Source organism: Zingiber officinale, chromosome 5A (genome assembly GCF_018446385.1).
Source record: "Zingiber officinale cultivar Zhangliang chromosome 5A, Zo_v1.1, whole genome shotgun sequence".
Lineage (NCBI taxonomy): Eukaryota > Viridiplantae > Streptophyta > Magnoliopsida > Zingiberales > Zingiberaceae > Zingiber > Zingiber officinale.
Window position 1 is genome coordinate 60,714,340 of NC_055994.1, and position 72,089 is coordinate 60,786,428.

The 72,089-nt window shown below is 37.5% G+C and overlaps 1 protein-coding gene across 1 annotated transcript; it reads right to left on the bottom strand.

Moving 5' to 3' along the window:
* Positions 1-19,595: 19,595 nt before the first annotated feature.
* On the bottom strand, positions 19,596-37,066 carry LOC121980517 (myosin-11-like). The gene is made up of 39 exons (XM_042532586.1): positions 36,721-37,066; positions 36,410-36,538; positions 36,063-36,206; positions 35,840-35,985; positions 35,605-35,761; positions 35,441-35,499; positions 35,216-35,375; positions 34,966-35,115; positions 34,723-34,859; positions 34,496-34,642; positions 34,277-34,378; positions 34,131-34,188; positions 33,743-33,844; positions 29,256-29,293; positions 29,017-29,143; positions 28,772-28,942; positions 28,531-28,662; positions 28,348-28,457; positions 28,184-28,241; positions 27,722-27,899; positions 27,437-27,642; positions 27,236-27,355; positions 26,027-26,125; positions 25,624-25,845; positions 24,918-25,057; positions 24,159-24,270; positions 24,027-24,077; positions 23,850-23,933; positions 23,578-23,748; positions 23,341-23,496; positions 23,054-23,260; positions 22,723-22,866; positions 22,564-22,634; positions 22,382-22,481; positions 20,904-20,960; positions 20,495-20,551; positions 20,330-20,410; positions 20,155-20,237; positions 19,596-20,034 (listed from the first exon to the last, which is right to left on the bottom strand). The coding sequence occupies exons 1-39, from the start codon at positions 36,721-36,723 to the stop codon at positions 19,911-19,913; spliced, it is 4,593 nt and encodes a 1,530-aa protein (XP_042388520.1). The 5' UTR covers positions 36,724-37,066; the 3' UTR covers positions 19,596-19,910.
* Between the last annotated feature and the right edge of the window lie 35,023 nt (positions 37,067-72,089).

Consider the following 72,089-nt stretch of genomic DNA (forward strand, 5'->3'; position numbering starts at 1 on the left):
CCCAACGGTAACAACCTCTATCTCCTGTGGAACCACGGTATACTCCTACTGGTGACAGTGTGTCTCAAACATCTCACAGAAGACAACCAAAATACGCACTACTGAACTTCGCATATAGATGTTCCCATCGAAACATCTCTAGAACTATGCAAAAGTGGTGTACGTGACTCACCTCGGATCCGTAATAAATCACAACATCGTGAACAAAGACAATGGAAACCGATCCAAACATCCTAGATATACCAAAATCATCGAGTCCCTGAAAACATCTAAGACTCCGCAAGCCCTAACGGTAAAACCAAGACACATAATGTCTGTATCACAGACATTCTTAACGCTAAGATTCCCGACAACAAGTCAGAAATCTGATCACCAACGATATAAATCACCAAGAATAGATCCTCAGTGTGAGAGCAATGCTCCATCACAGAAAATACCACATATGTAGGAGCAACGCTCTACCACAAGAAATCCTCCATATGTGGGAGCGACGCTCCACCACAAATAATCCGAAATATATGGGAGCAATGCTCTACCACCACAAACAATAATATGTGACCAAGACATCAAACTATCCAACTAAAGACTGAACGAGATCACTCAACCACATATCACTGTGGGCAGCCAAGGGTATAACACCCTAATAAGCAAATCAAATCCATCGTCAACTCTATCAACATCCTAGTGGATCACTCACCAATAGAAGAATTAGTTGACAGGGTATGACAACCAATAACGTAATGTAGACACTCAATATTCTACATTCAACACAGGTAGAATTATCATGATGCTACCAACCATACATCTGTCACACGTGCGTACACAACATAGGTATGATCGACATAATCCTCCAATTAGTGCACACCAAACATACTCATAACACAGGTAAATAAATCAGTGTGATACCTCCAACAATACATACTGTACACGTGTGCATATATCAGCGTGGGTATAATCGATAATACACCTCAAACAATACTCCCCTAATATACATAGACATACGCCAAGAGTAAAAATCAATGTAATACTTCCAATAAATCATAATAGACATGAGTGTACACACAGAACAAATATAATCAACAAGATACCTCCCATAATACATCAAATAGAAATACACATATTACAACACGGATTAAATCGACAAGATACATCCAATAATACACCTAGCACATAGGTATAATCCACACGAAACCTACAATAACCCTAATTGAACATGTTTACACAGCGCCTATAAATGGACAGTTTAACATAGGACTTGTACTACCACAGAATCTATATCTAATGGAAAAAAAATTATTATCATATATTTTAGTGAAACAAACCAATCATGTTCTCACATATTTAACTCTAGTGACCCATTTTTCATCATATCGGGTACCCAAATATCCAAAAGATACGAGTATAAAAACTCTACTAATTCTATCCAACAATGTCTAAGGAGTATGTCAGATCTCATCTTTTAGATATTCAAATATCCACAATTAAAGAATCATAATCCAAATTTATAACCAACTTACCATGTTTCAAAGTAGTGTAGTGTGATATTCACAATGGTCGCAATAGCAAAAACAAACATACATATCTGAAATTTTGAAAGTCACGTACAGAATTCGAGCACTTAGATATATTACTAGAAGCACTTTTACTTGAAGCAATAAACAAATTCAAGACTGATATTATTTTGTTTAATCTAGATATCTTCCCTTCATATATGAGATTTAGTGCTTTTAGGGGCATTCACGTATAATTGAAGAAACACTGTGGAATGGCCAGCTATCCATCCATGGGCCAAAGTCAAAAGAGAAACAAATAAATCCCACAACTTATCCAATATATATCCTACCAAAATTAGTTTAACTAAAAACAAACATTCCAAGGTCCAAGGTGTCATGACATACAAATTTTAGTGAAATCCATATACTCTACATTCTAGTAATGATCTGAATTGGTCCTTTCAGACCTTTGATTTAAACTATTCCACCACTTCAATCCTCCCCTCCATCACTTATCAAAAAGCAAAAGAATTCTACCTTGCTTAATTTATGAATTCAAAACCATGATTCTATCAAAATTTCGGTTGACTTATTAAATGCCCTATAAGTCAGAGTATTTCTGCTAATAATGTCACGACCTGCTAAACAAGAGAACTGTAGTCTATTGTCTATAGATTGAATGCCCTCAACTAAGCATTGTTGCTTAGGTCACAATATATATTACAAATTGCAATGAGTGCGATTGCTTACAACCTCATCCAGGATAAGTCACATCACCTAAGGCTTATTCCTCATAAATATATTGAGCTTTAGAAGTGCAATCAGAACTTAATTAAATTCTCCATCGACAAATTTATGGTTTGAAAATTTCAGTTTGTTTTTGTTTCTATCAAATTGGTAAAGTGAACCATGTCTACTATTAACACTATCCTTGAAAGGATGCCTGCGTGCAATTTATTCCCCTGCCTAAGCAACTCTTCCACATAAACACAATGAAGGAAAGACTTCCCATCCAAGCAAGCGAAACACAATAGAAAAGTTAGATTGAGTGAGTTTAGACATAAGGTCTAAAGATAGAGTTCAAGAGAACTTAAATGATGGAGAGGAAGCTTGAGTGATGAAAAAGAGAGACGGATCTTTTCTTAGTGCTCAGTATTAAGTCATGTAAGCTTGTTTTGCTTAGTAAGAATAATACAAAGGTGATCGTAGGCAGCATGAGCAAAATGACAAATTCTGCCCAAGATGCTTATTAGTTATATGAAGACCTGGTCAAATGTGATGTATCACTCTTATCAAGCTACAGATTGCTGACTGAGATACTAGGATCTATCCCTTCGCTACTCATTCCCAACATCAATAGTTTAACACTAGTCTACGAGTGGACTCTCCGAATGCCTATTGATCACATATAATATATACTACAACCAAATAGACAGGTGCAAAAAGTATATTAACACATGTCATAACTATAATAGATAAAAATGCATATACCGATAGAAATGCACGATAATAATATACCAACGTACCTCCTATAGCTTGGAGATGTCCTGCCGCTGCCAGGTCCCAAAACCAGAAAAAATCACATCGAGAAAACTAAAACACGGAATCCGAAGCACAAGAAAATAAGACTCGTAAACTTGGCTCTGATACCACTAAATTGTTACGCCCCGGGGGAGTCCCTGTCCGAAGAAATTTCGACAGCACCTCCCCTGTACGGGTGACAATTTGAAGCATTTCTACATACAAAATATACATAAGCCACAGGCGGCTGGAATATACACACAATCACACAGTTTATAATACAGCCTACTCAGCTGATACAATAAAAACACAACCACGTAGTTATATGTAAAGCAGCCTACTCGGCTGTACCAAAACCAAAACACAACGGAAAATGACAGAAACCAAATACAAACCAAACACAAAACTGCTAGCCGGCTAGGCTTACACAACCAACAACCAATACAAAATATCACATAACAACTTCAACACTCAAGAACAAAACTGGAGCACAAACTAAACATATTGACACATAAAACAAACAAAACATAAATGAAACTGATAGATCTTCTGAGGTGATGTGGGGACCAGCAGATAGGATACTCCAAGCGACATCATAAACAACCTGGTACCTGAAAAAGATAGTGTCCACGGGGGTGAGTTCAACAACTCAGCAAATACCAATAGACATGTCTAGTAAGATATATCTAACAGCAATAAACATGGAATACAGCTTCATAATCATATATAGGAAATATGTAAAACTGAAAGGTAACTAAGGAAGTTGTACTCACCAGGAACTCCTATCCAGAACAAAAGGGTCGTCAAACCAGATACACAATATGCCTCCTGTATGCATGTCAAACAAATGCATCCACGAAAATGCTGCAAATAAATACAGCAAGCACAAGCAATAAATGCATCAATGCGTATGATGCCAATGACATGTCCTGGTCACCCCTACTCTCCAGTCAGCCGTCTCACACATGATGGTGAGACCAAGTGGGTAGGGTTGTGACAACCGTGCACTCTGACGTCACTGCTGCTGATGAGTGACCGAGTGGACGGGATGCTGTCGGAGTACACCTATCCTCCTACCCTAAATCATAAATGGGGAGCTCAATGCTCTCATCTCCCGGTACACGATGACGGGGAGGGATCCGTGTCCTACTACAACGCTGCATCATACTAACCCATGAGTGGACCAACGGAGCCCATGACAGAGCACCTGCTGCAACACACCCTGCCTGAATATACCACTAACCCATGAGTGGGCGTGTGTACAGATACATGTAACTGGCGATGTGCTCAACAATAATGGAGCCAACAATCGCACAGCATGCAATCATGTGAATGGTGCATGACACTAAGCATGGTAATATCCTGTACCAATCCATATATATAAAATGTGTACCCTAGAATAAATTGACCTAATCAATGGTCTAGGTACATCGGTCAGATAGGGAATCAAAAACCCTAGATCCTGAACATATCCACCTCCATAAAATATGTACCATCAATATACATGGATCAAAGAAAAATGGTCTAGGTACACAGATTAGACATGATATAAAAATATAGGTACACATGCCAGATAATAAAAATTCAGAATCTAGTCCTAAACTCAGTAAAGCATGGTATGTCACTTATTCTAGGAACTAAGGTTCTCATGGCAATGATCACAAGGCGTAAACATGGATACATAACCAGCGACAAACAAAACATGCTATGGGTATCGAACAGTGACATACCAAAGGCAAACATGATCATTGCTTGTAGCTATAAAATACTATGCATATCCAATTGACAATATCATAAAAGATAAGTCAAGAGGTGCCCGCCTCCAATGAAAGGATCTTATCCGAATAAATCCTCGTCGAGACACCGTCTCGAATCAAAGTCCTGTAATACATGATATACAGATTTAGCTAATTACATATAAATTAATTAGCTAAATTAAATCCTCACTAGCATTATCCTTAACCTTTCCTAGCTCCAAATTTGTGTACGCTACCAGAAATGAAATAATTCCTCTATTCCTTACCTCAACAAGATACACCTTAGCTATCTCTCAGTCGAAGAAAGCGCTAAAGAAGGTGCTGCTGGTGGTTTCTTGTTTGTTTTCAGCCGGAGCTCGATCACTACCGAAATGGTAGCCGAACCCATGAGATATCGCTTAAGTGTGGTAGCAAGTTATCTGCTGCAAGAACAATGGCCGAAGGTAGGGCACAATTTCAATGAATCACGAAGAAGTTGCTGCGAAAAAGAGAAACCACAGTGATTAGCCCTTCAATTCAGCACAAACATCACAATTGTATCAAAATCCCCAAATCTGCCTTACCTGAATCAGAGCCCTCGTTTCCTCTCTGCCGGCCACTGGTGGATGAAAAGGAACCGGCTGTGGAGAGGTCTAGGGCACGGTGAAGACACCGACGGTGGTGCTCGGGTGTAGGCGAGAAGGAAACGTTGGATGGAGACTAGGGCATAGGTAAGACAGAGGAGAGGTGGTCGGAGCCTAGGCCACGACTTGATGCTGGTCTCCCAACGAGCTCCTGTTGACCGCGACCAGGAGAGGAAGAAGGCAAGTGGCGCTTGGTGGCTGGCACAGAGGAGGTGGTCATCTGCCAGTGCTAGGGCACAGAAGCAAGATCGGAAGAAAAGAGATAGTGGTCCGCGCTCGGTGCTAAGTTTCCTGTGGCTGGCGGCACTTGGCAGAGGCGAAGAGAGCGGCCGCCGGCACTAAGGCAGAGAGGAACAGGAGGCTCCTCGACGGCAGAGGAGAGGGAAGAAGAGGAGAAGAAATGGAAACTGTCGGGTGCGGGATTCGGCGAGGGAAAGAAAAAAAATAAGAAAAAGGAAATAGGAAAAGAAATAAAACTTTTCCTCGTTCAGTGGGATAGCCTAAATAGGCTTTTTTCGGGCCCTGTTTTTATCCTCGTAACCTGAGTCATACGAGCTTTGAAAAATTCTGGAAAAATTTCTAGAATTTTCGAAAAATTCCCTTATCATTATTCGTCATTTTTCGATATTTTACACTTCAGTTAATTTTTGAAGTCTTTCTAGTCGGAAGGTAGCTTCTTAATGATTTTTTTCCACTTGGAAGGTTTCACTTAGCACTATGTCTTTCGAGTGAATCTCATGCAAGATCACTTGAAGCTCTTGTATTTAGCTAATCACTATTTTCGAGTCAACCATTTTGTAATCCAGGAATCAATCCATGATGAATTTCTTAGCTCCTGCATCATCCATTTGTTGGTGCGGTTAGAACTAACTATTTAACTCAAGTTTTGATGAATGACAAATAGGTTAAGTTAGGTTTGTCATTATCTAATGCTTTGATCGAGTATGCAGGCTAAGTCCAGACAGGTCGACGGGCTGACCGGATGTCTGGCACGAAGTCCAAGCGGGTCGACGGACTGACCGGACGCTTGGAAAGAAGTCCAGCTAGGTCGACGGGATGACCAGATAGCTGGCATAAAGTCCAAGCGGGCCGACGGGCTGACCGGACGCTTGGCACGAAGTCCAGCTAGGTCGACGGGCTGACCGGATAGCTGGCACAAAGTCTAGACGGGTCGAAGGGCTGACCGAACGCCTGGCAGGTAAGTAAAGGTAAGTCACTGGAGGAGAGTGGCTGTGAGGACGCATCCCAGTTAAGGGACAGTAGGCGTCGGTCCAGTTTAGGTCCATTTTGGATCCCTAAATTGAGACCCTGACTAGGTTCTGGTCTCAGGAAGACAGGACCTAACTCATAAATCTATATAAAATGTCTATACATATATTTTTTCTAACTCTATTTTGTAGATACAAATGTAGAGCTTCAAATTCTTCATGTGTAGCAACTGACAGAGCTTGATTCCGAGTTCGGAGTCAAAAGTTATGACCTTCGGAAGATGACTGTGTCAAACAAGTAGTTGGAGACGACTCGGATCAGCTAGATTCGAACTCTCCTCATCTGATCCGAATTTTTGGGATCTAATAAGCTCTGGAGACCCCTCCAAAGGGCTATAAAAGGAGGGGGTGAGCAAGCTTCAAGGATACAACTCTTAGAACGAAGAATCTGCTTCCTTGTGCTCCTGCTGCGCTGCGATCTCCGACAAGCTTTTCCTTTCTGTTCTAAGTCTTTTTATTGTCGGTAATTTTTCCTTATTAGCAATATTGTACTTAACTTGTAATCTATATTTCGAATTGCTAGTGAATTGCCCAACGAAAGTACTCACGGAGTACGGGCCTTCGAGTAGGAGTCGTCACAGGCTCCGAACGAAGTAAATCCACTGTGTTCAATTTTCTTATTCCGCTGCGTTTATACTCGTTGTTTTTCGAATCGATATTCACCCCCCCCTCTATCGACGTTTCACGATCCAACAAGTGGTATCAGAGCCGGTACCGCTCTGATTTGGTACAACCACCAATCAAACAAGGGGGTGATTTTTCTTATTTTTTTTAGGCTTTCAATTTTTTTTAATTCCAAACTGGTACTCTTACCTTTTTGGAAATATTTTTCGTTATAATTAATTTAAATTGGTGCAACACCAATTTAGCTCGTTTACTATTATTTCTATTTCCTCCCACACTACTAATCCAAGACCAAGTCTTGGCACCACTTTTTAGTTTTCTATCTTCAGCATTCAATGACTCTTCTTGAAGGACGGAACCCCCACGAACCACCACCATACGATCAAGATTTCAACTACTGGAAGCGATTAATAGAATTTTTCTTAGGAAGCCTAGATTTCGATAATGTGCTAATATTGAGAAAACCTTTTCAGGACTCGGAACTGAACAAAAATATAAGTAAAATTATTTGTGGTGTTTTACCTAACAATGTTTTATATAGACTAGAAAAGTACAAGAATGCATATGAGCTTTGGACCCAGTTGATCAAACTTCACAAGGAGCCGTTGGAGTTAGAGGATCAAGAAAAAATTGAATTCGGACTCGAGTCAGATCCAATCGAAAAGTCTACTGAATTAGGGGATGCGGCTAAGGTGAGTAATATTTACCAAAATACCCCTGCTAATAGTAGTTTAAAGAATATACATGTTAATTTGGATATTTCTGAAAATATCTGTGAAAATAGTGTAGCTGGCAATACTTGCAAAAATACCTCTAGGATATTTTATAATAAAATAAATCTAATTAATTTAGAAAATTCAGAAAATCTGAAAATAATTAATAACCCTAAAAATTCAAATTTAAATCTATACAAATCTGAAAGTTCAAATAATAATGATGATAAGGTCAATATTAATCTAAACACAATTAATAAATTGTTTAATAATTTAGACCGTATCAATCTGGAAAATCCTATCCAAACCCAAGATAATTTAATTAACAAAAAATTAAATTTTAAAGATAAGATTTATTTAATAAATTCCACTAATTATATCAACTTAAAAGATAAAGAAAATATAAGGATAAAATCAAACACTCTGATAAAATCAAAAATAAATATAACAAAATTAAAATTAAATATTAAAGATAACATATTAAACAAAGATAAACCTTTAAAGAGATATAATTTAAACAATTTGATTAATTCAAACTCAAAAATTAATAAAAACTCAATTATTAACGATAATCTATTAAATAAAGATAATTCAATTAACTTAATAAAATTAAAATTGAAAGAAAATTTAAATATTAAATACACTCTCTTAAATAAGGATAATTTAACCAATTTAATTAATTTAAAATTAAAAACTTAAATCTAAATTATAAATTAAACATTAAGACTAAATTGTATTAAAAAAAATCATAAAATCAATAATTTAGAGGGAGGTTCCAGAATAGCTGGCATCTCCAAAACTAACCTACCCGACAGGGTAACCCTAACCAACCTACCCGACAGGGTAATTATGACTAGTTAAAAAGGGTTCAAGTTTAACTTGAAAAATGATACTGGTGAAATTTTGGATGATAGTACGTTAGGGAAGCTTAGTCTATGCATGTCTAAGAAGATATGGCTTCGACCTGGTGCATTTGGCTAAGTGGAACTGACCGAAGCTACCCTTTATGGATCCTAACCAGTTAGACCAAGGTTTTCTACTAAGTCCAGTGGATAGGACTATTTGGAAAACCTTGAAGGCATGGTTACTTTAATGATGTCCAAGTGACTCACCATAGCCCAGAAGTTTATCCAAAGAATGCCTATTTGTTGAACTCAAAGCTAAACCTGAATCTAACACAAGTTAAAAACATACCCTAAAATTGAACCTAATTCATCTCACAAAATTATAGGATTCCCTGATTGAAAACATAGATAGGGTGACATGACTAAGGACCTAAATGAAATTAATTAAATTGATTAAATTAAAGTAAATTAAATTAAATCAATTAAATTAACCAGTTAGACCAAGGTTTTCTACTAAGTCCAGTGGATAAGACTATTTGGAAAACCTTGAAGGCATGATTACTTTAATGATGTCCAAGTGACTCACCATAGCCCAGAAGTTTATCCAAAGAATGCCTATTTGTTGAACCCAAAGCTAAACCTGAATCTAACACAAGTTAAAAACATACCCTAAAATTGAACCTAATTCATCTCACAAAATTATAGGATTCCCTGATTGAAAACATAGATAGGGTGACATGACTAAGGACCTAAATGAAATTAATTAAATTGATTAAATTAAAGTAAATTAAATTAAATCAATTAAATTAAATTAACATATTAAAATTAAAATTAAAATTCTTTTTAACTTAAAAATTTTACATTAAAATTAATTTAACTTAAAAATTTTACATTAATTTTTTTAACTTAAAAATTTATTTTAAAAATTAAACTTAAATCTTTTATAACTTAAAAACACTTTTAAAAACTCTTTAAAAGCTATTTTAAAAAATTCTTTTAAAAAAAACTATTTTAAAAAAAAATTCTTTAAAAATTATTTTAAAATATTCTTTTAAAAACTATTTTAAAAATTCTTTTAAAAACTATATTAAAAATTCTTTTAAAACTATTTTAAAAATTCTTTAAAAAAAAATTAAAAAAAACTATTTTAAAAATTCCTTAAAAAATATTTTAAAAATTCTTAAAATAACTATTTAAAAAATTCTTCAAAAAAAAACTATTTTAAAAATTCTTTAAAAAACTATTTTAAAATTTTTTTAAAAACTATTTTGAAAATTCTTTAAAAAACTATTTTGAAAATTCTTTAAAAACTATTTTAAAAATTCTTTAAAATTTTTTTTAAATATTACATTAAAAATTCTTTAATAAATTACTTTTAGAATTCTTTAAAAAAACTATTTTAAAAAATTCTTTAAAATTTATTTTAAAAATTCTATAAAAACTTTTAAAAATTATTTTAAAAATTATTTTAAAAACTTTTAAAAAAATCATTTTAGATTTTAAAAATTCTTTTAAAAATTATTTTAAAAACTTAAAAAAAAAAGCATATTAAAAAATATTTTAAAAAATTATTTAAAAAAAATCTTTTAAAAAATCATTTTAAAAATTATTTTAAAAACTTTAAAAAATAATTTTAGAAATTATTTTATAAACTTAAAAAAAAATTGTTTTAAAAATTCTTTTAAAAATTATTTTAAAAACTTTAAAAAATCATTTTACAAATTCTTTTAAAAACTTTTAAAAAATCATTTTAAAAATTCTTTTAAAAACTTTTAAAAATCATTTTAAAAAATTCTTTTAAATTTTACTTTTCACTTTAATAAAATTTTGTTAACTTTTAAAAAATAATAATAATAATAATAAATTTATTTTTATAGATTATTTTCACTTTAAAAATTATTATTTAGACTTTAAACTTATTTTTATTCTTAAACATTATTTTAATCTTAAAATTATTTTTAAACTTAATTTAATTTAACTGAAAATTAAAACTTAATATTGAAATTACAATTAAAAAGTTTAACTTAAACTTAAAATTAACCTTAAACTTAAATTAACCACTAATATTAATTTAAATCTAAAATCAAAACTGAATCAAACGTATGTTAATTGTCATGAAAAATATTATAAAAATCATTTTAAATCCCTTTTAAACACCGTTTTAGAAATCCCGTTAGAAATCCCTTTTAAAAAAATTAATAATAATAATAAATAAATAAATAAATAATAATAACAATAATAATAATAATAATCTTCTAAATTCATTTAAAACTTATACACCTATCTTAAAAACTTAAATTCCATTAATTTAAACATTAAACCTAATTATGTATAACTTAATTGTTTAAGTCTAACCTTAGTTGGAACTAAAATTGTCTTGAATTAAACCTTACTTAACTGTGTTTAATAACTTTAACTTCATGCTAACCTCAAACTAAATTAATCCTACTTAAAAGAAGTAAATAAAAAAATAATAATTATAACTAACACTTTCAGTAACCAACTCAATCAATTAATACGAAATTTAAATTATTTCACTAAGTATTAAATTATTAAATCAAGTAAAAAACTAATCAATAAATTATTGATAATGGTTAAATAAAATCTTATCTTATTTAACCTTAAACTAAAGCTTAAACGCCTGAATCTAAAATTAATTATTAATCAAACTCAAATAAACAATTATACCAAGGATACAGAGATAATTATGTGTTACTAAATCCCCTAGAACACTTAGATAGAAAAATGTGTTAGGGCTTTAAAAAACACACCCAAACCTTAGCATTATGTTAAGGGGATAATAAAATAAGGAAGATTAATAAATTAAAGGAGTATCAAATTCAGGGGGAGGTTTATTTTTTTAATCTCCTTAAGTATTATTTTTTTCTTTAAAGTCTCTTTAAAAAATTCTACCTCAATTTAATTTAAAAAAAAAATACTTTGAAAATCTTATATTAAAAATTCTTAGCAAATATTTTCAAAAGCTTTATTTTAAATATCATATTTAGGGGGACGATTAAATCAATTTTTTTAGACTTAGCACCAAAATTATTCTCTCAGTTTTAAAAATAATGTCTTCTCTTAAAATTCCTTTTAAAAAATCTGATATTTGGAAATCTAATTTGATAAAATCTTTTTTAAAACTAGTTTTTATAAAACTAAGATTGTAAATTGGATTTTATAAACTAAGGTTTTGAAAATAGAATCTTTTGCAAACTTAGATTTGAAAAATAAATTTTAATTAGTTTTGAAAAGTAAATTTTACAAACTTAGTTTTGAAATTTTGAGTTTGAAAACTCATGTTTGAAAAGTATTTCAAAATTGAAACTCATTCTGAAAATTTAAACCTTGATTTTGAAATTTTGGTTTTAAAAACTTAGGTTTGAAAAGCGTTCCAAGTTGAAACTTATTTTGAGAATTTAAAATCTTGAAACTTGGAAGTTAAACACTTATGTTTGAAAACTAGACTATCTAAACTTAACTTCCTGAAACTTATACTTGAAAATTAACTTTTAAAAACTCTCTCTTTGAATTTGCAAATTCATTTAATTTTGCAAAAATTATCTTTAAAAAATTACTCAAAATATACTAAGTCATGTTGCTAATTTTCAAAACTTAGTTCGGTTACAAAAGTTAAATTACTATGTGTTAAAATTTAAAACTCCCCCAAGTTAGCATATGTCCTTATTTGATGAATGCCAAAGGGGAAGGGATAGGTGGTTAAGTTAGCTAAACCAAACTGAAAATACAAACTAACTTAAAAATCACATAAATGCATGTTGTTACTTGTTTTTTCTTGCATATGTTTTCACTAACTTAACCAGGTTGTCATTCCATCAAAAAGGGGGAGATTATTGGTGCGGTTAGCACTAACGATTTAACCCACGTTTTGATGAATGACAAATAGGTTAAGTTAGGTTTGCCGTTATCTAATGCTTTGATCGAGTATGCAGGCTAAGTCCAGACAGGTCGATGGGCTGACCGGATGTCTGGCACGAAGTCCAAGCGGGTCGACAGGCTGACCGGACGCTTGGCGAGAAGTCCAGCTAGGTCGACAGGCTGACTAGATAGCTGGCACGAAGTCCAAGCGGGTCGACGGGCTGACCGGATGCTTGGCACGAAGTCTAGCTAGATCGACGGGCTGACCGGATAGCTGGCACAAAGTCTAGACGGGTCGAAGGGCTGACCGAACGTCTGGCAGGTAAGTCACTGGAGGAGAGTGACTGAGAGGACGCATCCCAGTTAAGGGACAGTAGGCGTCGGTCCAGTTTAGGTCCATTTTAGATCACTAAATTGAGACCCTGACTAGGTTATGGTATCGGGAAGACAGGACCTAACTCATAAATCTATATAAAATGTCTATACATATATTTTTCTAACTCTATTTTGTAGATAAAAATGTAGAGCTTCAAATTCTGCACGCGTAGCAACTGACAGAGCTTGATTCCGAGTTCGGAGTCAAAAGTTATGACCTTCGGAAGATAACTGTGTCAAACAAGTAGTTGGAGACGACTCGGATCAGCCAGATTCGAACTCTCCTCATCTGATCCGAATTTTTGGGATCTGATAAGTTCTGGAGACCCCTCCAAAGGGCTATAAAAGGAGGGGGTGAGCAAGCTTCAAGGATACAACTCTCAAAACGAAGAATCTGCTTCTTTGTGCTCCTGCTGCGCTACGATCTCCGACAAGCTTTTCCTTTCTGTTCTAAATCTTTTTATTGTCGGTAATTTTTCCTTATTAGCAATATTGTACTTAACTTGTAATCTATATTTCGAATTGCTAGTGAATTACCCAACGAAAGTACTCATGGAGTATGGGCCTTCAAGTAGGAGTCGTTACAGGCTCCAAACGAAGTAAATCCATTGTGTTCAATTTTCTTATTCCGCTGCGTTTATACTCGTTGTTTTTCGAATCAATATTCACCCCCCCCCTCTATCGACGTTTCACGATCCAACACCATCTTGTACTTATTGTCTAGGGATTCTCACAACTCCTTGGTCGTTCTCTTTGTGTTATACACAGTATACACAAGTCGGCAAGATATGTGAAGATGTAGTTTTGGGATAGAAACTCATAATAAGTCTATGTCTCCATTACACAGGTTTGGACATTAGTAGCATCCTTAACACGCTTGAGAGGTTCCTCTTTCAAGAACTGAGCCAAATTTAGCATGGTCAAGTAGAAGAACATCTTCTATTGCCACTGCTTGAAGTTTAACCCAGTGAATTTCTATAGCTTCTCCCCATGATTTATTGGAATATTTTCAATTGGGGTGGAGGGGATCTTCGTATGATGAGTCTGTTATATCTCAATACTTTTTGTGGTCATCTCAATAGAACGATTCTATTTTAAGACTGTTAGACAATCTTCCACGATGAAGATTGTTTGCTGAAGGTTACAGGGAGAGTTACTGAATTGAAATATACTCAATATTTAACTTTAGACCTGTTGAGATGACTTGAGTTGATAATCTTAGGATATCAAGTAGGAAAGGAGAGTTGTTTGGAAAGTTAGGCTGCTTGGAAGACTTAGCCAAGATGAGCTAGTCTGAGACCGAGCTGAACTATCTGAGTTTGAGCTGAGCTGAGATCGAGCAAAACTGCTCATGTTCGAGCTGAGCTATTTAAGGCTGAGTTGATCTATCGAGACTGAGTTGATCCGTCAAGGCTGAGCTGAACTATCGAGTGTTGAGACCGAGTTATCTTATCTGAGTTGTTGAGGCCAAGTTATCGAATCTGAGTCAATAGAGTCAAAGTCAACAGAGTTTGGCTAAGTTCGAGTAACCAAGTGCTCCTGCTGAGTCCGAGTACTCCCAAGTCAGCCAAGTCAAGTACTCATGTCTTGGTCAGAGACTAAAGGATATGGAGGATAAAGGAGATACGGTAAGTAGCACACCCTCCCCAGTTACTTGGGCATCAGCTAGCCTTAGATACGGATCAAAGGATGTCTAGATACGGATCAGATGGTGACTATATATGACACAGGAGACGACTACATATAGATGGATCAGCTTTGGATGGGGATTAGATGGTGGCTACACTAATGCATAAGATGACTATGTATTGAAGGATGTTGTGCACCTCCGAAGCACGACTGTGGCACCAACAAGGTAATGTAGACATGGCACCTTGTCAAGTCAATCATGATTTATGGTAGGTGACAAAATACAAGATTCATAGTATTAACTCCGCCTGCATCGGAACCTGCTAGTACAGTAATCGAAGGGACACAATCTAATATCGTTTAGATATAATATTTTATATTCAACTAGCTGTTAATCTCCACTGTGTATAAATAGGTTTCCTTTGTAGTGAATATGAGTAACCTTTCTGGAATAAGAAAGAGTTTTTTGCTAAACTTGCTTTAACATGGTATCGGAAAGCGGTGCCTCAACTCTCTAATCTGCTGTCCCTCTTCTCCCGTGCATGGCTGGGGCTTCTATCACAACCGAACAACTCTTTGAGCTGTTCAAAGCTATAACCAGGGATTCTCATACAGAATCATCTTCCTCCTCAATTCCTCTTCACTATAGGATTCTGCCAACTGAAACCGGAGAAATACAGCTTACCACCCAGCTGCTCAACTCTACTAATTATTCTGCCTGGTCTCGACAGGTCCAGCGAGCACTTTCTATTCGAGACAAAGAAGCTTATATTACTGGCGAACTTTCGGCACCTGAAAATGCTGATCCTCACTACAAATTATGGCACAAATGCAACAATCTGGTCGTCACCTGGTTGCTTCGGTGCATTGAACCAAATATTGCTGCATCCATCCCTGATAGTGCCACAGCTTACGAAATTTGGACAACACTGCAACAACGGTTTACAAAACCAGATGACACTCGGGTAGCTCATCTTCAACGAGAACTTGGCTCACTCACACAAGGATCTCTGTCCGTAGATGAACTTTTTGTGAAATACAATGCGCTACTCCAAGAATATAGCATCTTCCGACCAGTTCCCCAATGTTCTTGTGGAAAGTGTGATAACTCTTGCTTCAAACCGTTCAGAGAGCAAAGAGACAAAGATAACCTATTCATGTTTCTTAATGCTCTCAACTCAGAGTTCAACATCACCAGGTCACAAATGATGAATCAAAAACCGCTTCCATCCCTAGATGAAGCTTATCACTCGGCATACCAGGAGGAATAGAGGCTTAAACAACCAGTATTGCCGCTTCCGGTTGAAGCGTCTGTGCTTCGCCTCAACACTGAAACGCAATCGCACGAAATTGGATGAACGAGCCCGACGTTGCATCTTCATTGGATATCCAGCCGGAATGAAAGGATACACTATCTATGATCTTGAAACTGAAGAGATTTTTGTCTCCCGAAACGTCGTCTTTCACGAAGATGTTTTTCCCTTTGCTTCAGACTACATTTCTCGTCTAAATGCCCCGCCTCCTGAAAGGGGGCTTCCAGAAATCAACAACCCCAATGAGTCCATTAAGGAATTTCTACCTACAATTGATAAGCCTGAAACTACCAAGACAAGTCCAGCCCAACCAGAAATTCCCTCTCAAGCTATGGATAGTGAGCAGACTGAAGAGCAATCTGCAACAACTAAGAGTCATGATAACCAAGAACTTACTCCTGAGACAATAACAGAAGATGTCAGAGACCTTAGACCTCGATCTCAGCGGATTCGGCAAGTACCCAAGTATCTGAGCATCTATCAGCACGATATATCTGATCCACAAGCTAATCATAGCATGGCTTATCCCATTCAAAGATACCTGAGCTCCATCCGATTAAGCCCTTCCTATGCAGCTTTTACCTCTGTTCTTTCCACAACTATGGAGCCACAGTCATATGAGGAAGCAACACAACATGCTGAATGGATATCAGCAATGGAAGCTGAGTTAGCTGCGCTCGACGCCAACCAAACTTGGAAAGTAGTTTCGGTGCCAAAATCAATACACGATTGGCTGCAAGTGGATCTTTAAGGTAAAAATGAATGCCGATGGAACTATAGAGCGACATAAGGCACGCCTCGTTGCTAAGGGCTATAGCCAAATCAAGCACTTCGATTACAAAGAAACTTTCAGCCCCGTAATCAAGCATACGACAGTTCGACTATTTTTTGCACTTGCTGCGTCACAGTCATGGTTTCTCCGGCAACTTGACGTCAATAATGCCTTCCTCAATGGAGAGCTTACCGAGACCATTTTTATGGATTTACCACCTGGCTATCCATCTACAGTCCCGCACTCTAGTCAGGAGAAACCGGCTTGCCAACTCACCAAGGCATTATACGGCCTCAAGCAAGCCTCTCGACAATGGAACACAAAATTCTCAGAGATCCTTTTTCGATACGGCTTCCAGAAGAGCTCTGCTGACCATTCCCTTTTCACATATACTAACGGTAATCTATTCATTGCTCTTTTAGTATACGTCGACGACATTATGCTCGGCAGTACTTCTGAAACAGCGCTGGAACACCTAGTTGGATATCTTAAAGGAGAATTCAAACTCAAAGACCTAGGTGTCCCTCACTACTTCCTTGGTCTAGAGATAGCCCGATCAAAGAAAGGGATTATCCTATGCCAATGGAAGTATACATTAGACCTTCTTCATGAGTATGGTTTGCTGGGTGCAAAACCGTCTCGGACACCACTCCAGAGCAATGATCATCTTCATCATTCAGATTCAGAGAAGATTGATCCTACCATATATCGGAAATTAGTAGGTAAGCTCATCTATTTAACATTTACCCGTCCTGATTTGTGTTATACCGTGCAGGTTCTGTCTCAGTACATGAGTCAACCTACATCGAGCATTTTAAAGCAGCACTCCGAGTATTACGGTACTTAAAGGGATCCCCTGGGTGTGGCGTTTTCTACTCTAGCACCTCACCTCGCACGTTAAAGGTCTATAGTGACAGTGACTGGGCAAATGTCAAGATACTCGACGTTCTGTTTCGGGATACTGTGTGTTTCTGGGCAATAGTATTATTAGCTGGAAAGCAAAGAAGCAAAATTCTGTGGCCAGGAGCTCAACTGAGGCTGAATATCGAGCCATGTCCACAGCGACATGCGAAGTTCTTTGGATTCTCAATCTACTACGATCCTTCCATATCCCACATAATGCTCATGTCCCACTACTATGTGATAATAAGTCCGCCATTCAAATAGCCGTCCATCCAATACAGCATGAACGGACAAAACACTTCGACATAGATTGGCATTTTGTGCGTGAACAAGTTGAATGTCAGAAAATCCAAGTTTTATATGTTAGCTCTCAATGTCAATTGGCGGACATTCTCACAAAAGGTTTAGATGCCAACCAACATGAATGGATTATGGTCAAGATGTGTATGGTTAACATCCATTCTCCTCTTGAGGGGGCATGACAAAATACAAGATTCATAGTATTAACTCCGCCTGCATCGGAACCTGCTAGTACAGTAATCGAAGGGACACAATCTAATATCGTTTAGATATAATATTTTATATTCAACTAGCTGTTAATCTCCACTGTGTATAAATAGGTTTCCTTTGTAGTGAATATGAGTAACCTTTCTGGAATAAGAAAGAGTTTTTTGCTAAACTTGCTTTAACAGTAGGCAAGGGATTGTAATATGTTGGATGGTGATCTTTTAGATGTCAAGCTGGCATTTATGAAAATACAAAAACATGTATATTAAACCTCAGGTATTTACTCAGATTTCATACTTTATCAAATGAGCAATTATTTTTGGACATTGTATGATCGTAACTCTGATAATATATATTCATCTTTCATAAAAAAAATATATTATTGATAATAGGATGAAAATAGTGTTACGTAATTATTATAAAATATCTATTAATATTTTAAAATTTTCATATTGCATTCACTAATTCAAACTTTCTCATCACATCTACTTCAAATACCATCTCATTCATATCGACTTCATAGGGAGGATTAATTATAATGCTTGTTTTTTTTTTTCAACTTATTTAAACACAAGTTCAATTTAAATTAGAGAATATTATAAATTGCTATGAAAAATTCAAGCATTCACCTCCATAGGTTGATTTTGTTATAAGTTATGCAAAATCATTTTCATTATTACCACCTTCGTATTACATAAAAGAACAATAGAAAGAAAATACCTAAAAGTCAAAATGCAAAAGAGAAATACAGTACATCTATTATTTTTAATTGATATCGATATTCAACGTATATTGATTAAATTTAAAAATAATCGATTCAAATTTATAAAAAAAAATTATCAACCATCAAAATAAATTAAAAAATGCTAAGCTATCCATCAATTCAACGTTGTTAGATTATAAAAAATTCATCTGTTAATTTATAACTCGATTCTAAAATGTCAAAAAAAAAAATATGAAAACATCCTATTGCCCATGGGCAAATTACATCTATTTTTTTCTTATGAGAAGGAAGATCAAAAGAATAAAATTAATAAAGAAACACGGGTAGATGGGGTTAACAGAGCACGAGCAATGTGGGCGACAACAATTTGGGAGACAAATGTATACCGTGGCAACACGAGAAATGACAATGCAGGCAGCAGCAACATGAGTGGCGGCAACATGGGCAGCATGTCATGAATGTGAAGGGATGAAGAATGCATAGGTCTGAGAATTAGGGTATTAAATTTGTACTTTTGCAAATAAGTCCATAAATCACAACTAAATCCTTTAATTAATATAAGACTAGCAGTTCAAGATGAATACCTCAGTTGAGTGGGAAAAAAAAAATAAAACCGCTACACCAATGCCCCCTAGAGCCGGTCCCACGAATACGAAGAGAGGTAAAAATTGAGCGGAAAATAAAAGAATGTAATGGTAGTGTCTGTCGTTTCTAGTAACACAAATATACATAGTTACATACAAGATACCCTAACAAATTGGCCCCTTGAAATAAAATAAACAGCAGTAGCAGCTTTCTTCGGTGAAGTTGAGCCAATTGAGTCTAAAACCACTAGATCATTAGCACTAAGAACGATAATCTTGCAAGCTTGAAAATTTTTGAAGCTGCTGATCATTGGAACCTCAAGGAGCAACTCAAATAACCCACAAAATTGAAGATGAATAAAGATAAATGGCTTCAATTCTCAATCAATGCGAGGTAATAAGAACATGAAACCTGAGTTCTCTCTAATAAGCGGTGGCGGCTCGATATCAGAAATGTCAATTGGTTTCATTGACTTTGATATGTCATCAACTGAAAATGGTATGCTGCATTATCAAAAAAAGAATATGAGCAGCCAGAAGATTCTCAAATGGTAGAATAGCCATCAAAAGATCATAAAGCAATGTCAAAGATCCAGTATGGACTAGTCATTTTGCAATTCCTACCTCGAATCATCATCTAATAAGAATGAGTTGCTCACAGAATTGTTCGACTCTTCAGCCATCAGCATCCTCATACTTGATATAACCTAGTCAATTTGCAGATGGATTATTAGACATCTCACAATCTAATAGTTGTTCTCATAGCATTCTTTATGAATGTACTGGACAACAATCTTGCCTCGGGAGACACACTGTGTGTTCCATATTTATCGTCCCAATACATTGTACTTATCCGGTATAATTGTTGCACACCAAGTACCTGCAAAATAAGAAGTAAAATTTATTGGATTCTCAATAAAGGTGGTAGTGGAGAAGCGAAATAGATTAAAAATAAACCACTCACAGGACAAAGGTCATGGCTAATTTCATCCAAGGTCTTCTTTGGCTTTTGATGGATGACCTGAAAATTTCACAGATGATTTGTAGATTCTCTAATTTGAAGTTGTAGACTTTGCAATCATTTTTTTAATTTCTAATTAACAATTAAGCAACTAATTACAGCGTGTAAGACTCATGTGTGTTGATTGTAGATGAGCTGCTGATTTGGCTGATATGACATGAGATCAAACTGAATATAATTGTAAGAATATATTATTAATCGAAAGTATCAGGTCGAGCAGATAGAAGGGCACTTTATTCTGATTTATGTTCAAATTGAAGATAAATATGCACCAGAAAAGTTATACAGGGGTGAATTATTAGTCATTGTGGTTCTAAAAATATGCATTGTAAAATGAAGTGGATGTAATTACCAGGAACCCAATAGCCTGTCTTATATGCTTTAGTTCATCCCACGACGAACCTGCATACTATAACCAAGAAATGGATAAATTTGGAAAAAGATAAACAAGGTATTCTCGAGTAACCTAGTTCAACTACACGTAATTCAACATAGAGTAACTATTTTAAGCAAACAAATAAATCAACCTTCACATGCAACAAATAGTCATTGCTAATGCTGCATGTAGATCTATGTACTCAACCATGCCAATTATTTTTTTATCCAGAAACGAATACAAGTGTTAAGAAAAACTGTATAGGCATCAAGATCTCACATGCGGTACTTTCATTAATAATTCTAAACTGTTGAGAAAAACACCCATAGGATAATAACCATATGCTCTCGGATGGTGTTGTAATGCTATTATAACTTCTTTGTATAAAGCCCAATGGAAATCTCAGTACAACTGAAATTGCCAAGATTCTTTGTTGAAGAGGCTATTCATACTTGAGCATTGACCAAAAGGGTCCTACATAACCACGATGAACTGAAGGAAGAAGCTTAGAGAGCATTTGATTTGCGAGTTTTCCATTTTCATTTTCTGAAAAACGTGCATTTTCTGAAAAATAGTGTTTGATTTGTATTTTCCACATCTGTTTTCTAGAAAAAGAGATAGCATTTTCTAGAAAAGTAGAGGATATCTCAAAGTCATTTTCTAAGAAAAGGGAAAACACGCGTTTTCCAAAAATAAAAATGGAAAACGTGCAAACCAAACACTCTCTTATCTTTTATTATTCTTGCATGCCTTCCTAGACCCAAGATAACTGGAGGGCCTTGATAGGAGGCCAGTTCAACCTAAAAAAAAATAAAAGATATGTGAGGAAAGGGATCCTTTGATAGTTAAGTGTGCCAAGAGGGACTCCCCCTGCCATGTGAACTAAAGGAAGGAGGTGAGAATTTTGCCTCAATGTCAATATCATCAGAGGCAATGGACTAGCTCTGAGTCTTTTATACTGTGTGAAAGCCTAAATAAACCAATCCAAACCAGAATTTCAAGACCTTTTAGGTGGGATTTTTTTGATAATTAAGCAAGTCCAAGAGAAAGCCTCAAATAGCAATGTGAAACTAAGGAAGAGGTACTCTTGTTAGTCTAATTCCCTTTTACATACCTCTTCCTGAGGTGGAGGGCTAAACTACTAGTTGCTAACTGATAATATGAGAACTAGACAACTAAAAATTTATACCCTGCATAGTTGTTTATTCCTATTAATGTCTAATTTCTCAACGTGTTATGTAAAGTTTATCATAGAGTAAACAATTTACTGACATAAGCTAACTTAACAAATAATATTGGCCTACTTTTCATCTGACAGTCATTTAAAGAAAAAAAAAATAACCTTGAAAAAAAAATCAGAGAAGTGAAACAACGCTACAACATATTATATAAGAGTTGTTTGCCCTGGCATACAAAATCAGTAATATATTTTTATTCTGGAATAGGATAGCTACCTCATCAGTTGCTTTGTAGCACCAATGTTCCAGTTCAGCTAATCCTGCTTTAACATACTCACCATTACTAAATGAGCAACATTCTCTCCTCAAAAGAAGACTGCACAAAGAAACAGAGTTTGAAAAAAAATTTTCCATGTCAGCCACAAAATTTCTTTTAGAAGGCAGTCCAAAATGTGCACCTGTTAAATAATTGAACATTTATAAACGAGAATATCTGTGTAAAGACCTTCCGAACTAAGAATGGAGGCACCTGGTCATAAAAGGGCACTATCATGAGTAAGAGAATTGGAAATGCTAGAGAAAGTACAGTAAGGTTCGAGGATGGAGAATAAACCAACATGATTTGATTTCAATGTGTTCAAGAAATTGTCAAGACTCTTGACGATCCCTTGCCAGTGAGCAATCAATGTTTGCTGTGCAGCAGCAGTTCCAGGTGAACGAGAAGACCCTTTGACTAGACTAGCTCTTGATGTTCGAGGGGCCTGTATCATTTAATTACAGAAACAAACCCTAAAATTTGAGAAAACACCAAACCATAAAGACACTACTTAACCAGAAACAAAGCATCATGGTCAAACTTGTAACACAAAGTTAGCAGGGAAATAGCATGAATTGAAATTCAAAATCCATTATTAGGCTAGTTTTAGAGCACAAACAGCCCAAATTTACCTGAATGCAAAAACCAAGCAATGGAGATATCTCTTTCTTCAAATTATCCCGGATCATTCCATATATTTTCTCCACATAGGCAGTTAGTTGTTGCTTGAATAATAGAGCAGGATACTTTGCTTCAACTTGGCGTAATTTATCTACTCCACTTGTCAAACTCCCATTAATTAAGGCAAGGTTCACACCTTGTGGTGTACCCCTGAAACTCTAAGGAAAAAAAGATGCAGAATAAGAAAGTGCCATTACTTCTTAATGCACAAGATATATTAAATAACATATTTCCTAACTTGAGTCATCCTCCCAAAAAGAGTAGCTGATGATGAGCGGCGACGTTGGGGTGTCATGCCTGCTGCACCACTTGCTTTCAGGGTGCGTTGGAGAAGCAACAATAACATTGAAGAATTGGAAAGCCAATATGCCAATATCTCATTATTATCCTGAGTCTTAGTATAGAAAGAATAATATCACATGATCAATAAAATCAAAACAAGAAAAAATAATAGACATAATAGACCAATTTAAACCTCAATAGCATGACCAATTGTCTGAATAATACGATCAAAGACACTTGTCCGCTCCACTTCAAATGATCGCCATTGCAGAAGACATTTATAAGTAATAGAAGCAGCAACAGGTCTGTTCCCTGCAAATCCCAAGTCTTGTGCAATACACCTAATCAATAACTCTTGATTTTCCTGTAAATGCAGTAAACAAGTCAAATTGAAGTGACAGAATCAAACAAACGTGCACAATTGGAGAACCATTCTTGCAGAGAAAAGATTAGAAGTTATTCAACCTGTTGTTTCTCATTGAGGTTTCTCTGTGGCTTATCCTCTATTTCAGAACTCTCCCTCATGTTAAATGATGCACTTAGGGAATCCTAAACCACACAAATCACATCAGTTAAGAAAAAAAACATGTTCAGTTATTCTGTACAAATCTAGATTATGGACAGAAAGAAGTTTCATCTTACTGAGATAGTTCTAGTCTCCCCATTGATTGCATGACCATTTTCAGAATTCCTCTAGAATTACAACCAGAAAAATAGGTTTAATAGGACAAAATACGAGCATGATAAATGAAGTAATAATTTTGTTACATTCACCTGAAGTATCGATTTTGAACGCCCAGATAACAATCTATTGGGTGCCATGGATAAAGCCTGCTGACGCAATACCTTATTTTCTGACTCCACGTTTGCTAGCTTCTCTTCAAGCCTAATTCAGCAAGATTATAATTAATGTACCTAAAATGAACTTTGCTACTATACTCAACTGGTCAGCAGTGCAGACAACTTCAGATATTATTTTCTCCTATCATGCCGCATAAAATGAAAATTAATAATAGAAAGCATTTTTACACCAAATGGAACTCCAATCATGGCCATAACTTTTAGTGTTCATAGTCTCTTCCAACAAAACAAAGTTAATCTTCCATGGTTAACAGTAGCAATTTTTAAGAGAACTATATATTGTTACACAATCATTTAAATTTTCTCTGCATCAATCACTTGTAGAGAATAAATGATGATGCAAATAATTCAACCTCTGCGGGCTTGATTTTCAAATACACTTATTGAAATATTCCTAAAGTTCATAACAAATGCAGTAGGGGAATTCAACTTATGGGATTTTTACAGCGAAGGTCTACAACGAACTAGTATAGTAGATACCATTTACCAGATAGTTGGCAAATTGATGCTAAGGTCAACACATTTCTCAATAGGCATAATAATATCAACCTATTAAACTCTATGGAGTCCCTGATTTTCACCATAACTATGTATTTGAGAAAGAGCTACTAAACATTTTTATTAATAATGGGGAACTCCCGATACACTACAAGATAAAGGAAAAGTTAAAACCTGTGCGCAGTTTCTTTTAGTTGAAGTCTCTTTCCTTCCTCTTCAAGTAACTTCTTCTTTCTTTCTTCACTTACTTGATGATCTTCAGTGTATTTGATTTCAGCATCATCAGCTCTTTGTTTTTCAGACTGTAATGAGGCCTAAAAGAACAAGAAAATTGGATTGAAATTAATCACTATGTTCACATTGTAAAAGCTAAATTTCTGGGAGATGTGTAAAATTGAAATAATAAAAATAACTTGCCTAGAAATTTGTTTCATAAGAAAATTCTTCCAAACTAAGGATAAACATAAACAAGACCATCACATGTAGCTAATCCAGTAACCATAAACTATATAAAATCATGAAATCTGGAAAATTAAACTCTATGTCAATCCTTATCACTTATCAGCTATTGGATACATTCCTCTTGATAGATAAGAAGACACATGTTGAACCATGTTACCTCATTAAACATACATTATCTAGAAAGGAAAATACTGTGTATTTCACTTCTCATCCAATTTAAATAAACCCAATATAATCTATCAGTAGAATCAATTCCTGAAGCTACTACCTCAAGATGTGAACATGAAGGGGGAAATAAATCACAGAATTAAATGAATCTTGATTGCAATTCATTGAAAGAACATCATACCCACTAGGCTTTGCAATATAGAAAAAGTAACATTAAGCTAAAGGTATGGCCATAGATGAAGATAAGTACCTTCAAATTCTCCACCTCAGCTGTCAAGGAATCAATCTTCTCAGTATCTTGCACAAGCACAGTAGTTTCCTTGACAACAGGAGGTGCTTCTTCAATAGCCTTCCTAGCAGCCTCTCGTTCCTTGACAAGCATTGCAGCTGTCTCATCTAATTTACTTTGCAGATCTTGCAAAGTGTTTTGTAATTTTGCAATCTCTTGTCCTTTAGCTTCCTCTAAATCTGTCTGTATCATCACATGATTAACCTAACTCCACTTCAGTACAATGTTTAAAAAGTGCAACAAAATGAGTAAGAGATTACAGAAAACATATCATGAAGATCTGTGTTCCATTCATGATTATTCACTGTAGGCCAGCTCCATCATTGAAGCTGTTGAAATAGTGATTGAGATATTCAAACATTACCCGCAAACGTTTTTCCAACTGCAAACGCCATGTAAGATCTTCTACTGCCTTTTCAAGTTTATCCTTTGCTTCCTTGAGAGCACCTGTTTCTCTTGCAGCCTGAAGCAAACAAAAGAAACAGAAAAGATTTACTAATGATGGGTGGCATACCATGGATTACAAATAGTCCTCTCAAAAACAACTTTTTTTATAAAAAAAATTGAGAAGGATGTGGTTATTTTTGGAAGCATTTCCTTAATGTATGAGAGAACTAATGAAAGAATAGATATATCTGGGAATGAAACAGTTATATAATTTCTTGTTTCTCTCTTTTCTTTGCTGTCTAACTCAAGATTATAGAGTACTACTACTAAGCACAATGTACAAACACAATCATTGATATAATTCATTGTGGCAGCTCCCAAGTAGTTGGAACTAGTAGTTTCTTGTTGTTGTTATGTTTTTATAAAAGGGATGGGAAGGGAAGGGATGGATGCTTATGCTTTCCTTTTCAAATGAGGGTTCTCATATTAATGCATAGAATGTGTACCAATTTATGCCCATGAAATTTCATGCGACAGAAATGTAGTCTGGATTTATATACCTTGCGACAATTTCTAAAAAAGAGTATATAACAATAAAATTATGGAGTTGTAAAATTTTCAGTTTACAACTAATAGTTTCTCATTTTCTTAAAATTAAACAATAAGTCGATTCCAAGCATATCGCATAGTGTAAAATTATATGTACAAAACTCACAGTTGGGACCTTCTTAAAACTAACAAAAAACTTAATGAAATCCTAGTCTTAAAAGTTGTGGTTGCACCACCATGTGCAGTGAAATAAGATGCATTAATTCTCTCATTGTCTCCCAATATAAACATGTGTCAAACAAGTTTCATCAGAATATATATATATATATATATATATATATATATATATAGGGCGAGAGAGAGAGAATATGCTGCCTGACTCCCTGCACGCGACTCCGTCCGTAACTGCCTCACACTTCCGGACATCCTGCACACTCAGTCAGGCAACATATATATATATATATATTACATTAAAGACACTTAAACACTTCACCCAATGATGGTAAGATTTTTTTTAAAGGATATGCAAAGAAAACATGAAGGCTAATGAAGAAGAAAACATAAAGAACCCAATTTGAAGACATGTTTTTATCCTCATGAACCTACACATATATTCGCCAGAAAGTAAAGTACCAACCATTTTTAGCTTCCTAAGCTCTTTTCTTGCAACTCTTCCCCTCCATCGACACTGGGTGACAATTGCTGCTCTCTTCAGCCTCTTGTAGTATGAATGAGCTCTATAACAACGCCATTGAGCCTGCAAAAGAAGACAACAAGATAGAGAGGATTATAAAAAGAAGAGAGTTAATGTTATATGATCTCATTGTGAAAGAACAACCTGAATAATAGTGGCTGCCTTTGTTTGCCTCCTAAATCTAAACTCATTACGAGCAGCCAAAAATCTAAAACCAGTTTGTAGGATCAGAGCTGAATGTTTCAGCTTTTTGTAAGCGTTCTTAGCATTATATCGCCACAAATTTTTCTGAACTATAATTGCTGCATTCTCCCTTCTCATGTGCTCATACAACTTACGAGCCAATCTTCCTACAAACATAATCATGTTAGATGTTGATGAATAAAGAGCCAGAGAGTATACCAAGACATTGAGATGAGTTGAACACACTTCTCCACAATGATTGCACGTGAATGGTAGCCTTCCGTAAAGCAATAAATTGCTTCCGCAAAATATGTGTTCGTATTTGATTTTGGATAGTCTTTGCTGCTCTGTTAAGCACTTCAGCTCGTAGAGCATCTAACTCTGCCATCTGACCAGCTCTAAGGAAAACTTTTGTTTTACCTATCTGAAAATTCAGGAAGAAGTGCAATAAAGACACAAAGAGTAAAGAGTTACTGATTGACCCAAAAACTTGAAAGCCAAGGAAAACACCAAAAAAGTTTCTAGTGTGAGTTTCATGAAACAAGCTCATTCCAGATAAAAGTGGCCTGCCTACATGTGTCATAAGTATGAAATTGTAGTCAATATAGCAAATGTGGTCAATATTACTAAACTATGATAGGAAGAATTCAGAAATGATGAATTCGCAAAAATAGAAAACTATTGTGACAAATATAGTCGAGGAATTACTTGAAATCCTTTCAACCCTTTACTTTCTAGAATTTTCCTGCAAGCTGTCTTTTCATCGCTAATCATGAATGCAAAACCAAAAAAAAATAAAACTTCATAAATTCAAAGTCATAATCTAATTTAAACCCCACACACTATCATATGCAAGATTAAATAGGACTTACTTCCCAAGTAAAGTTTCTGGAGCAAGTACACCAAAACGGTGCAAAAATTCATAGAATATACGACGTGTAGGAAATCCAGCACAGCTGATCCTTATAGCCTCAAGAACACCCTAATGTCATGAATGCATAACTGTATCAAATGACATCTTTTCAATACTGAATAACATGCTCTATGATACTCACACCACAGCGTAATTGTTGCATGACATTGACATTCTCAAATATGGCAGGCTTTAAAAGGTTGTTTGGCTTCACACATCTGATGTAATGGGGTTCTGTGGAATTTAATGTTTCCATCAAAGCCTGCAGTTGTAGCTGAAGCAAATGTTCAAACTATAGTGAGAAACACTATTCCATATCAAGTGGATCTTAAAATGTTTTCAAACATGAATTTTATCAACAATAGAAGAAGATAATTATACACCTTAAATCGAGAACCAATTGATGAAAATTTAGAAGACTTGCTTGTCTCCTCAGGCAGAGAAGGAAAAAGTCCTGAAACAAATGAGCATTTTGAAGCACTCAACAAATCTTGGTGTTCTGCAACAACATAATCCTTGTTTTTGTCCAGGAACTGATCAGATTGATATAAAACCTGATAATAAAAAACAAACACATTAAATTTAAAAATGTTTTATAATAATTTTAAGCTAAATCAAGAAATCCAACCTCTCCAGCATAATGATTAATAGCAAAATCAGTGCGTGAAAGCTTGGGCTTGATGAAGCGCTTGTGTGTTTTAAATGTCTGGTAAAGTTTTTGCGCAAAGGTTTCATGTGTTGATTTTGGAAACATACTGCATTTAAGAAGATTATCAGACATAAGTTATCCATTCTAAAAAAGTTTATATCCAAAACATTTAAAATCTAGAAGAGGACAAGTGTAAAAAATAAGATAAAAAGGCAAACCATGCTTCATCAAGAAGTGCAATCACACCTCCAGGTTTCTGTCAAAAAAAAAAGGAATAGAAGAATTAGCTTCCTTGCATGAATCTCCATTCATTACAACAGTTTATAACCATTTGCATTTACAGTCTTAATCAGTTGTATAAGAAAATCAAGTGAGTTAATAAGGAAATAACATTTAAATTGAATAAAGAGAAAAACAACAGTATAAGAAGCAACACGTAAACGAGAACTCATACAAGTTTGCATGAAATAAGACATCTCATCAAATAACAAGAAAATCATGGAAATAGGAGCAATATATGAAGGAAGAGTTGGTAGCAAGGGGTTAAGAAATTTCATTGAATAAAGAGAATACTACAATAGAAGAAGCTTGCAGTTCACAAGAGGCAATTATATACCTTTAGGGACCAAATATAAAGCAAAGCAATTATGCAAATTTTATGATCTCTATGAACATCTAAGTGGAAATCTAAATCCAAGATGATCTAGGTTGAAGACCAAGACAAAAAAAACTGTTATTTTTAATTCAGTTAAAACAAGGAGGAAGAGAATTGAAGTTGTTGATAAATGGGATAATGGCACTACGAGTAAGGGATATAAGGATTAATGTAGGGGTTTTACCCATTTGTAATAGAACCTGTGAAGATCTAATTCTGCTACTGCTAACCTGATTGAAAATATCTATTGGGTTGGGTGGAATGGATTGTCTCCTAGAACTGCTGATCTTAGTAAGAACACCTTCAGAGGTGTGGTCTGCTTTGAATAACTTGTATGAGGGTAATACCCTAAGTCTAGATGGATGTAATGTAGAGTCTAAGTGTTTATATAGGAAAGTATTAAGCTGATTAAATGGGTGGTGCCTTGCCTATGGAACAAGAAGGATCATTTTCATTCCTAAGAAAAATGAAAACAGAATGACTTTGTTAAATTGTTTGTAAAAAGAATGCCGCCTCATATGATGAACATAGATTTCAATGAACCAAGGGACTCTCTTACCTGGTAGGAATATTCAATACAACATTACCGTTGTAAGATGGTGTGCTCATTCTATTTGTGACAAAACTCAAGTCTTTATGTTATTGCAAAAATTGGCAAAGTCCTTTTGATATAGTTTTCTTGAAATGCAGTTAATGCTATCATGAAACTCATGAGTCTTTCATAGAGGTTTCTAGGATGGATTAAGGCCAATCTTGCTTCACCTATTTTTTATTGCCAAGTAAATGGAATTGTTTCCAAGGAGTTTAAGGGGAATATTGGCATCAGGCTGGGGATCCTATATCACCTTACATATTTATCATGTTGCAGCAACTTCTCGCTGGGGTTCTTGGCAAAGTTGCGGACCATGCTAAAAACATTCCTTGTGTACTAGGAGTGTTTTAAATCTTGTTTGATGGTTTGTGAACCTTGTTACTAAATGCAAAAGGTTTTTCTATGCTACTCAGCAGAAGATTAATCTACAGAAACATGCTATGAACCTAGGGACTTAAACATAAATACTATATAATACTAGAGGCTTGCTTGTAATTTTACATTGATGAATAATAAAGATAGATGAGATGAGACTACCAACCGTAATAATTTTTTTCATTATATGGTATGAAAGAGAAATTAATCCTATAAATTTTGTTCCTCTCTTGGTGATGAGATGAGACTACCAACTTCACTCAAGTTATTGTATCCATAGGATAATAGCCAGTGACGAACTCACATTATATGAGACTCCTCCATTCCATCTTTATTGAACATATACACGAGGATATTGAAAGCTTATACTACCTTCTCACCCAATGAGGTTGTAACAGGCAATCTAGTGAACATGACAAACTCAAGCACCCAAACTAAGAGAAATTCAAGCAATATCAAAGATGTTTGCTACTTTGCATGGCTACCCACTGGTCATCCTTCACACACTACTCATATGGCTTAACTACAAACATGTCCTACCAATGCCACAATAATCAATAGATCTCACAATATTTCTATTTCACCTTTGTTGTGCAGCACTCGATGTCATTTATGTTTTCATTAAGATTCAATAACTAGCAAGGTGATCAGCGCAGAGCATAAGTCTCAGTAATAGTGGCAGCTAGATCTACTTCCATTTCCTTCTACTTTTTTTTTTTTACAATCCCATCACCTCTTCAGATCATCCTAGTCTTCAAAAGGCTTTGAGTCATGTGAGTTCTACTCTTGGGTTTAAGTACTTTATGGTAATCATTGATGATTATTCTCAAATAGCATGCTACTTTCTAATGAAAGAGAGCCTTAAACTTCTCTATATTTTCAACTTTTTATTTTAAAATTGTCTATTAAAGTGTTCACAATGATAATTCTAAGAAGCCTTATACTTTAGTTTTCCCTTTCGAGCTAAAGTAGCCTTCTAGCCTTCTTTCCCTTACATCCGAAAGCAAAATTACAAAGTAAGAATCATCAATAAGTTGAGATTGCTCAGGCTCTACTTATACATATGTTTAGTTTCTTTCTTTTAGATTGATGCATTTCTCACTAGGAATGGGTAATAAAACCAAACCACCCGAAAAATGCTAAATGCTTTCTATAGTTGGGTCTGGGTATCCAAAATTTTATATTTTGAGTTTGGATAAGGTGTCCAAGTATTATGCAAAAAAAAAAACTGATATTACATAATGTGAATCATATCTATATATATACACACACACCATATTAACTAAAACATATCTCACATAATGAATATATATTTTATATGCTTTATGTTATCAAGTAGTTGTAAATTAGATTAATGAATAACATAGCTACTTAATTTTAGAGAAACTGTCATTACATGTGTCTATTCTTTCAACTTCCAAGTTTCTATTTTTTTCTTCCATTGTTTATAATCTCACAAGATTGAACAATTCACCTTCATCATATCTGTTTGTCTCCATTGTGTGCCCCTTCCTTTGTTGTCTCATCTCATTCTACTTCAGCAACATAGCATCCCTCCCACATCTGACATCCTTTCAGAAATCCCTTTTTCCTTCCCCGATTCTCAGGAGATCATTGCTTGCATCTTTCCTTTATATAATTCCTTCTAGCATCCTTTCTACCTTCCACGATCTCATGAGAAAGTTGCTTGCATTTGCCTCTACCTTCTTGTCTTTTCTTCCACATTTGCAACTCAAATTTATTTGGCATACCTTCTATATTTAGCCTTCCTTCTGTCATTCCTTGTTAACATTCTCATTTAGGATGGATAGGATCCATAGTAAATAGTTAATAATGCACATTTTTCATTGTCGACACTTTTGTTTAACTACCTAAGATACTTGATATAGTGAGAAGAAATATTAAATTATTCCCTTTCTAGCCGATAATAGTGGCTTACAACTAAAAGATATCAATAGCATGTGTTTTCATATTTCTTTTTTAAGTCCACAATTTATAGTTCTTTAATATAGTTCCTGTTCATTTCATAATTTTGTAAATTTAGATGAAACTAGTTTTAAAAAAAATGTAATATTCCTAAATTTCCCAAAATCTTTAAAAATACCAAATTACCAAAACCCAAATCTACCTGAACCAAAATATTTGGGTTTGGGTTTTTTAAATTTTTTTCAGGTATGGGTATGGGTATAGAGATATCTTTATAATCTGAAATCAAACGGTTATTTTTTAAAAAGATTTAGTCTGACCCTTGGCCACCCCTACCTCTCGCTACATGCTATAATGTGAACAAGGGAAAAAATATTGATTTGAATTTTAATTTGGTTGACAATTACTTTATTTAGGTAGGTATGGTTAAATTGGGTTGGAATTTCTCAAAATTTGGTAGTAGTTTAATGGGTATCTTTTGATTTGGTAAGAGTTTATTGGCATTATTATGTTGTCTAATTAGGTATTGCTTTCCTAGTCTAGTTGGCATTAGCTTAAGATTGAATAGATGAATTTTGGGCAATTCATGTTTTGGCCAGGAGACATGTCATCAATTATAAATGTGGATTGAAAATTGTGATGTGTTGAAGGAAATGATGATTTTTGAAGCATATTTAAAATAAAAAAAAGGTGAACATCAAGTAAGAAAATCTTCTATATGAATGTATTTCCACGAACATGTAATGTTTGTCAAAGGTGAGATCTCCCAAGAATGTATTTGTTATCCAAATGGATCCAAGACTCTCGACATCTAAGGCCATAGAGTAAATTGATCCCATTATATTGCTTGGACTTGTCAGAAATCTCCTAACCAGTCTGTCTTCGTGTAAAAAGTCTAATGGATATCTTAATGAGCTCGAATATTCAGATTTAAACAATCTTAATAATCAGCAATACTCCCATTTCAACTATAACATTATCATATGAATTTCAAGCAGCATGGTAGCCACAATAGACACTATTCAGAACACTGATTGAGATACACGCACAAAGAACTACTTTGGAAAATATGCATGCTTCTGAACAGGAAACTGAGCGAGAAAGAAGGAAACTATACTACAAATAGATCTTGTGCTGGTAAAGAGAAATGAGATAACCTTCTCAATAAGATCCAGAACATCTGTGTTATCAACAAATTCAATGTAACTCCAATCTATTGCCTCTTTTGTGTATTCTTCCTGCTCCATCTTGAAAACGTGCTGAAATAAAAAGTTGCAATCCAGTAACTGTTAACTAATCATTCAAATCATTAATCCTCATTTTCCAATGAATGATCAAATTCTTCATCATCTAGGTTAAACATTACTACATAAACACGCATTAACTTGAAAAATAACTTGCTGTTATTGGAATTTTTGTCATATTGGAAAGTAATTTGGAAAATTTGCAAAAATTGCATATGATGTCTACAAAGTGAAATTGTGCTTCCTAACACACTATAATTACTAGAGCCGAGAATGAATGAACCATATAGGAAGAGCTTACTTGGTTGAAATGCTGTTGTAGTTTCTCATTTGTGAAGTTGATACAGAATTGCTCAAAGCTGTGAATAACAATTTTCAGTCAAATTTTTGAAATAGCCTAGTAACATAGACCACATCATGAATGAAATTTTGATAATCAGTAACTACCTATTCGTTTTAAAACTTTCAAACCCATAGATGTCTAAGACCCCAATCAGTGACTTAGAAGTTGGATCTTGTCCAATTGAAACATTTATTTTATCAACAATCCTGTTGGTAAAATGAAATAGATCAACAAACAATCCCACAAAAATTATAATTTTAGTATCACTAATTATTATGAAAATTAAGATAATTATGAAATTGAATCATCAGACATTTCTTTACCAGTCAAATAAGCGAGAATATATTGTTTTAGCTAAGCCATCCCTGCTGACAGCTGCAGATTGAGGATCAAGTGGCCTCTTAATGACTTCTTCAGGAGTTATCATCATACGCTTACACAATGCATCTTGCAAACCATCAACATCACACCTGATAATTGATAATTTTCACAACCTTGGAGAGACAGCATCTATAGCAAGAGTAGAAGTAAATGAGGATTTAGACTTCACATTAGAAGCTCAGCAGCCATCTTAAGATGGAACTTAGCTTTGTCATCCTTTGGAACTGATGAATCTATCTCTTGTCCCTTGGTAAAAACAATATTTCCAAGATGAAGAATGGCTGCAACAACCCTAAAAATGGCATCCTATGAAGAGAATAAAACAGAATATAATCAGATTATTCCCTTTTGTCAGTCATGATAGCTGTTATAAAAATAAAATAAAATAAAATAAAATAAAATAAATCTCTACCTGTTCTTGTGCACTGATTCCAACAATATCCATAGCCCTCCTAGTGGCTAAATATTCATAGGCATCATTCACACCAACCAATTCATAACAGTTTGATTGGTTAAGATAATGAAATGTATTTGGTTTCCCTAATTTGTACTTTTCAGTCACCTGGAATGTTATGTGGGAAAATGTTTCAACAATCACCATGACCCTCACAGCACATAGTAACATCACAAATAATAATTGTCCAAGAAAAAGAAAGACACACCTCAGTTGGTGCTGCACATAGAAGGTAAAAGCAGTGATAGTTACGCTCTGGATCAGATATCTGGCATACTCTTGACCTCTCAAGAAGGTAGGTTCGGATGGCAGCACCAGATATTCTACCTTTATTATCAAACTGAATCTCCACAAACTTGCCAAAACGGCTTCATTCATTATAAAATGAATTAGTAAAGAGTCACTGCATCATTACAAACAACTCATGTGTTACCTTGAGTTATTATTTCTCACAGTTTTTGCATTGCCAAATGCTTCAAGAACTGGGTTTGACTGAAAAAATGGTCACATATCAAACACTTAGTACTCGATGATAGCATTAGCTAGTAGGGAGCTCCAGTTCAACAGAGCATAGCAACCATCAAACCCTCAACTTACTTCAAGAACTTGCTGCTCCACTGTTCGGCCTTCAGTGGCTGCACGTCCACCCAAGTAAGCTAGATAGCGCATAAGCATCTTTGTTGTCTCAGTTTTTCCAGCGCCACTTTCACCACTAACTAAAATGGAATTGCTCTTTGTCTCATTTATCATAGCCCTGTTCATACATAACTCATAATCATACAGTTTTAAGTTAAAGAACAGAATCCTTTAAGCAACACCATTTAAGTAAAACCTGTATGCCACATCTGCTACTGCAAACACATGAGGACTTAGCTCGCCTAATGGAGCCCCTTTATACTGTGTCATCATGTGAGAATCATATAGATGGCTTAACCTTTGAAATGGATTTATAGCAATTAGAATATTTCCTGTGTAAGTCTGCCATGGAAATGCTTATCAATATTAGAACACTATACCACAAAAGTAAAACATACAATAAATGAGGTAGAACATACATAAATTTCATTCAGTTGGTATCTTGTGGACAAATTCTGCAGAACTCCCGGTTCATGCAAATATGATAGTTTTGTCATGTCATCAACCCCGCCAGGAGGGGCTTCCGTATCTTTTGGATACATTTTTGACAGTGTAGTGACAACCTAATATAACCAGAAATACATACTTGAGCCTGTCATTTGCATGTGATAAAAATATATTCTCCGAGTGAATTGGTAGGTTCCCACCTTTTTGATCCAAGATGATTTTTTTTTAAAAAAAGTGTGATTAATTCTTTTAGACTATATAGCCGTCAGTTTCTATGCTTGAGCACAATAGGGACAGCAGCATTAAGCATTCGGCTAACCTTTTTCCCATTAGAAGTCTGGACCTCGGCGTTTTCACCAGTAATTTTAGTGACCTGTCCATCAACCCATGCCAACTGTGGATCTTCAACCCACACATGAGAACCCATAATAATGTTAACGGAAGTTCCCTGCAAAAAAAAAATGAATTTTTACAATTTCCACTTCTAATCGTAAAACAAAAACAAAAAAGAACGGTGTTTTCCTTTTCCTCGGGAAAAAAAATCCCGAAAGATTGTTTCTGAGGGATGAGAAATAACAAAATGTGAGCAGAAAGAGAAGAAATGGAGGGTTTCCGTTTAGAATTACGTACCATTTTGGATCAGTTCGCATCAAGCAACTTCTCCGAGGGAGGAGGAGGGAGGATAAAGAAGTAGGTAAGGAAGGATTCGGAGGCGAAGGGGAGGCAGCAGGGCGGGGAACCCTGAAACGAGGCGAGGGGAGTAAAGGAGAAGAGGGTGGGAGTGCTTAAACCAAAAGTGATTTAGCGCGCGCTGTCCAGCCATTGGGAGAGGACGCGCGAGGGGAGCCACGAAACCTCCCGCGTGATCCGCGGTCGCCAGTGGTGCCCGTTTGCCGATGTTCCCCTTCAACCTCGCCACCTCCATCGGAGCTCACCGTCTATCGGCCTCTCCGAAACAAAATGCACCAGAAATGGTTAATGCGACAATTTTTACAAAGAACCCTATATATATTTTTTTTCATGAAACACCTATGAGAGCTCGGAACATGTTACTTTTTGACTACACCAATTAATCAAATATTCACCCCACTTTAACTTATCACTCTTTCCATCCATTTTTCATAGCATAGTTAGTTGTCAAATGACATACTTACGGAATTGCGTAACGGTTAAATCCTGATAAAAGTTAAAAAACTACTTCCTATTTCTAGGTTCGATTTTTTGATTTACTATCTTTTCAATGATATGAAATAGTCATAAAAGATTACTAAGATGATGAATTTCATTTTTTTTACATAATACTTCAATTTATTTTCATCGATTATAAAAATATTCTCAACATGGTATGGTGATGAAAGATAAAAATAATTCTCATACAATGAACGTTCAAATCTCATAATGAGAATTTTCAAACGTCCACAAAATTTAAACTACTAATAATATTGGATGACATATTAAGATCCACTTGAATTTTTTGAATTTATTTAGTGATCAAGGTTGTTCATCTCTATGATTAATCGGATCGAGGACTTGGATACTTAAATTAACAAAAAAAAATGTCTCATAAAACCTTATTAACATTTCAATATTGTCATCTCTAATGACTTCCTATGAAAGTAGCATATCTCTTCCCACTCGCACCTATCATTATTCTCACTCCCCTACTATGTTTTTTTTAGCAGATTAATGTTGTTAGCAATAAGTATTGTATAGTTAAATCATAGGAACACTAAAAATGCAATGTTGTAGGTCTAACCTTCTTTAAAATTATCATCTAATTAATATTTTATAATATTTATTTATTTTTATCCTATCTGTAATTAAAAACTCTTACGTATTTATTTAATACTATATCAAAATTTTCACAAATATATATTAATAGTTTTTATCAAAAAGTTATGGTCGGATTTGAAAAAATCAAACTGAACATAATAGTTTATGAACAATCTCTCTCTTAACTCCCTAAAATGATAAAAAGACGACCACCAAGTAAAATTCAAAGCTTGGTTGATTGACACGTTTTAGATTAAAGGGAAAGTGCAGTTTTCAGCATGCCTGTCTTAAAATTATGTCAGATTTATATCATCTTAATCTTTTTATATTTTTAAAATTTATAATTTATACATCATCGTTCATCAAAATTGTTATATGAATTTGCTTAGGCATGGACGTCCGAGCAGTTGGGCGGCAAATCTAATTTTTGGATGGATAATAAGGTTAAAGCAGTTAATTCAATGACATAGCGGAACACTTGGGATGGGCACCTTTGAATTTGCTAATGCATCTAATCATGGCTTGAATGATCTCCTCGGGAGGAACGTTAAGCCTTAAGTATTTTTTTCGTATTATTTTTTTTATACTAATCTTTGAGGGTAAGAAAAAGGGATTGTGACAAAAACTATAGTAATAAATGTTTTTGACAAAATTCACTGTTAAGAAAACTATCGTAATAAAGGATTTCGACAAAACAAAATCACCATTAACAAAACTATAGTGACAAAGGATTCTTAACCATAGCTAACCATAAGATCATAATTAATGCATTTGTAAATCATACAAAAGTATGTTTGGAGCTAAAGATGGAGTGTGGACAAGGTGAGGCGATCATGGGCGAGAGAATCAGATGGTCATGGGTGAGGGAAATTATATCATAGCTATAGGGATTTTCATAGTCAAGGCCGTCGCTTTCATGTGGAGGTTCTATGAGATTTGGAGGCGAGTGGTATTTTGGTGATCTACAATGCAAGGGTGATGGCTCCTTGCTATACATCTTCTATCAATCTTTCATGAATTTTATTTGATTCAATTGTAAGAAATTTAAATTATTTTTACTTGTAGAATGTCAAAATTTAGGACCATTTCTCTTAAGCCTTTGATGGTTAAGGTTATCTTCAAATCTTAATCCCAAATCTAGTGGGGAGCACTGATTTGGATTTGTCAATGGAAGAATAACAAGAAATTTTTGTGTGTGTGCTATGAGAGTTTCGAATTAGTGTAAAAGGGAGTACACTTTGATTAAAAAGTTAAATTATGTAAAATCTTTTGGTAATTGATGCAGGGGTATTTCTTAGGTACCACATGGCCAAGAGGGTCAATGAACAAATCAAAATGACATGCAGGTCAACAAAGGCCTAACTGCCAACTGCTGACTCCCGGCTACGCTTGGTGTCCTACTTTCGGTTACTCCCGACTGTTGATTCATAGCTACTGCCGACTCCCGACTACAATTGGTGTCCTATTGCCAATTACTCTCGACTACTGATTCCCAACTACTCTCAATTCTTGGCTACGCTCGGTGTGCTACTCTTAGTTTCTCCAAACTGCTGATTCCCTGCTACTCTTGGCTACGCTTAGTGCTCAACTCCCAGCTACTCCCGACTCTCGACTCTTGACTGTCGACTCTTGACTTACGATTCTAGGCTCCCTCAAACTATCAAGGACTGGAGCAATAAAGTGTTACGCTATTCTTGGAGGACAATGAATAATGCAGTTGTTATTGCGGGAAATGTGAAAAATGCAACTATTAACTCTGACATAAATAGGTCATAATGGGTATTTATTTCGAGGATGTAGCCATGACAATGAGAAATAGGGGCACGGGGAGAACTTACTGGAGAGATCCGGTCCTATAAAAGACAATTAACTTTCATGAGCAAAGGTATGCACACATATATTTTCAAAGCCCTAATTTTCTATAACCACTTTCTTCTTCAAAAAGAATTGACTTAGCGTCGGAGTGGCTTCGTCGGGGACTTCTCTACTTGTCATTCTAACTCATTTTCTAGGATTTCTTCATCTTTGTAGAAGGGGAACCACATCACTTTCCTAATCAGTAATAATAGTTGTGCATTGCTGATGAGTCAGACATCTTCATTCTCAAGCAGGATCAAATTGACGATATTTGTGAGAACTCTGAGTTAAGAACTAAACTGAGACGTAAGATGGATGACATCAGACGATCCAGCGTGGAAGCTAATGAAAGGTCAAACATTATCACCATGATAATAGAAGAATTCAACAAGCTTGTGGCGACTACTATATAAGCGGTGTTACAAGGGCAACCCCAACCTTTAACATCCCTGGGGATTATCCTCCTGAATGAGCAACCATCCCAACCTGCAGAGGCGGCACCGACATTACAACCGAGATCAAACTGGCTAGGAGAAACCCCTAAAGAGGCATGCCTAGTCCTTGTTAGTATTTCTATTATGATGGAGGAATCTATGGGTTTTTCAGGGGAAATTCCCCATCAGAGTCTCCCGAAAGAAAAGGTGCATGTAGCTAATAAAGCCCCAAATTCTAAAGGCCCCCCTTTTTCATCAAGAGTTCTCAAAGATGAATTACCAAGGTATTTCTGAGCCCTATAAATTGGAGAATATAATGGTGCAATAGATCCTGAAGACCACCTCTATAAATTTGAAAATGCTGCCTTATTACATCAATATACAGATAGGGTCAAGTGTCGAATTTTTCTAATGACACTGTCAGACTCGGTGCAAAGATGGTTCAATTGCCTTCTAACATCTTCCATACAGTCCTTCAAGGACTTTAAGACAATGTTCATAAGGTGTTTTTGCTGAGTCCTTAAAAGATTATCTATAGAGGTTCAATCGGATGACCATAGATGTATGTTTGGTTACTCCAGAAGTACAAGTCAGTGCATTTTCTCAGGGACTGATCGATGGAGATTTATTTAGATCCTTGGTAAAAAAAACCCCAATTGACTTTGATGGGTTATAAGCTTGGCCTATCAAATATGTTTAAGTAGAAGAAGTCCAATCTATTAAAAGAAAAGAAGTATCAACCCAAACCTCCGCACCCACTCCAGCAGATTAGAAGGCACATATACCTCCCTTGCGAAGTTAGGATTTCATGAACTGAAGGGAAAAAAGTTGTGCAAACAATAGAAAATAACCCAATTATAGAATCAAGTCGGGAGCTTATGACGGGACCTTATTATGATTTTCATTGGTCGAGTACTCAGTCCACTAGAGAATGTCAACAATATACCTGAGAGATACGATTGGTTGCCAATCAAAGAAGAGTAAGGCATGATATCAAAGAAGAGCAAGGCATAATGCACCATCCAAGAAACTTGATGGACCTTATTATCGTCAATAAAATGAGGGGTAAAAGATGGATAGTGGGCAAAATTCACAATAGCGATCTTATTCTCCTGAGCACCATTCTGACAGTACTTGACCACAGCTACCCTCGATGGACCAGGATAAAAATAATGATAAGAGCATTGGTAAGGTCGACCCTTGGGAATGATTAATATGATTTATAGAGGGGCAACAGATGGTGATTCCACCTGGCCTAGGAAGGCCCAAGGATACCGATTAGAAAATTATATGGTCAGCTCGAGTCATGGTATCGGTCTCGATCCCATGATCAACTTTGGTCCTGATGATCTACAGGGAGTAGAGGTCCCTCATGAAAATTCTCTTATAATTTGGACTCTTATTGCCAATTACATAGTCAAATGAGTATTCATTGACAAGGGAATCTCTGTTAATATTGTTTTCAAAGATGCTTCTGATCAATTGTAGTTATATGGAGAAGAGATGTACTCCATGAATACCTCTTTATTTGGATTTACAGGGCATCAGTTACAACCTATAGGGTAGATTGAGTTATCCCTTTCTTTAGGGGAAGAATCGAGAAAAAGGACTCGACGTGCACCCTTCTTGGTGGTGAATACCAAGTCAGCTTATAATGCTCTATTAGGAAGACCAATGCTAAATACTTTCCAGGCTATGGTCTCCACCTTCCATCAAAAGTCAAATTTCCAATAGAAGGCCAAGTAGGGAGGTAAAAGGGAGGCAGTTGGTGGAGAAAAAAAATGCTATGTGGATGTAATCTATGTGGACTCTCAGAAGGCTCATCGCACTCCCAACACCTTTTTTCAGGTTACTAAGAAGTCACCAGTAACTCGACCCAAGGAGGGTCATTAAGAAGTGTAAATTCACTCGACCCACACCTAAGGGGGTCGTCTGGGTGGCCAATGACCTTGTACCATGCCTTAAAGGCAAGTTGATTGCTTGTCTTTCTCATAATCATGACGTCTTCGCTTGATCACCTAAAGAAGTGGCAGGGGTCTTTCCTTTGATAATGGTTCATTGGTTGAACACTCTACCAGGAGCTCAACTTGTATGGAAAAGGAAGCAAAAATTCTCACCTAAGTAAAGTCAGGTGATCCAGGTAGAAGTAGATAAATTTCTAAAAGACAACTACATACAGAAGGTTCAATTCCTAACTTAGCTATCTAATATGGTGCTGGTCTCCAAACTAAGAGGTAAGTGGCGGGTTTACATTGATTTCCAAGACCTCAGCAAAGCTTGCCAAAAAGGATTGCTATCCACTTCCTTGCATTAATCAATTAGTGAATGTGACGGCTAGCTGTGAAATCATTTTTATACTAGACTCTTACCAGGGGTATCATCAAATCTCCTTAGCTGAGGAAGATCAAGAAAATGTCAGTTTCATCACTCCTAATGAGACATTTTATACAATGATATTCCCTTTGATTTGAAGAATGCAGGGATAACCTACTAGTGACTCATGAACCAAATTTTCAAGCATCAAATCGGGAAGAATGTGGAGGTATATGTTGATGATATTCTAATCAAATTTACAGGGACGATACCCTCATTTTAGACTTGTACCATCCTTAGGCAATACGGTCTTAAGCAAAATCATCACAAGTGTCTGTTTGAAGTCAAGATTAGAAAATTTTGGGGATATATCATCACCGAATGAGGAATCAAGGCTAATCCGGAGAAAGTTCAGGCCTTACAAAGCATGCTACCCCCTCATAATCTTAAAGAAGCGCAATGATTGGTGGGTCGTATCATGGTATTATCTCGATTCATATCTTGTATAGTTGGCTAGAGTCTGCCTTTCTTCAAGATATTAAGAAAAATGACTAAGTTCAAATGGAATGATAAATGTGATCAAACTTTTATGGAGTTAAAATAATATTTATTCCGACTACCCCTACTCTCTAAGTTGGTATCAGGAGAAATGTTGTGGATGTATTTGTCAGCCTCCGAAGAAGCAGTTACAATAGTTTTGTTAAGACAAGAGGATAAGGTATAATATCCCATCTACTTTTTTGGTCATCTATTGTACGCCCTAGGTAGTCCTTGCCAGAAGAAATTTCGGCAGCATCTCCCCTGTACGGGTGACAATATGAAATTTGACTACATCAATCCAGATACCTCGGCCAACACGGCTGGAACATATGTATAATAACAATGAAAATAATCAAACACCCACGCAATTTAATAGTAAAACATTAACCTAAACAACGATAAGATAATCATTTCAAATAACCTACTCAACTACACCCATAAAGCACAAATTCGATATCCTACTCAACTACACTCATAAAACACAAATCCGATATCCTACTGAACTACACCCATAAAACATAAATCATCAGCATGCATCTAAATGAAAACCCATCGAGAATAAGAAATCGTGCAAGATCCAAATGTCAAAAGATACAAGTTTGAAACATAGTCTATAACATAATAAGGAAACCGAAATGTGTGAACTCGTCGTGACACACAGTAGTGGGGGACTAGCGACTGGAGCCTCCTGAACAGCCTCAATCTGAAAATAGTAATAACGGGGTGTGAGTCCAACACTCAGTGGATACCTAGTTGACATGCATAGTAAATAATAACCAGCAGAAATAAATATGTGTACAGTCTCCTGGATAGAAAATGCAAAACGGCAAAGGAAGGAGTATCTGTACTAACCAGAACCTAGGAATAGGGATATCAAGGCTGTCAGACCCCGAATATCATAAATCCTGTATGTATGTCAAATAATGCATCCATCCAATATGTAGCATATAAAGTACAACAAACACAAGCAATAAATGCAAATAATGCATATGATGCCAATAACATGTCCTGATCACCCTGACGTCAGTCAGCCATCTCACACACGATGGTGAAACTGAGTGGGTAGGGCTGTGACAACCGTGCACTCTGTTGTCACTACTCCTGATGAGTGACCGAGTGGACGGGATGCTGTCGGAGTACACCTATCCTTCTACCCCAAATCACAAGTGGGGGAGCGCAATGCTCTCATCTCCCTAAGCTAGTCCAGAGGAGGGATCCCTGCCGACTATCACGCTGCATCACACTACCCATGAGCGGACCAACGGAGCCAAACAGAGCAACCTGCTGCACACACCTTGCCTGAATAAAAATCATTAACCCATGAGTGGTTGTGTGTGCAGACCCATGTAACTGGCAATGCGCTTAACAATAATGGAGCCGACTATCACACAGCATGCAATCATGCGAGATGGTGCATGATACTAAGCATAGAAGTATTCTGATCCTATATACCTCCATAAAAACATGTACCATATATGTGGATCAAATAATATGATCTAAGTACACATGTCAGGTATGGTATCTAACCAGTCCGGTATATCATAAAGCATGGCATGTCACTACCTCTATAACATAAATAATAAACATGGTATGAATGCTAAATAAGTAACAAACAAATCATGCTCGGAAATAAATAGTGACATGTCGATACAGATATAAACATAATTATTGTTAGTTGCTAAAATCTACTAAACATATCAACAAGACATATCAAAATAGATAGGTTAAGGTACCCGCCTCCAATGTAGATCGAGCTAATCAACCTCTATGTCGAAGTGCTCGTCTCGAATCTGAATCCTGTAATAAATCGTACAGTTTAGCTAAGTTTTATTGTAAACAAAATAGCTAAACCAAAATCTCTATTTACTAGGAACCCTAATTCAATCATTAACGTCGGTTAATTAAATAAACCGAATCTAATCCGAAGCTTAGATTAGATCCAACCTTTTTAACCCTAATTATCAGACAACCACTTGGGTCTATAAACAGCAAGTATAAATTCCTTCACTAATCTAATCCAATTGGTTATCTCTTCTATACTGGCATACTACAATTATCCAACATACATGAATCAGCAAAACCACTAATCCATATTTATAATTTACTACTATTGACTTGCAGCTAGAAACAATTTACTGCTGCCTCCTTGTGGCTAGTGCAATAAGCCGTAGTTAATCCCCAAATTAGATTACCTAGATCAGTACTAAGTAAATACTAAAACATCTACAAAATAAGTGGCAGTAATTTACCTTATGAGTGCCAGCCAGAAAACACTACGAGTTCTAGCGCCGATGGCTGCAATGCACTCCCGGTGAAGGATGCAGTGCGGCAATGTCTGAGATTTACACAGTGGATTGCACATCAGAGCTACAAATCGCTCCAAATCATCACCGAGTCACACTCTAATTCACAAAACATAGCTTACCTCAACTTGGTTGCTCGCGGGAACAGGGGACCGAGGAATGAGGTGTTGAGGTTAGCTGCTCATGGCAAAGGGTAGCATCGACTGTAGATTGGCAACAGTCAGCTAGATCAACAGTGGTTGCCGTCGAGATGCCTCTCAGATGATGCTCAGCAGTGATCAAGTGTCAGCCAAGGTGGTCGGTGGCAGCACAGAAGAGATCGGAGAGGGGCAGTGCCTCTCTGCAGAGATGCGGCAGAGAGGAAGAAGTGCGGCAGTGAGCAATCAGACCTAGGCTTGGGCACGGGTGTTGGGTCTTTCGAGCCGTGAAAATCGCTTTTTCGTGTCGCGAAAACCCCGAAACCCCGCCACTGGATCCGTGCGAAGAATAAAACTTTCTAAAACTTACGAGTACGAGTTTATAAACTCTAGATCTACATTAGAGTACGAGTTTTACCCTTGATGTGTGCCTTTCACGAATCCCGCTCGTCCAAGGTGCCGGTTCTCAAATTGTCAAGGTAGACAACTCTCTATGCGTATCCACACGAACAAAGAGGGAGAAAAACCAAACTAAAGTGTGCTAGCACCTTAGTAGGGTTCGGCCAAGGTAGGAGGAGAGGGAGAGAAGAAAGAACTCAAGGAAGAAGAAGATGTGAATGAGCCTTGAATGAAAATAATTTCATTCTCCTTCATTTTGTGTGGCCGGCCACAATTGTAACTCCTTTACAATTAATGTGGCTGATCACATTAAATGGAAAGGAGGCTTGTAACCTCCATGATGTGGCACACACATGTGCTAGACATGATGATGTGGCATATCATCATTTGCCACTTAATCCCAAGTCACAAATGATGTGGCATAAAGTCAAGTCAAACTTGACTCTTCCTCTTCGTCTCAAGTCAAGTCAAACTTGACTTAATCTCTCTTATGGTTGATCTAATCTAACCATTTAATTCAAGCCAATTTAATATAATGAATCTAATTCATTTAATTAAATTGATTCAATGAGTCATAATCTAAATTAGACTCATTGAACACATGAATCAACTTGAGTTCAACTCAATTAAGCCAATTAAAATTACTCTTAATCCAATTTGATTCATCAAATGAATCTAATCCTCTTGGTTCATCATATGAACCTAATCTCCATCTAATTATCCTTAGTGTGTGACCCTATAGGTTCTTGTAACATTGGCAATGCCCCTAAACCCATTTAGAAGCATAAGTAATGAGCGGTATCTAGCAACACATCATTACTACCCAAGTTACAAGAATGTTGAGATCCAACATCACCTTGTGACTACTAATTGTGACTCCTCACAATATATGACAAGTGTCCTTTATCCTAGACATCTAGATTGATCAATGTGAGGCATAGACCGTGTCATCCTCTGACCAATCTAAATCTTGATCTCCAAGTAGACTCACTAAATCAAATGAGCTCAATATCTCATATTGACTCATTTGGGCATGGCCATGCACTTCGTGGTCTCACTCTATCAACAATATCAATGTCGCTCCCGTCATATAGGAGGGATAGATCTCATCTACATTACTCACATCCCTCTGTATAATTCGTTACATACCCAGTAATCGCCTTTATAGTCCACCCAGTTACGGGTGACGTTTGACGAAACCAAAGTACATAACTCCTTATGTAGGGATCCATGGTGACTTCAGGTCCAAGGACTAGTAGTCATACTAATAGCCACATGAGAAAATATATGACACTCATATAATGATCCATGATACTTTCTCATGGCGGGTCATTCAGTATACATTCTCCAATACATACCTATGTGTCAACTTGATATCTCTATATCCATGACTTGTGAGATCAAGTCATCGAGTTGACCTACATGCTAGTCTTATTACATTAACATTGTCCCTGAATGTTAACACTCAACTAGGAATGATTAAGAGTAGTGTTCCCTATATCATCTCACTATCGGTTCAACTAACCGATTGATATAAGTGAGAACGTTCTATTCAAGGACGCTATTATACTTAGTTTATTTGGCACCAATACAAGTAAGTATAATAACCAAAAACAAATGCCTTTATTTATATAAGAATATGATACAACAAGTCCATAATACAATCATCAAATGATTGGCTCTAGGGCTCTAACTAACAATCTCCCACTAGCACTAGTGCCAATCAGTGTAGGCTCTAAGCCCCAATGACCTAGTGTGACCATCATGCTTCCTCTGTGCTAGAGCCTTGGTCAAGGGATCTGCGATGTTAGCCTCTGTAGGTACTCTGCAAATCTTCACATCTCCTCTCTCGATAATCTCTCGAATAAGATGGAAGCGCCGTAGTATGTGTTTGGTCCGCTGGTGTGAGCGAGGGTCCTTCGCCTGTGCTATAACTCCATTGTTGTCACAAAAGAGCTCAATAGGGTCAGCGATACTGGGAACCACCCCAAGTTCAGTGATGAACTTACGGATCCAAACTGCCTCCTTTGCTGCCTCTGATGCAGCAATGTACTCGGCCTCTGTCGTAGAATCAGCTACTGTGTCCTACTTCGAACTCTTCCAGCTCACAGCACCACCATTTATGCAAAATACGAACCCTGACTGCGATCGATAATCATCCTGATCGATCTGGAAGCTGACATCACTGTAACCCTTTACCGCTAGCTCATCATTGCCTCCATATATCAAGAAATATTCTTTAGTCCTTCTTAAGTACATAAGAATATTCTTGACCGCTATCCAGTGACTTTCACCTAGATTTGACTGGTATCTGCTCGTCATGCTCAAAGCATACGAGACATTAGGTCGAGTACATAGCATGACGTACATGATAGATCCTATGGCTGAGGCATAAGGGATCTGATCCATGCGGCTCTCTCCTCTCTAGAAGAGGGACCTTGAGTCTTCGAAAGACTCACGCCATATGACATTGGCAGAAATCCCTTCTTGGAGTTCTGCATGGCAAACCGAAGGAGTACATTGTCAATATATGTACTCTGACTTAGGCCAAGCAATCTCTTAGATCTATCTCTATAGATATGTATCCCTAAAATGCGGGATGTCTCACCTAAGTCCCTCATTGAGAAGCAACTCCCTAGCCAGGTCTTGACAGACTGAAACAAAGGGATGTCCTTCCCAATGAGTAGTTTGTCATCCACATACAATATGAGGAAGACAACTATATCCCCTACAACCTTCTTGTAGACACAAGGCTCATCTTCGTTCTTGATGAAACCAAACTGTTTGCTTGCATCATCGAATCGAAGATTCCAGCTCCGAGAAGCTTGCTTTACTCCATAAATGGACCTATGCAGCTTGCATACTCTACTAGTATGTTGTGGATCTACAAAACCCTCAGGTTGTGTCATGTACACATCCTCGAGTAGGTTTCCATTCAGAAATACGGTTTTGACATCCATCTGTCATATCTCATAGTCATGGTATGCTGCAATAGCAAACATGATCCGATTGAACTTAAACATCGCTACTAGAGAAAAGGTTTAATCATAGTCAATACCATGAATTTGCTTGAAACCTTTAGCTACCAAGTGACCCTTATAGATAAGTCCATCTATGTCAGTCTTTCTCTTAAAGACCCACTTACACCCAATGGGTTTTACCCCTTCAGGTGGATCAACCAAAGTCCATACTTGGTTGGTGTACATGGATTCTATCTCGGATCTCATGGCCTCTAGCTATTTCTCGAAATCTGGTCTCATCACAGCTTCCTGATAGGTGGTAGGCTCATCATTTATGAGCACAACGTCATCATGATCAGACAAGAGAAATGAGTATCTCTCAGGCTGACGACGTACCCTATCAGACCTGCGAAGAGGTATGTCTAATTGAACTGGTTGTTGTTCCTCAACTCTTTGTGGAACAACATCATCCACAACATTTTGTGGTTCCAGTTCAACTTCCATCGAGGCTTCAGTGCTATGGTCCGCATCTTGAACTTCTTCAAGACCGAATGTACTCCCATTAGTGTTTCTAGAAACAAAGTCCCTTTCTAGAAAGACCCTAGTCTTTGCCACAACTACCTTGTGCTGACTGGGAATGTAGAAGTAATATCCCTTAGTTTCCTTGGGATATCCAATAAAGTAGCACTTGTTGGATTTGGGTCCTAACTTGTCTGAGACTTGACGTCGAACGTAAGCCTCACAACCCCAAATCCTCATGAAAGACACCAGGGCATCTCTCCCAGTCCATATCGTATATGGTGTCTTTATCACGGCCTTGGATGGAACTCGGTTGAGTATAAAAACTGCCGTATCTAGAGCATAACCACAAAGTAATGTCGGAAGATCTGTGTGACTCATCATAGATCGTACCATATCTAATAGGGTACGATTCCTCCTTTCGGATACACCATTCTACTATGGTGTTCCAGGAGGAGTGAGTTGGGATAGAATCCCACACTCAGCTTGGTAGTCACGAAACTTATGGCTCAGGTATTCTCCACCTCAATCTGATCGAAGTATCTTAATACTCTTGCCAAACTAGTTCTGTACTTCATTCTTGAATTCTTTGAACTTTTCAAAAGATTCTGACTTATGTGTCATCAAGTACACATAACCATATCTACTAAAGTCATCAGTAAATGTGATGAAGTACCTATAATCGCCTCTAGTAGCGACATTGAAAGGACCACATACATCACTATGTATGAGTCCTAACAAATCAGCCGCTCTTTCGCTGTGCCCACTAAAGGGAGTCTTGGTCATCTTGCCCAGTAGACATGACTCGCACGTCTCATAAGATTCAAAATCAAATGAGTCCAGCAAACCATCCTTATGGAGCTGGGATAAGCGCTTGTCATTTATATGACCTAAGCGACAGTGCCAGAGATAGGTTTAGTTCAGGTCATTTGACTTGAACCTCTTGGTATTTATGTTATAGATAGGGCTTTCAAGGTCTAGAATGTAGAGTCCGTTCATCAGAGGTGCACTACAATAGAACATATCTTTTAAATAAACAGAACAACATTTGTCCTTAATTATAAAAGAGAAACCTTTCTTGTCCAAACAAGAAACTGAAATTATGTTCTTAGCTAATGCAGGCATACAAGCCCAGAGGGCAGAGATAAAAAATAAGTCCCTACAGCAACAGCAGCAACCCGTGCTCCATTGCCTACGCGTAGGTCCACCTCGCCCTTTGCCAATGCCCTGCTATTACTCAACGCCTGCACATTAGTACAAATGTGAGAAGCACATCCGGTATCTAATACCCATGATGAAGAAATAAATAGATTGACTTCTATAACATATATACCTGAAGTGGAAGTCTCACTTCGCTTCTTCTTAAGATCTTCCAGGTACACCTTGCAGTTCCTCTTCCAGTGCCCGGTATGACCGCAGTGGAAGCAGGTAGCATCCTTGGCGACCCCTCCTTTATGCTTCAGTGCCTTGCCTTTGCCCTTGGCTTGGGACTTTCCCTTGCCTTTGGGCTTGCCCTTGCCCTTGTGTTTCTGAACCATCAGAACAGAGTGAGGCTTAGCCTTCTTAAGGTTCAGCTCAGCAGTTCTTAACATGCTAAGCAGATCGGGCAGTGACTTGTCAATTTCGTTCATATTGTAGTTTAGAATGAACTGACTATAGCTATCTGGCAATGATTGCAAGATCAGGTCAGTGGCCAGCTCTTGACCAAGTGGGAATCCCAACCTCTGTAGGTTTTCTATGTACCAAATCATTTTGAGTACATATGGGCCTACGGGATGTAACGACCCAATTTTCCTCATTAGGAGTTCTAAAAGTTCTTAAAAATATTTAGAAATACTTTAGAAATATTCTAGAGATTTTTAGAAATTTTTAGAGTATTTTTATGCAATTTTTTTTTGGAGGTCGTTTGGTATTTTTACTAAACGAATGAAGTTTTGACAAAAAAATGTCTAAGCCGAGGTTCGAACTAGCAACCTTTGACTCGGTCAAAACCTGACTGACCAAGTGTGCTGGCGGTCGTTGCTGGTAAAATAGGAAGTGAGATTTATTTAAGCAATGATTTAAAACAGAAAATAAAAGGGGAAAAAAGGCGCGGCTGAGGAATCGAACTCGCGACCTTTGACTTGGTCAAAACGCGGCTGACCGGGTGTTCCAACGAATGTTTCGTAATAAAAGGGAAGCGAAATATTCTTAAGTAATAACAGAATACCCTAGTTATAAGAAAGGAACTTAGGTTTTCCCTTTTGGCCCGAGAACCCTAATTCCTCTCTTCTCCCTCACGCGTGCGCGACGTCGGCGATTTTCTCTCGGGCGGAAACGAAACCGAGAGCACCTTCCTCCATGGGGTCTTCACACCTTCTCGGTCGTCTCGTCGAGGGGAGCATGCGGACATAGAAGAATCACCGAGAGCTCGAGTGGTCCGAACCCTAGAAGTTGTCTCTCCGGCTGTAAGTCCAAGAACGATGTAAGTAGCTTCCTCACCTGCAGTAAAAGTGGTTTCCGAATCTCCATTTCATTCTTTGCTTTCGGTAAAGTATGTGGCCTTTGAAGTTGTTGCCGTGAGCCTCAAAAGAGGATAAAGAAAGGGAAGTTGTATAGATTAGACATGTAATTTAAATCCCACCATCTTTAGGAATCGTACATCAGTTTCTGGTCAGTTATTTTCATTGAGGTATGTATTCTATGATCCTAGTTCTACACCAAAGTAGTGCTACAAAAATGTTTTTTTTATGTAGATAAAACTTATCATAATGATAAACCAATAGCCAATCCATCTAGAACTGGGACCTCAACAACATATCATGCTGCTTGGTATTTGTTTTATTAGATATAGGATGTACCAGTGCATGGTCCAGGATCCTTGAATAGAAAAATGATCAAATAAATTTTCTTCATGGATATGCTGTAATGTTATGGAATTATCAAATTGATCTACGATTACGTCATGTCAGATATTTGTTTATGTAGAGGTGACATACTGTACAATGTAAATGAGGTTTGTTACAGAAGTTTACTGATAGAAGTTTGAAATTTAAATCTGCACAGTAGTAATGCTCTTGGCATGTTATTTAAATGATCTTGAAAATGGATCTTCAAGGTATTTCACACTTCCCATGGTTCTGCCAGACAGCATAGTCAATAATCATAATCTAGTCAGCCTTCAAAATAGAGTAGCTGCTAAGACTCTTCTTTTTTTTATTAGTTGGACATTTATTAGAGCATTATCCTGCTATTGTTCACAGCAAGTGTGGTGATGAGGCCTATCAAAGTACACAGTATATACTGACATCATTTATGGGGAGTGTTATCTTGAACGAAACTCATGTTGAGAACTCATATTTGTTGTCTACTGACCATTTCCGTTTTATTCTTTCCAAGTTCCAAACATTGACGGTCATTCCAACTTTGTATGCATGGTATGCACTGCTGTTGTTTGATTTAGTGAAGTTTATCATCAAAGAAACTCTTTGTCAAGAACTTATGTCCTTTCTAGTCACCATATTTTATTCTTCCCAAGTCCCAACATTCAGAATGGCATTCCACCTATATATAAAATGTATATTAGACAGGTAAGTATGATTCAGTTACCAAGAACCTGTATTTGAAGTTACATTGTAAAATAACACTATCATTCATGAATGATAATTACATATGTTTATAGAATCAACATAAACACTCTTAAAGTGACTTACTCCATCCAGATAACTAATTTTATCATATTTTTATCTAACACTTCAAGCAGGACCATAGATACTATGTATGTGTAGTTTGTTACATGACCTGGAGAAACTCTCATAGGATAAACATAATTAGACACAACAATATTGAAACAAAAATGTAAGTCACACATAACTGAAACAGAAATTTATGTATGGAATATTGGGTCGAATAATTTCATAAAGGGTAATTACATATGTTTATATGTGCACTCATAAAAATAACTAATTCTATCTAAACCATTTATTAGCATAGTAGGCAGAATTTTGGTTTAAGCATTTTAAAGTTAGAATTTGCTTAAACATTTCAGTTTCTTTTTAAAGAAGCATTCTTTTAGAAGTATTAACAAGTATAAGAAAGATAAAGAAAAGCAAGAAAAAGGCCAAGGCCTTAAGTAGATCCCAAAGTCAAGACTTTAGGGATTTTTGGCACACAAGGTGCTTGTTAAAATGCCAAGGCATTATATATTAGAAGTATTAAAAGATAACAAGTATTTTACTTTTATCAGTGGCACTGTGCTGGACTCTCAGTTGTCCTTGGGTTGGGCTCCCATAGTCGTCCCTAGGTTTAGATAACCTAGTAGTAACGGCACGGCCGACGGTCGATGACCCGAGGGTCGCCAAATGGGCCGTTAAATGGGTCGGGTCGTTACAATAGTAAACCCTACTAGATTCGGGACTAGCTACCTTGGGTTTAGTTAGGGATGCACGCATAGCAAGTACAGTTGCCGAGCCCAAGAAGAAAATTGATTATTATTTTGAAGTATTATAAGTATAAGTTTTTGAACAAGTAAAGTAAGTTTTACATAAGTATAAAAATATTAAAGGATAAGTTTTAAACAAGTAAGATAAAAGAATAAGTTTAGAACAAGTGAATTAAGTTTTACTTTGTTTTAAAATCAGCAAGTTGAGTTTTCTTTTATGCTAGCATGTTATTTAGATTAACTTACTGTTCTTTGTTATTAGAAGAGCATGAGTAGCTTTACATGTTTAGCATTTCAGTATGTTTGTTTCTTTTACTAGTAGATGAGAATGAGTAGATTTCCTTTTGAGCATTCAGTTTTAGTTTTTAGTATATTCACATGCATATCGAGATTTTGTGAGTTAGATAACATTTACTAAGCATTTTGCCTATAGATTGCATTTCCTCTTACTGCAGATAAAGGAAGGCGACAAGGAGGTACGGGTGGTGTGTGATGCCAGGACTATGGGAGAAACTTGGGCATTTTTAAGTTTCCGCATTTTAGTAATTAATAAACATTTGAAGTTGTATTTTAAGTTCATGTCATTTGAGATTATTTTTGTTTAGATTGCATGGAGATGAGTTCTGTTTAATAAGTAGATATTTTGATGTTTGTCACTTATTTAACTGCGTGAGTGTTTGATATATATATATTCCAGCCATCTGTGACTGATGTATACTATGTATGTATCTCAGTTTAAGGTCACCGGTACAGGGGAGACTCTGTCGAAATTTTTCGGTAGAGACTCCTCGTGGTTTCGATCATACCGGTTAAGTAGAGTTAGTAGTTAAGTAACGGTCACCCTTAGAGTGTAGTAGTAGTAAGAAGGGTGGTCGTTACACGGGAGCCCCATCTGACATCTTGCATTGAAATAGTGCCCTTGAGATCTCAAATCTCTCATGCCGCGCTTGTCCTTGATACAGTTGACGAAGATGTTCAACCATATCGTAAGCGCCCATCAACTCGTGTTGCTTCTGAAGCTCAGAGTTCATGGTCGCGAGCATTAGACAGGACACATCTAATGCGTCATCTTGATGCTTCTTATAAGCATCTTTGTCAGCTCGCGGGGCATTGGCAGGAGGAGCCTCCGGAATGGGCTGCTCCAGAACATACAGTTTACGTTCCTGGGTGAGAACTATTCTCAAGTTCCTGTACCAGTTCAGGAAATTTGCTCCGTTGAGCTTGTCCTTCTCAAGAATAGAATGCAGGGAGAAAGAGTTCGTATTTGACGTCATTGTTATCTACAACAGAAAAATGTAGAAAATAAATATCATATTCTTTTAAATCATTTAATTAGGCCTTTAACTAAATTATGCTCCCACTGAATTCTATAATTCATGTGGGACAAGATCCACATCATACTACGCCTTGAGTTAGCTTTGGCTAAATCGCCCAAGACTTAGTATAATCGGTAGGTAACAATTTACCAATTACATCTCTATGCAACTCTTGTTTATAGGATCATTATCCGCAGTTATATTAAAACTTGAGTTAGCTTTGGCTAATACGCCCCAGAATTAATATAAATGTGATTTATGTCCTATCTTTCCAACCATTGGAAGAATGCCTATAGTTATACTTGATCCAACCGAGTTAACTAGGAATACTCAATCTAATTGAGTTTGTATTCACCCATGCGTTGATAAGCGGGACCAAGATTGTCCCTCCGTATCCTACCAAGATAATATGTGTTGCTCTGCTTTGGCAGATACAACAACACATGTGATCGAGGTAGTGATAAGTATCACGGTACAGTAGGCATTGAGTTGACGTGATTTAGATCTAATCTAAACGATGATGCGTATCATATACTCAATTTAGATCTAATCTAATCGTGGGGTGCATCATGTGCACGACTTAGATCTAATCTAATCGTTAGGCACTAATTAATTACTTAATCATGCATCACATATACACAAGCAATTAATTAAATTAATTTGTGATTAGTCATGGCCCTACTACAATCTTCTCAAGCCAATGAGAAGATCGGATGGTCAACCTAGGGTCAACAGCTTCTCAAGCTCCTTCCCTTTACCACCTTGTGTTGCTCGCGCCCTCCTCGTAACTCCGTCTCGAGTGGATCTTCCACGACTCCAATTTTGTACATTACAATTTTGAAACTCGAGTTACATTCGAGTCTAAACTAATTTACAATAAGAATAAATAATAGAGAAAGGCACGACGCGCAGGTCGCAAATCAAATGTACAACACGCACAACACAAATGACGACGCGCAGGCCGTAATATAAATTACAACGCATTACCAATCAGATTGGGTCGTTTTGGGCCATGACCATCACAAATTATAAATAATTCTAAATTATGTAATTTTCATAATTTTCTGTAATTTTAATACTAATTTTTACAATTTTTACGAGTAAAATTTCCCGGCGATCTCGTTTAGCGATTTTCGGGCGCAATCGTGGAACGAATCCCCTTGTGGGGCCAGCGGCAGTGCCCCTACCCGCGATCTAACCATCGCGAGTGTCCCTAAGCAATCCTACAACGCCTTAGTCTGCTGTCCCAAAAAGTTTTGGGGCGAAACCTTACCGTTTCGGAAAAAGCTTCTCGGTAGTCGAAGCCTACAAGTGTCGAAATACTTGTGTTTCGCTTCTACGAGAAAAATACCCATAAAAATCATAAAAATCTGAAATTTACAGAAAAATACAGTATTGAATTTTTGTCATAAAAACAAAAACTAAACTCGTACAAGCTTCGCACGTGGCTCTGATACGACTATTGGGTCTTTCGGGCCGCGAAAACCGCTTTTTCGTGTCGCGGAAACCCCGAAACCCCGCCACCGGATCCGTGCGAAGAATAAAACTTTCTAAAACTTACGAGTACGAGTTTATAAACTCTAGATCTACATTAGAGTATGAGTTTTACCCTTGATGCGTGTAACGACCCGCCTTCTACTGGCTAAGCTGTAAGGCCGGATCGTCACATTATACTGTTGCTAACTATTCTTAATGTGCGGAAAACTGATCTGATTTAAAATTTTTTTGCTAACTAATACAATTTCTTCTGCTAATTCCTATTAGATCTGGAATCCATGTTTAAACTACATCTTGAATACTGTTCTTGTGCTAAGGGAGGTAATCTAGGCTTCCCATATGATCAAGGGCTAAGATGAGGGGTTTCCAGCTATTATCATGCCTCCCAATCTATCGGTGGATCGATTGGAGTGGCCTGATCGATCCCTGGATCGATTCAGCGTGCTACTGTGCACAGAAAAATTTATGGATCGATCGGTTGATCGATCCAGCAACATCAATCGATCCACTGATCAATTCAGCGTACTACTGTGCACGGAGGTCCCGTTTGGATCGATCGGCTGATCGATCCGGTCTGGCTGATCGATCTAGTGATCGATCCCAGAGCTCTCTGTTCGGCACAGAACACGTCCGGATCGATCGGCTGATCGATTCAGGAGCTTACTGTTTGCGGTACAAACTCCTTAATCGATCGAGAAGCCTCCAATCGATCGGCTGATCGATTGGGGTTTCTGATTTCGTACCAGGAGTCTGATTTCATCACTGTTTCATGCCCAACTCACATGTACCAACTCTATAAGCATAAAACTAAACCACTAGGCATAACATCACTCATAGGGTGCTATTTAATATCAAACTTAATGCATACTACACAATTCATGCTACTCAAACATTCTAAAATGTAGGAAAGTAACTAAAATCAGAAATGCTAAGTTCAGGTTTGCTAGTTCCCAAGCATCTTTATTCCAAGTTCCTTTTTCACACACATCTTCATCACATTGTCCTCCAGCCTCCGCTAATCCATCTTTCCTTTAGCTTTATCTGCAGTATAACGAAAAAAAGTATCTGTAAGCGTATGCTTAGTAAGAAACCATCTACCTCACAAAAACATGCATACGATGAAATCATGCTTTTAAAACATGCTATTTGAAATATATGTTGAACACAATGAATTATAGATACTAAACATGGCATAATCACATACAACACATGGCAATCATAACTAAGCATAGTACTATCATGTGACTCCATAAGGAACTAAATTGAAGTGAAAGCTGAGCTACATTACTACTAATTGATGCTAAGCTACACTGTATTCACATAAACTATTTTGTAAAGTTTTGAAACTATTTATCATAATGTAGATGAAAATACATAATCGTGCTGCTGATGGGCCCGACAACTGTACTTGCTATGCGCGCATCCCTAACTAGACCCGGGGTTGCAAGTCCAGAATTTAGTAGAGTTACTAGGTTATCTAAACCTAGGGACGACTATGGGAGCCCAACCCAAGGACAACTGAAGTCCAGTACAGTGCCACTGAAAAGTAAAATACTGTTTTGTAGCTAATATACTTTACCTTGCTCTTACTAGGTTATCTGAACCTAGGACTAGGTTGTCTGAACCTAGGGACGACTGTGGGTGCCCACCCATTGGACCGTAGTCCCATAAAAGCTATAGCAAGACTAAATATGCTATAAAATGCTTCTGGTGCATTTATCTAAGCTATTAAAATGCCTATGTTGCATTTGACTGAGCTAAACATTTTGTCAAACATCTGGGGTGCACTAATTCACACCCTATGTGTTGAAAATCTGTATACAACTAAACTAAGGCATAAAATCATGAAAAGAGTTACTTATACTGCAGGTGAGGGGTTTCTTACCTCCTGCGCTAGATTTCTTACGATTCTAGTCGCTAGTTTTCTGGTGGAGACGATTCCCTCGACGATCCTCTTGCGTCTACGTGCTCTTCTCACGGAGAGGAACACCCTCGTGTCGGAGTCGTTGCCGGAAGGTGCCCTTACGTCTCTAGGAGTGAAACCCTAGGTCTCTCGGGGCCTTGGTGTGCTGTGAGGTGAGGAAGAGGAGGGGGCGACGTGAGGTTTGAGGAGGATTTGCCGAAACATGAAAAACTCAATCCCCACTTAAGTTTCCTAGTTATATTAAGTGGTTAATTTGGCCAACTTAAATATAAATATTATTAGTTCCCTCTTCTTTCAGCATGGCCCTGCTGGGTTCACTTGGTTACTAGAGTCCATCATAAGTCGTAGGACACAATAGGTCTCGGGTTCAATACTCGCGTAGGCTATTATACGTTCCTATTTGTTTTTGCTACTTCCGCTACTCTAAAAATTCTGTACAAATATCCTAAAATTCCAGAAAAATCATAGGGTATTTATAATAATTATTTTGAGAAATTTTCGGGCGTTACAATCCCCCATACCTTATAAAAAGTTCGTCCTCGAACTTAGAATAAATCTGGGTACTTCTGTCTCATACTAGCTTCTGTCTCCCAAGTTGCCTCTTCTGCTGTGTGATTTTGCCAAATATCTTTTACTAATGGTACTTCCTTGTTCCGCAATTTCTTAACTGCTCGGTCTATTATCTGAATAGGCCGATTGTCATAGCTGAGGTCTTCGCGGACTTGTACCGACTGGGGCTCAATCACCTGAGTGGCATCTGAGATATGCTTCTTTAGCATAGAGACATGAAATACATTATGGATAGCTGACATCTCCTGGGGTAGCTCTAGCTCATATGCTACTTTGCCAACCCTTCTAGTGATAAGGTATGGTCCCACATATCTGGGACTTAGTTTGCCCTTCTTCCCAAAACGCATTACTCCCTTCATGGGAGCTACTATGAGAAATACTGTATCCCCAACTGAAAACTCTAAGGGTCTGTGCCGTGTATCAGCATAGCTTTTCTGATGGCTCTGAGCTGTCTCTATCCTCTGGCAGATCTGCTGTATAGCTGTTGTTGTTGGGTTTTTCGGGCCGCGAAAACCGCTTTTCGCGTCGCGAAAACCCCGAATCACCCAAAGGCGTAGGATCCGTGCAAAGAAAAATTTCAAAAACACAAGTACGAGTTATAAACAACGATTTACAGTAGATCTACAAAGGAAAACACTTTATACCTTTGGTGCGTGCCCTTGCAAATCCCGCTCGTCCAAGGTACGTGTCGGATCTCCAAAGTATCAACGTAGACACTCCTCTAATGATATCCACACGAACAAGGAGTGTCTCTCACACTCAAAGGATGGAGAAGAGAGCCCCAAGTGTGCTAGCACTTTCTAGAGCTCTCGGGTAGGATTTGAAAAGGGAGAAAAGAAGAGAAAGGAAAGGAATCTCACATACTCCTCTAGGTATCCTCCTTTGTGACCTTCACTTCACCCTTTTCTTTGGACCTTAACACATTCCTCTTCACCTTGCTTGAAACTCTCGGCCAAGAAGGAGGAAAGGGAGAAGAGAATGGCTAGAGGAAGGAGATGAAATGAATGAGAGCAATCAATCAAAATTCATTCCCATTGATTCACTTGTGTGGCCGGCCACATGAGTAACTCCTACTCATTTGATGTGGCCGGCCACATTAAATGAGAATGGAGGCTTGTAACCTCCATGATGTGGCATACCATGATGATGTGGAGCATCATCATTGGTTCACATCTTGCCATCTCACTAATGATGTGGAAATTAGTCAAGTCAAACTTGACTCTTCCTCTCCCTCTCAAGTCAAGTCAAACTTGACCAAATCTCTTCCATGGTTGATCTAATCTAACCATTTGATTCAAGCCAACTTAATATAATGAATCTAATTCATTAAATTAAGTTGATTTAATGAGTCATAATTTAAATTAGACTCATTGAATACATGAATTAACTTGAGTCCAACTCAATTAGCCCAATTTGGATTACTCTTAATCCAATTTGATTCATCAAATGAATCTAATCATCTTGGTTCATCATATGAACTTAATCCACTTGGTTCATCATATGAACCCAATCTCCATCCACTTGTTCTTTGTGTGTGACCCAATAGGTTCTTGTAACATTGGCAATGTTTCTAAACTCCTTTAGAAACATAAGCAATGAGCGACATCTAGCAATACATCATTGCTACCCAAGTTACAAGAAATGTTGAGATCCAACATCACCTTGTGACTACTAATTGTGACTCCTCACAATATATGACAAGTGTCCTTCTATCCTAGACATCTAGATTGATCAATGTGAGGCATAGACCGTGTCATCCTCTGACCAATCTAAATCTTGAACTCCAAGTAGACTCACTCAATCAAATGAGCTCAATATCTCATATTGACTCATTTGGGTATGGCCATACACTTCGTGGTCTTACTCTATCAAGAATATCGATGTCACTCCCGTCATATAGGAGGGATAGATCCCATCTACATCACTCACATCCCTCTGCATAATTCGTTACATACCCAATAATCGCCTTTATAGTCCACCCAGTTACGGGTGACGTTTGACGAAACCAAAGTACATAACTCCTTATGTAGGGATCCATGGTGACTTCAGGTCTAAGGACTAATAGTTATACTAATAGCCACATGAGAAAGTATATGACACTCATATAACGATCCATGATACTTTCTCATGGCGGGTCATTTAGTATACATTCTCTAATGCATACCCATGTGTCAGCTTGATATCTCTATATCCATGACTTGTGAGATCAAGTCATCGAGCTGACCTACATGCTAGTCTTATTGTATTAACATTGTCCCTGAATGTTAATACTCGACTAGGAATGATTTAGAGTAGTGTTCCCTATATCATCTCACTATCGATTCAACTAATCGATTGATATAGGTATGAACCTTCTACTCAAGGACGCTATTATACTTAGTCTATTTGGCACTAATGTAAATAAGTATAATAACCAAACAAATGCCTTTATTGATATACAAGAATATGATACAATGAGTCCATACAATCATCAAATGATTGGCTCTAGGGCTCTAACTAACAATCTCCCACTAGCACTAGTGCTAATCAGTATAGGCTCTAAGGCCTAATGACCTAGTGTGACCATCATGCTTCCTCTGTGCCAAAGCCTTGGTCAAGGGATCTGCGATGTTAGCCTCTGTAGGTACTCTGTAAATCTTCACATCTCCTCTATCGATAATCTCTCGAATGAGATGGAAGCGCCGTAGTATGTGCTTGGTCCGTTGGTGTGAGCGAGGTTCCTTCGCCTGTGCTATAGCTCCATTATTGTCACAATAGAGCTCAACTGGGTCAGCGATGCTAGGAACCACCCCAAGTTCAGTGATGAACTTGCGGATCCAAACTGCCTCCTTTGCTGCCTCTGATGCAGCAATATACTCGGCCTCTGTTGTAGAATCAGCTACTGTGTCCTGCTTCGAACTCTTCCAGCTCACAGCACCACCATTTAAGCAAAACATGAACCCCGACTGCGATCTATAGTCATCCTGGTCAGTCTGGAAGCTAACATCACTGTAACCCTTTACAGCTAGCTCATCACTGCCTCCATATATCAAGAAATATTCTTTAGTCCTTCTTAAGTACTTAAGAATATTCTTTACCGCTATCCAGTGACTTTCACCTGGATCTAACTGGTATCTGCTCGTCATTCTCAAAGCATACGAGACATCAGGTCGAGTACATAGCATGGCGTACATGATCGATCCTATGGCTAAGGCATAAGGGATCTGATCCATACGGTCTCTCTCCTCTCTAGAAGAGGGACCTTGAGTCTTCAAAAGACTCATGCCATGTGACATCGGCAGAAATCCCTTCTTGGAGTTCTGCATGGCAAACCGAAGGAGTACCTTGTCAATGTATGTACTCTGACTTAGGCCAAGCAATCTCTTAGATCTATCCCTATAGATCTGTATCCCTAGAATGCGGGATGCCTCACCTAAGTCCTTCATTGAGAAGCAACTCCCTAGCCAGGTCTTGACAGACTGAAGCATAGGGATGTCCTTCCCAATGAGTAGTATGTCATCCACATACAATATGAGGAAGACAACTATATCCCCTACAACCTTCTTGTAGACACAAGGCTCATCTTCGTTCTTGATGAAACCAAACTGTTTGATTGCATCATCGAAACGAAGATTCCAGCTCCGAGAAGCTTGCTTTAGTCCATAAATGGACCTATGCAGCTTGCACACTCTGCTAGTATGCTGTGGATCTACAAAACCCTCAGGTTGTGTCATGTACACATCCTCGAGCAGGTTTCCATTCAGAAACGTGGTTTTGACATCCATCTGCTATATCTCATAGTCATGGTAGGCTGCAATAGCAAGCATGATCCTAATGGACTTAAACATCGCTACTGGAGAAAAGGTTTCATCATAGTCAATACCATGAATCTGCTTGAAACCTTTAGCTACCAAGCGACCTTTATAGATAAGTCCATCCATGTCAGTCTTTCTCTTAAAGACCCACTTGCACCCAATGGGTTTTACCCCTTCAGGTGGATCAACCAAAGTCCATACTTGGTTGATATACATGGATTCCATTTCGGATCTCATGGCCTCTAGCCATTTCTCGGAATCTGGTCTCATCACAACTTCCTGATAGGTGGTAGGCTCATCCTCTATGAGCATAACATCATCATGGTCAGACAAGAGAAATGAGTATCTCTCAGGCTGACGACGTACCCTATAAGACCTGCGAAGAGGTATGTCTACTTGAACCGGTTGTTGTTCCTCAACTCCTTGTGGAACATCATCCACAACACTTTGTGGCTCCAGTTCAACTTCCATCGAGGCTTCAGTGCTAGTATTCGCATCTTGAACTTCTTCAAGATCGAACGTGCTCCCACTAGTCTTTCTAGAAACAAAGTCTCTTTCTAGAAAGACCCCAGTCTTTGCCACAACTACCTTGTGCTGACTGGGAATGTAGAAGTAATATCCCTTAGTTTCCTTGGGATATCCGATGAAATAGCATTTGTCGGATTTGGGTCCTAATTTGTCTGAGACTTGACGTCGTACGTAAGCCTCACAACCCCAAATCCTCATGAAAGACACCTAGGCATCTCTCCCAGTCCATATCCTATATGGTGTCTTTATCACGGCCTTGGATGGAATTCGGTTGAGAATGAAAGCTGCCGTGTCTAGAGCATATCCCCATAGATATGTCGGAAGATCTGTGTGACTCATCATAGATCGTACCATATCTAATAAGGTACGATTCCTCCTTTCGGATACACCATTCCACTGTGGTGTTCCAGGAGGAGTGAGTTGAGATAAAATCCCACACTCAGCTAAGTAGTCACGAAACTCATGGCTTAAGTATTCACCACCTCGATCTGATCGAAGTATCTTAATACTCTTGCCAAGCTGGTTCTGTACTTCATTCTTGAATTCTTTGAACTTTTCAAAGGATTCAGATTTATGTGTCATCAAATACACATAACCGTATCTACTGAAGTCATCAGTAAATGTGATGAAGTACCTATAACCGCCTCTAGCAGCGACATTGAAAGGGCCACATACATCACTATGTATGAGTCCTAACAAATCAGTCGCTCTCTCGCTGTGCCCACTAAAGGGAGTCTTGGTCATCTTGCCTCGTAGGCATGACTCGCATACCTCATATGATTCAAAATCAAATGAGTCCAGCATACCATCCTTATGGAGCTGGGATAAGCGCTTGTCATTTATATGACCTAAGCGACAGTGCCAGAGGTAGGTTTGGTTCATGTCATTTGACTTGAACCTCTTGGTATTTATGTTATAGATAGGGCTCTCAAGGTCTAGAATATAGAGTCCGTTTATTAGAGGTGCACTACAATAGAACATATCATTTAAATAGACAGAACAACATTTGTTCTTTATTATAAACGAGAATCCTTTCTTGTCCAAACAAGAAACTGAAATTATGTTCTTAGTCAAGGCAGACACATAACAACAATCATCTAATTCTAGTACAAGCCCAGAGGGAAGAGATAGATGATAAGTTCCTACAACAATAGCAGCAACTCGTGCTCCATTGCCTACTCGTAGGTCTATCTCACCCTTCGTCAATGCCCTGATATTTCTCAGCGCTTGTACATTAGTACAAATGTGCAAAGCACATCCGGTATCTAATACCCACGATGAAGAAATAGAGAGGTTGACTTCTATAACATGTATACCTGAAGTAGAAATCTTATTTCTCTTCTTCGTAAGATCTTCCAGGTATTCTTTGGAGTTCCTCTTCCAGTGCCTTGCTTGTCCTTGATATAGGTGACAAAGATGTTCAACCATATCATAAGCGCTCATCAACTCATGTTGCTTCTGAAACTCAGAGTTCATGGTTGCGAGCATAAGACAGGACACATCTAACGCGTCATCTTGATGCTTCTTGTAAGCATCTCGGTCAGCTCGCGTGGCAGTGGCAGGAGGAGCCTCCGGAATGGGCTGCTCCAGGATGACGTTCCTGAGTGAGAACTATTCTCGGGTTCCTGTACTATCCAGGAAATTTGCTCCGTTGAGCTTGTCCTTCTTAAGGACAGAACGCAGGGAGAAAGAGTTCGTATTCGACGTCATGGTTATCTACAACAGAAAATTTGTAGAAATAAATATCATATTCTTTTAAAATCATTTAATTAGGCCTTTAATTAAATGATGCTCCCACTGAATTCTATAATTCTTGTGGGACAAGATCCACATCATACTAACCCTTGAGTTAGCTTTGGCTAATACGCCAAAGGCTTAGTATGATCGGTAGGTAACGATTACCAATTACATCTCTATGCAACTCTTGTTTATAAAATCAATATCCGCATTTATATTAAAACTCGAGTTAGCTTTGGCTAATACGCCCGAGAGTTAATATAGATGTGATTTTGACCTATCATTCCAACTATTGGAAAAATGCCTATAGTTGACTCGATCCAACCGAGTAACTAGGAATACTCAATCTAATTGAGTTTGTATTCACCCATGCGTTGATAGACGGGACCAAGATTGTCCCTCCGTACCCTACCAAGATAATATGTATTGCTCTGCTTTGGCAGATTCAACAATACATGTGATCGAGGTAGTGATAGGTATCACGACACGGTTAGGCATTTAGAGTTGGTTCGATCAAGATCTAATCTAATCGAAAAGGATGCATCTTGTGCATGACTTAGATCTAATCTAATCGCAAGGGTGCATCATGTGCACGACTTAGATCTAATCTAATCGTAAGACACTAATTAATTAATTACTTATTAAACATGCATCATATACATAAGCAATTAACTAATTAATATATTTGTGATTTAGTCATGGCCCTACTACGATCTTCTCAAGCCAATGAGAAGATCTAATGGTCAACCTAGGGTCAACAGCTTCTCCAAGCTCCTCCCTTTGACCACCTTGTGTTGCTCGTGCCCGCCTTGGAACTCCGTCTCGTGTGGACCCTCCACCGCTCCAATTTGTACATTACAATTTGAAACTCGAGTTACATTCGAGTCTAAATCTAATTTACAACAAGAATATAAGAGAAGGCACGACGCGCAGGTCGCGAATAAATAAAAACATACAACACGCGCAAATACATAACGGCACGCAGGCCGTATTATGAATTACAACACAATCCAATCATATTGGGTTTTGGGACATGACTATCACAAAATTAATATATAATTCAAAATTATATATTTTCATAATTTTCTATAATTTTAAAAATAATTTTTACAATTTTTACGAGTAAAATTTCCCGGCGGTCCCATTTAGCGGTTTCGGGCGCAATCGCGGAACGGATCCCCTTGCGGGGCCAGGGGCAGCGCCCCTACCCGCGATCTAACCATCGCGAGGGTTCGTTTGCGATCCAACAGCGCCTAAACCCGCTGTCCCAAAACGATTTGGGCCGAGACATTGCCGTTTCGGAAAAATCTTCCCGGCGGGTTCGTTTTTAGCGATTTTGGGTGCAATCGCGGAGCAAATCCCCTTGCGGGGTTAGGGGCAGTACCCCTACCCACGATCTAACCATCGTGAGTTGCTCCTTTGCGATCTAATGGCACCCAAGCCCACTGTCCCAAACGGATTTGGGGCAAAACGAAGCCGTTTTGGGAAAATCTTTCCGGTAGCCGAAGCCTACAAGTGCCGAGACACTTGTGCTTCGCTTCTACGGAAAAATTACCGATAAAAACTATAAAATCATAATTTTACAGAAAATTACAGAAACTTTAGTTTTCTTAAAACCAAAAATCAAACTCGTACAAGCCTTGCACGTGGCTCTGATACCACTGTTGGGTTTTTCGGGCCGCGAAAACCGCTTTTCACATCGCGGAAACCCCGAATCACCGAAAGGCGTAGGATCCGTGCAAAGAAAAATTTCAAAAACACAAGTACGAGTTATAAACAACGATCTACAGTAGATCTACAAAGGAAAACACTTTATACCTTTGGTGCGTGCCCTTGCAAATCCCGCTCGTCCAAGGTATGTGTCGGATCTCCAAAGTATCAACGTAGACACTCCTCTAATGATATCCACACGAACAAGGAGTGTCTCTCACACTCAAAGGATGGAGAAGAGAGCCCCAAGTGTGCTAGCACTTTCTAGAGCTCTCGGGTAGGATTTGAAAAGGGAGAAAAGAAGAGAAAGGAAAGGAATCTCACATACTCCTCTAGGTATCCTCCTTTGTGACCTTCACTTCACCCTTTTCTTTGGACCTTAACACATTCCTCTTCACCTTGCTTGAAACTCTCGGCCAAGAAGGAGGAAAGGGAGAAGAGAATGGCAAGAGGAAGGAGATGAAATGAATGAGAGCAATCAATCAAAATTCATTCCCATTGATTCACTTGTGTGGCCGGCCACATGAGTAACTCCTACTCATTTAATGTGGCCGGCCACATTAAATGAGAATGGAGGCTTGTAACCTCCATGATGTGGCATACCATGATGATATGGAGCATCATCATTGGTTCACATCTTGCCATCTCACTAATGATGTGGAAATTAGTCAAGTCAAACTTGACTCTTCCTCTCCCTCTCAAGTCAAGTCAAACTTGACCAAATCTCTTCCATGGTTGATCTAATCTAACCATTTGATTCAAGCCAACTTAATATAATGAATCTAATTCATTAAATTAAGTTGATTTAATGAGTCATAATTTAAATTAGACTCATTAAATACATGAATTAACTTGAGTCCAACTCAATTAGCCCAATTTGGATTACTCTTAATCCAATTTGATTCATCAAATGAATCTAATCATCTTGGTTCATCATATGAACTTAATCCAATTGGTTCATCATATGAACCCAATCTCCATCCACTTGTTCTTTGTGTGTGACCCAATAGGTTCTTGTAACGTTGGCAATGCTTCTAAACTCCTTTAGAAACATAAGCAATGAGCGGCATCTAGCAATACATCATTGCTACCCAAGTTACAAGAAATGTTGAGATCCAACATCACCTTGTGACTACTAATTGTGACTCCTCACAATATATGACAAGTGTCCTTCTATCCTAGACATCTAGATTGATCAATGTGAGGCATAGACCGTGTCATCCTCTGACCAATCTAAATCTTGAACTCCAAGTAGACTCACTCAATCAAATGAGCTCAATATCTCATATTGACTCATTTGGGTATGGCCATACACTTCGTGGTCTTACTCTATCAAGAATATCGATGTCACTCCCGTCATATAGGAGGGATAGATCCCATCTACATCACTCACATCCCTCTGCATAATTCGTTACATACCCAGTAATCGCCTTTATAGTCCACCCAGTTACGGGTGACGTTTGACGAAACCAAAGTACATAACTCCTTATGTAGGATCCATGGTGACTTCAGGTCTAAGGACTAATAGTCATACTAATAGCCACATGAGAAAGTATATGACACTCATATAACGATCCATGATACTTTCTCATGGCGGGTCATTCAGTATACATTCTCTAATGCATACCCATGTGTCAGCTTGATATCTCTATATCCATGACTTGTGAGATCAAGTCATCGAGCTGACCTACATGCTAGTCTTATTGTATTAACATTGTCCCTGAATGTTAATACTCAACTAGGAATGATTTAGAGTAGTGTTCCCCATATCATCTCACTATCGATTCAACTAATCGATTGATATAGGTATGAACCTTCTACTCAAGGACGCTATTATACTTAGTCTATTTGGCACTAATATAAATAAGTATAATAACCAAACAAATGCCTTTATTGATATACAAGAATATGATACAATGAGTCCATACAATCATCAAATGATTGGCTCTAGGGCTCTAACTAACAGCTGTGGTATCTGCTACAAGATCTGTCTGAAGCTCTCGTTCCTTCTGTTCACCACTCTCATACCAGCAGATTGGAGATCTACACCTTTGCCCGTAAAGAGCCTCGTAAGGTGCCATACCGATGGTGGCCTGATAGCTATTGTTATATGCAAATTCTGCTAAACTCAGATATTTGCACCAACTTCCCTTGAAGTAGAGGGTACATGCTCGGAGCATATCTTCGAGTACCTGATTTACTCGCTCCGTCTGACCATCTGTCTGAGGATGGAAAGCTGTGCTAAATTTTAACTTAGTGCCAAAGCTGACTGTACACACTCCCAAAAGTGTGACATGAATCTATTGTCTCTGTTTGAAATAATGGTTCGTGGGACTCCATGCAGTCTGACAATCTCCTTGAGATACAACTGAGCTAGCTGCTCCATGGAATATGATATCCTGATGGCTAAGAAGTGGGATGATTTAGTCAATCTGTCGACTATTACCCAGATGGCATCCAAACCATTCGTGGTTCTGGGTAGTCCCACTATGAAATCCATAGAAATATCCTCCCACTTCCACTCTGGGATCTGGATAGGCTGCAGAACTCCTCCTGGTCTCTGGTGTTCTGCCTTGACCCGCTGGCAGGTCAGACAGGTGCTGACATATCTAGCGATGTCTCTTTTCATTCCCGGCCACCAAAAACGTTTCTTCAAGTCCTGGTACATCTTGGTGGAACCAGGATGCATCGCATAAGGAGTTCCATGAGCCTCGTCTAAGATCTTCCTTCGTAGTTCCTCCTGATCTGGAACATAAAGTCTGTCACCAAAATATAATGCCCTACTATCGGATATTCTGAACTCTCCACCTCCTGATTCTGTTAACCCTTGCTTGATTTTCTGAATTTCAGGATCCTGTCCCTGAGCTGTCTGGATGTCACCAAGCAAGGTGGATTCTAACGTCATAGTAGAGAGTTGTCCCACTATAAGTTCAAGACTGAAATCTATGATCTCCTTCTGTAGGGGCGGTGACATGGCTACTAGGGATAATAAGGTAGCGCTGGACTTCCTGCTAAGTGCATCTGCCACCTTATTGGATTTTCCTGGATGGTAGAGGATGCCTATGTCATAGTCTTTGACCAGCTCAAGCCATCTGCGCTGTCGCATATTCAGATCCTTCTGAGTGAAGAAATACTTCAGACTCTGATGATCTGTATACACTCTACACTGAGCTCCATACAAGTAGTGTCTCCAAATTTTGAGGGCGAACACAACTGCTGCAAGCTCAAGGTCATGAGTAGGGTAGTTCCCCTCATAGTCCTTGAGTTGTCTGGAGGCATAGGCGATCACTTTGCCATTTTGCATCAGTACCACTCCTAGTCCCAATTTAGAGGCATCGCTATAAATATCAAAGCTGTTAGTGTTTTCTGGTAGAGTCAGAATGGGAGCACTGGTCAATCTTCTTTTGAGCTCCATGAAACTGTTCTCACAGTCCTCTGTCCACTGAAATTTTCTGTTCTTTCTAGTGAGAGCTGTCAGTGGGGAGGCTATCCTAGAGAAATCCTCTACGAATTTCCTGTAATAACCTGCTAGTCCCAAAAAGCTTCTGATCTCACTGGCGTTCTTGGGTCTTTTCCAGTTACTCACAGCCTCTATTTTACTGGGGTCTACCATAATACCATCCTTGGAGATAATGTGACCCAGAAAGGCTACCTGATCGAGCCAGAATTCACATTTTGTGAACTTAGCGTACAACTGGTTCTGCTGAAGGGTCTGTAGTACTATCTTCAGGTGTTCTGCGTGTTCTTCCTGAGTTCTGGAATAGATATGAATGTCATCGATGAATATGATAACGAACTTATCTAAGTATTCTCTGAATACCCTGTTCATGAGGTCCATGAAAGTAGCTGGAGCATTTGTCACGTCAAAGGGCATGACTACGAACTCATTGTAACGCCCGCCCTCCCTGCTAACCCTAAGGGACGGGGCTACGATACTCTACGTATAAATTTTTCTTTTTAAAATAGCGGAAGACTTAAAATAATTTTCATAGTTTTAATAAAACTTTTCTTTTAAATTTCTTTTGAACTATACTATCACATGGCATCAAAAATCATAACATCAATCCAGTGGAACCATAATGTCAAGCCACACATGTTTAGGTATCACAAGTCATAAAATACCAATGCATAGTTCTTTAAAGAAACTTTAAGCAGGTTCTTATTTATTTGGTTGCCTAGCCACTGCCACACACATCTTCGTTGCCCCTCCTGCTGCTCCTCTAACTCATCCAGCTTTTTCCTTTATCTGTGGTACAAGGAAAGTAAGCTATGAGCACTCATGGCTCAGTAAGTTCCTTTCCTACTCACTAAAACCAACAATCAGCACATAGTCAAGAATGCATCAACAAGTCATAATCTAAACTAATCATGGCATAACATAGCATTCTATTCAAGCATCTCATACATCATAATATAATCACAACTAGTCATAGCATATCAAGCATCACCATGGCCGAAACATATACATAGTACATTGCATATCAAGCATCACCATGGCCGAAACATATACATAGTGCATTGCATAAAACATAGCTAGACATGGCATAACAACAAGTATCATGATATATCAAAGCATGGCCGAAACATGTATATCAAAGCATCATACTATGGCCGAAACATGTACATCAAGGCATCATCATATCCATGGCCGAAATCTATATAGCAAGCATCAACAACTCAATGGCCGAAACATGTCTATAAGGTATAGCATGAACATAACGTAATCATACCTTATCATGGCATATCATAATCAAGAGCATAACATGAAACATAGCATAATCATAGGGTGTATGCAATATGATTTTGGAAAACATGTATCCGAAAAACATGTGTATGTCTCATGATCTTTTAAACCATTTCCTTTTACATATATACTTGAAAATAATCTCAACATAAGGGGGATCCCGGCTATGTACCACTTACATATTGCGCGCAACCTTGTAAGTCCAAGGTAGCAAGTCTTGAACCCTACGAGGCAAACATACTAGGCCCTTAGTCCTAGGGGCACTTAGGAGCCCATCCCTAACGAGGTCCTTAGTCCCCGGGGCGCTTATGGAGCCCACCCTTGGTACAACCCACTCACATATAAAGTAAAATACATGTCATACATATCATGTATCATAAAAGCATGCATCGCTTAGGCACACATCATATCATAAAAGTATGCATCACTTAGGCATACATCATGTCATAAAAGTATGCATCACTTAGGCATACATCATATCATAAAGGTATGCATCACTTAGGCATACATCATGTCATAAAGGT

What these genes read in the sequence shown, in the direction of transcription:
- LOC121980517 (XM_042532586.1), bottom strand. An exon ending in GCACTTCTTGATGAAGCATG is followed by an intron (nt 29,144 to 29,255) that starts GTTTGCCTTTTT and finishes TCTTAAATGCAG; the next exon opens with TATGTTTCCAAAATCAACAC. An exon ending in GGGAGACTAGAACTATCTCA is followed by an intron (nt 23,934 to 24,026) that starts GTAAGATGAAAC and finishes TGTGTGGTTTAG; the next exon opens with GATTCCCTAAGTGCATCATT.